We start from the raw sequence: 72,089 nt of genomic DNA, 5'->3' as shown, positions 1-72,089 counted from the left end.
AGTATACACACAGTCCCCCACTCGGTACTACACGGTAGTACAGGCACTGTACTCCACTCAGTACTACACGGCAGTATACACACAGTCCCCCACTCGGTACTACACGGCAGTACAGGTACTGTACTCCACTCAGTACTACACGGCAGTATGCACACAGTATTCCTCTCAGTACTACACGGCAGTACAGGCACTGTACAATACTCAGTACTACACGGCAGTATACACACATTCCCCCACTCGGTACTACACGGCAGTACAGGCACTGTACCCCACTCAGTACTACACGGCAGCACAGGCACTGTACTCCACTCAGTACTACACGGCACTATACACACTGTACTCCACTCGGTACTACACGGCAGTACAGGCAATGTACTCCACTCAGTACTACACGGCAGTACAGGCACTGTACTCCACTCGGTACTACACGGCACTATACACACAGTAGTCCACTCGGTACTACACGGCAGTACAGGCACTGTACTCCACTCAGTACTACACGGCAGTATGCACACAGTATTCCACTCGGGACTACATGGCAGTACAGGCACTGTACTCCACTCGGTACTACACAGCAGTACAGGCACTGTACTCCACTCACCACTACACTGCACTATACACACAGTCCCCCACTCGGTACTACACGGCAGTACAGGCACTGTACTCCTCTCGGGACTACACGGCAATACAGACACTGTACTCCACTCAGTACTACACGCCAGTACAGGCACTATACTCCACTCGGAACTACACGGCAGTATGCACACAGTCCCCCACTCGGTACTACACGGCAGTACAGGTAATGTACTCCACTCAGCACTACACTGCAATATACACACAGTACTCCACTCGGGACTACTCGGCAGTACAGGTACTGTACTCCACTCAGTACTACACGGCAGTATACACACAGTCCCCCACTCGGTACTACACGGCAGTACAGGCACTGTACTATACTCAGTACTACACGGCAGTATACACACAGTCCCCCACTCGGTATTACACGGCAGTACAGGCACTGTACTCCACTCGGGACTACACGGCAGTACAGGCATTCTACTCCACTCAGTACTACACGGCAGTACAGGCACTGTACTCCCCTCAGTACTACACGGCAGTATGCACACAGTACTCCACTCGGTACTACACGGCAGTACAGGCACTGTACACCACTCAGTACTACACGGCAGTATGCACACAGTACTCCACTCAGTACTACACGGCAGTACAGGCACTGTACTATACTCAGTACTACACGGCAGTATACACACAGTCCCCCACTCGGTATTACACGGCAGTACAGGCACTGTACCCCACTGAGTACTACACGGCTGTACAGGCACTGTACTCAACTCAGTACTACACGGCAGTATGCACACAGTACTCCACTCGGTACTACACGGCAGTACAGGCACTGTACACCACTCAGTACTACACGGCAGTATGCACACAGTACTCCACTCAGTACTACACGGCAGTACAGGCACTGTACTATACTCAGTACTACACGGCAGTATACACACATTCCCCCACTCGGTACTACAAGTCAGTACAGGCACTGTACCCCACTCAGTACTACACGGCAGCACAGGCACTGAACTCCACTCAGTACTACACGGCACTATACACACTGTACACCACTCGGTACTACACGGCAGTACAGGCAATGTATTCCACTCAGTACTACACGGAAGTACAGGCACTGTACTCCACTCGGTACTACACGGCACTATACACACTGTACTCCACTCGGTACTACACGGCAGTACAGGCACTGTACTCCACTCAGTACTACACGGCACATTACACACTGTACTCCACTCGGTACTAGACGGCACTATACAAACTGTACTCCACTCGGTACAACACGGCAGTACAGGCACTGTACTCCACTCGGTACTGCACGGCACTATTCACACTGTACTCCCCACAGTACTACACGGCAGTACAGGCACTGTACTCCACTCGGCACTACACGGCACTATACACACAGTACTCCACTCGGTACTACACGCAGTACAGGCACTGTACTCCACTCGGTACTACACGGCATTATACACACAGTACTCCACTCGGTACTACACGGCAGTACAGGCACTGTACTCCACTCAGTACTACACGGCAGTATGCACACAGTACTCCACTGGGGACAACATGGCAGTACAGGCACTGTCCTCCACTCGGTACTACACGGCAGTACAGGCACTGTACCCCACTCAGTACTACACGGCAGTATAAGCACTGTACTCCACTCGGTACTACACGGCACTATACACACAGTACTCCAATCGGTACTACACGGCAATACAGGCACTGTACTCCACTCGGTACTACACGGCACTATACACACAGTACTCCACTCGGTACTACACGGCAGTACATACACTGTACTCCACTCGGTACTACACCACACTAAACACACAGTACTCCAGTCGGTACTACACGGCAGTACATGCACTGTACTCCACTCGGTACTACACTGCACTACACAAACAGTACTCCACTCGGTACTACACGGCAGTACAGGCACTGTACCCCACTCAGTACTACACGGCAGTATAAGCACTGTACTCCACTCGGTACTACACGGCACTATACACACAGTACTCCAATCGGTACTACACGGCAATACAGGCACTGTACTCCACTCGGTACTACACGGCACTATACACACAGTACTCCACTCGGTACTACACGGCAGTACATACAGTGTACTCCACTCGGTACTACACCACACTACACACACAGTACTCCACTCAATAATACACGACACTACATGCACTGTACTCCACTCGGTACTACAAGGCACTATACACACAGTACTCCACTCGGTACTACACGGCAGTACAGGCACTGTACTCCACTCAGTACTACACGGCACTATGCACACAGTACTACACTCGGTACTACACGGCACTATACACACAGTACACCACTCGGGACTACACGGCAGTACAGGCAATGTACTCCACTCAGTACTGCGTGGCAGTTCAGGCACTGTACTACACTCAGTCCTACACGGCAGTACAGGCTCTGTACTCCACTCGGTACTACACGGCACTATACACACAGTACTCCACTCGGTACTACACGGCAGTACAGGTACTGTACTCCACGCAGTACTACACGGCAGTATGCACACAGTACTCCACTCGGTACTACATGACACTGTACACACAGTACTACACTCTTTACTACACGGCAATACAGGCACTGTATTCCACTCGGTACTACACGGCACTATACACACAGTACTCCACTCGGTACTACACGGCCGTACATGCACTGTACTCCACTCGGTACTACACCGCACTATACACACAGTACTCCACTCGGTACTACACGGCAGTACATGCACCGTACTCCACTCGGTACTACACGGCACCTTACACACAGTACTCCACTCGGTACTACACGGCAGTACAGGCACTGTACTCCACTCAGTACTACACGGCAGTATGCACACAGTACTCCACTCGGTACTACACGGCACTATACACACAGTATTCCACTCGGTACTACACGGAAGTACAGGCACTGTAGTCCACTCGGAACTACACGGCAGTATAAACACAGTCCCCCACTGGGTACTACACGGCAGTACAGGCACTGTACTCCACCCAGTACTACACGGCAATAGAGGCACTGTACTCCACTCACTACTACGCGGCAGTACAGGCACTGTACTCCACTCGGGACTACACGGCAATACAGGCAATGTACTCCACTCAGTACTACACGCAGTACAGGCACTGTACTCCACTCGGAACTACACGGCAGTATGCACACAGTCCCCCACTCGGTACTACACGGCAGTACAGGTACTGTACTCCACTCAGCACTACACTGCACTATACACACAGTACTCCACTCGGGACTACTCGGCAGTACAGGTACTGTACTCCACTCAGTACTACACGGCAGTGTACACACAGTCCCCCACTCGGTACTACACGGCAGTACAGGCACTGTACTATACTCAGTACTACACGGCAGTACAGGTACTGTACTCCACTCAGCACTACACTGCACTATACACACAGTACTCCACTCAGTACTACACGACAGTATACACACAGTCCCCCACTCGGTACTACACGGTAGTACAGGCACTGTACTCCACTCAGTACTACACGGCAATATACACACAGTCCCCCACTCGGTACTACACGGCAGTACAGGTACTGTACTCCACTCAGTACTACACGGCAGTATGCACACAGTATTCCTCTCAGTACTACACGGCAGTACAGGCACTGTACTATACTCAGTACTACACGGCAGTATACACACATTCCCCCACTCGGTACTACACGGCAGTACAGGCACTGTACCCCACTCAGTACTACACGGCAGCACAGGCACTGTACTCCACTCAGTACTACACGGCACTATACACACTGTACTCCACTCGGTACTACACGGCAGTACAGGCAATGTACTCCACTCAGTACTACACGGCAGTACAGGCACTGTACTCCACTCGGTACTACACGGCACTATACACACAGTAGTCCACTCGGTACTACACGGCAGTACAGGCACTGTACTCCACTCAGTACTACACGGCAGTATGCACACAGTATTCCACTCGGGACTACATGGCAGTACAGGCACTGTACTCCACTCGGTACTACACAGCAGTACAGGCACTGTACTCCACTCACCACTACACTGCACTATACACACAGTCCCCCACGCGGTACTACACGGCAGTACAGGCACTGTACTCCACTCGGGACTACACGGCAATACAGGCACTGTACTCCACTCAGTACTACACGCCAGTACAGGCACTATACTCCACTCGGAACTACACGGCAGTATGCACACAGTCCCCCACTCGGTACTACACGGCAGTACAGGTACTGTACTCCACTCAGCACTACACTGCAATATACACACAGTACTCCACTCGGGACTACTCGGCAGTACAGGTACTGTACTCCACTCAGTACTACACGGCAGTATACACACAGTCCCCCACTCGGTACTACACGGCAGTACAGGCACTGTACTATACTCAGTACTACACGGCAGTAGAGGCACTGTACTCCACTCAGTACTACACGGCAGTACAGGTACAGTACACCACTCAGTACTACACTGCACTATACACACAGTACTCCACTCGGGACTACACGGCAGTACAGGCACTGTACTCCACTTAGTACTACACGGCAGTACAGGCACTGTACTCCACTCGGTACTACACGGCACTGTACACAAAGTACTCCACTCGGGACTACACGGCAGTACAGGCACTGTACTCCACTCCGGACTACACGGCAGTACAGGCACTGTACTCCACTCAGTACTACACGGCAGTACAGGCACTGTACTCCACTCGGAGATACACGGCACTATGCACACAGTACTCCTTTCGGGACTACACGGCATTACAGGCACTGTACTCCACTCAGTACTACACGGCAGTACAGGCACTGTACTCCACTCGGTACTACACGGCACTATACACACAGTACTCCACTCAGTACTACACGGCAGTACAGGCACTGTACTCCATTCGGTACTACACGGCACTATACACACAGTACTCCATTCGGGACTACACGGCAGTACAGGCACTGTACTCCACGCAGTACTACACGGCAGTACAGGCACTGTACTCCACTCGGGACTACACGGCAGTACAGCCACTGTACTCCACTCAGTCCTACACGGCAGTACAGGCACTGTACTCCACTCAGTACTACACCGCAGTACAGGCACTGTACTCCACTCGGTACTACACGGCACTATACACACAGTACTCCACTCGGGACTACACGGCAGTACAGGCACTGTACTCCACTCAGTACTACACGGCAGTACAGGCACTGTACTCCACTCAGTACTACACGGCAGTACAGGCACTGTACCCCACTCAGTACTACACGGCAGTACACCCAATGTACTCCACCCGGTACTACACGGCACTATACACACAGTACTCCACTCAGTACTACACGGCAGTACAGGCACAGTACTCCACTCACTACTACACGGCAGTACATGTACTGTACTCCAATCGGGACTACACGGCAGTACAGGCAATGTACACCACTCGGTACTACACGGCACTATACACAGAGTACTCCACTCGGTACTACACGACAGTACAGGTACTGTACTCCACTCAGTACTACACCGCACTATACACACAGTACTCCACTCGGTACTACACGGCACTATACACACTGTACTCCACTCGGTACTACACGGCAATACAGGCACTGTACACCACTCGGTACTACACGGCAGTACAGGCATTCTACTCCACTCAGTACTATACGGCAGTACAGGCACTGTACTCCACTCGGTACTACACGGCACTATACACACAGTACTCCACTCGGTACTACACGGCAGTACAGGTACTGTACTCCACTCAGTACTACACGGCAGTATGCACACAGTGCTCAACTCGGTACTACACGGCACTATACACATAGTACTCCACTCGGTACTACTCGACAATACAAGCACTGTACTCCACTCGGCACTACACGGCACTATACCCACAGTACTCCACTCGGTACTACACGGGAGTACATGCACTGTACTCCACTCGGTACTACACCGCACTATACACACAGTACTCCACTCGGTAATACACGGCAGTACATGCACTGTACTAAACTCGGTTCTACACGGCACTATACACACAGTACTCCACTCGGTACTACACGGCAGTACAGGCACTGTACTCCACTCAGTACTACACGGCATTATTCACACAGTACTCCACTCGGTACTACACGGCACTATACACACAGTACTCCACTCGGTACTCCACGACAGTATAGGCACTGTACTCCACTCAGTAGTACACGGCAGTATATACACAGTACTCCACTCGGCACTACATGGCAGTACAGGCACTGTACTCCACTCGGTACTACACGGCAGTATACACACAGTACTCCACTCGGGACAACATGGCAATACAGGCACTGTACTCCACTCAGTACTACACGGTAGTATGCACACAAACCCCACTCGGTACTAGACGGCACTATACACACTGTACTCCACTCAGTACTACACGGCAGTATACACACAGTCCCCCACTCGGTACTACACGGCAATACAGGCACTGTACTCCACTCAGTCCTACACGGCAGTACAGGCACTGACTCCACTCAGTACTACACCGCAGTACAGACACTGTACTCCACTCGGTACTACACGGCACTATACACACAGTACTCCACTCGGGACTACACGGCAGTACAGGCACTATACTCCACTCAGTACTACACGGCAGTACAGGCACTGTACTCCACTCAGTACTACACGGCAGTACAGGCACTGTACCCCACTCAGTACTACACGGCAGTACACCCAATGTACTCCACCCGGTACTACACGGCACTATACACACAGTACTCCACTCAGTACTACACGGCAGTACAGGCACAGTACTCCACTCACTACTACACGGCAGTACATGCACTGTACTCCACTCGGGACTACACGGCAGTTCAGGCACAGTACTACACGGCAGTACAGGCAGTGTACTCCACTCGGTACTACACGGCACTATACACACAGTACTCCACTCGGTACTACACGACAGTACAGGTAATGTACTCCACTCAGTACTACACGGCAGTATGCACACAGTACTCCACTCGGTACTACACGGCACTATACACACTGTACTCCACTCGGTACTACACGGCAATACAGGCACTGTACTCCACTCGGTACTACACGGCACTATACACACAGTACTCCACTCGGTACTACACGGCAGTTCATGCACTGTACTCCACTCGGTATTACACCGCACTATACAAACAGTACTCCACTCAATAATACACGACACTACATGCACTGTACTCCACTCGGTACTACAAGGCACTATACACACAGTACTCCACTCGGTACTACACGGCCGTACAGGCACTGTACTCCACTCAGTACTACACGGCACTATGCACACAGTCCTACACTCGGTACTACACGGCACTATACACACAGTACACCACTCGGTACTACACGGCAGTACAGGCACTGTACTCCACTCAGTACTACACGGTAGTATGCACACAAACCCCACTCGGTACTAGACGGCACTATACACACTGTACTCCACTCAGTACTACACGGCAGTATACACACAGTCCCCCACTCGGTACTACACGGCAATACAGGCACTGTACTCCACTCAGTCCTACACGGCAGTACAGGCACTGACTCCACTCAGTACTACACCGCAGTACAGACACTGTACTCCACTCGGTACTACACGGCACTATACACACAGTACTCCACTCGGGACTACACGGCAGTACAGGCACTGTACTCCACTCAGTACTACACGCCAGTACACAAATCGCACTCCATTCGGTACTACACGACAGTACAGACACCGTAATCCACTCAGCACTACACGCCAGTACACACAACCTAATCCATTCGGTACTACACGGCAGTACACACAAAGTACTCCACTCAGCACTCCACGGCATTCTACATACAGTACTACACTCAGTACTACACGGCAGTCCAGACACCGTACTCCACTCAGTACTACACGGCAGTACAGACACCGTACTCCACTCAGTACTACACGGCAGTACACATACCGTACTCCACTCGGTACTACACGGCAGTACACACACAGTACCCCACTCGGTACTACATGGCACTGTACACACAGTACTCCACTCTTTACTACACGGCATTACAGGCACTGTACTCCACTCGGTACTACACGGCACTATACACACAGTACTCCAGTCGGTACTACACGGCAGTACATGCAATGTACTACACTCGGTACTACACCGCACTATACACACAGTACTCCACTCGGTACTACACGGCAGCACATGCACCGTACTCCACTCGGTACTACACGGCACCTTACACACAGTACTCCACTCGGTACTACACGGCAGTACAGGCACTGTACTCCACTCAGTACTACACGGCAGTATGCACACAGTACTCCACTCGGTACTACACGGCAGTACAGGCACTGTACACCACTCAGTACTACACGGCAGTATGCACACAGTACTGCACTCAGTACTACACGGCAGTACAGGCACTGTACTATACTCAGTACTACACGGCAGTATACACACAGTCCCCCACTCGGTATTACACGGCAGTACAGGCACTGTACCCCACTGAGTACCACACGGCTGTACAGGCACTGTACTCAACTCAGTACTACACGGCAGTATGCACACAGTACTCCACTCGGTACTACACGGCAGTACAGGCACTGTACACCACTCAGTACTACACGGCAGTATGCACACAGTACTCCACTCAGTACTACACGGCAGTACAGGCACTGTACTATACTCAGTACTACACGGCAGTATACACACATTCCCCCACTCGGTACTACACGTCAGTACAGGCACTGTACCCCACTCAGTACTACACGGCAGCACAGGCACTGTACTCCACTCAGTACTACACGGCACTATACACACTGTACACCACTCGGTACTACACGGCAGTACAGGCAATGTATTCCACTCAGTACTACACGGAAGTACAGGCACTGTACTCCACTCGGTACTACACGGCACTATACACACTGTACTCCACTCGGTACTACACGGCAGTACAGGCACTGTACTCCACTCAGTACTACACGGCACATTACACACTGTACTCCACTCGGTACTAGACGGCACTATACACACTGTACTCCACTCGGTACAACACGGCAGTACAGGCACTGTACTCCACTCGGTACTGCACGGCACTATTCACACTGTACTCCCCACAGTACTACACGGCAGTACAGGCACTGTACTCCACTCGGCACTACACGGCACTATACACACGGTACTCCACTCGGTACTACACGCAGTACGGGCACTGTACTCCACTCGGTACTACACGGCATTATACACACAGTACTCCAATCGGTACTACACGGCAGTACAGGCACTGTACTCCACTCAGTACTACACGGCAGTATGCACACAGTACTCCACTGGGGACAACATGGCAGTACAGGCACTGTCCTCCACTCGGTACTACACGGCAGTACAGGCACTGTACCCCACTCAGTACTACACGGCAGTATAAGCACTGTACTCCACTCGGTACTACACGGCACTATACACACAGTACTCCAATCGGTACTACACGGCAATACAGGCACTGTACTCCACTCGGTACTACACGGCACTATACACACAGTACTCCACTCGGTACTACACGGCAGTACATACACTGTACTCCACTCGGTACTACACCACACCACACACACAGTACTCCAGTCGGTACTACACGGCAGTACATGCACTGTACTCCACTCGGTACTACACGGCACTATACACGCAGTACTCCATTCGGGACTACACGGCAGTACAGGCACTGTACTCCACGCAGTACTACACGGCAGTACAGGCACTGTACTCCACTCGGTACTACACGGCACTATACACACAGTACTCCACTCAGTACTACACGGCAGTACAGGCACTGTACTCCATTCGGTACTACACGGCACTATACACACAGTACTCCATTCGGGACTACACGGCAGTACAGGCACTGTACTCCACGCAGTACTACACGGCAGTACAGGCACTGTACTCCACTCGGGACTACACGGCAGTACAGCCACTGTACTCCACTCAGTCCTACACGGCAGTACAGGCACTGTACTCCACTCAGTACTACACCGCAGTACAGGCACTGTACTCCACTCGGTACTACACGGCACTATACACACAGTACTCCACTCGGGACTACACGGCAGTACAGGCACTGTACTCCACTCAGTACTACACGGCAGTACAGGCACTGTACTCCACTCAGTACTACACGGCAGTACATGCACTGTACTAAACTCGGTTCTACACGGCACTATACACACAGTACTCCACTCGGTACTACACGGCAGTACAGGCACTGTACTCCACTCAGTACTACACGGCAGTATGCACACAGTACTCCACTCGGTACTACACGGCACTATACACACAGTACTCCACTCGGTACTACACGACAGTATAGGCACTGTACTCCACTCAGTAGTACACGGCAGTATATACACAGTACTCCACTCGGCACTACATGGCAGTACAGGCACTGTACTCCACTCGGTACTACACGGCAGTATACACACAGTACTCCACTCGGGACAACATGGCCATACAGGCACTGTACTCCACTCAGTACTACACGGTAGTATGCACACAAACCCCACTCGGTACTAGACGGCACTATACACACTGTACTCCACTCAGTACTACACCGCAGTACAGACACTGTACTCCACTCGGTACTACACGGCACTATACACACAGTACTCCACTCGGGACTACAGGGCAGTACAGGCACTATACTCCACTCAGTACTACACGGCAGTACAGGCACTGTACTCCACTCAGTACTACACGGCAGTACAGGCACTGTACCCCACTCAGTACTACACGGCAGTACACCCAATGTAATCCACCCGGTACTACACGGCACTATACACACAGTACTCCACTCAGTACTACACGGCAGTACAGGCACAGTACTCCACTCACTACTACACGGCAGTACATGCACTGTACTCCACTCGGGACTACACGGCAGTTCAGGCACAGTACTACACGGCAGTACAGGCAGTGTACTCCAATCGGTACTACACGGCACTATACACACAGTACTCCACTCGGTACTACACGACAGTACAGGTACTGTACTCCACTCAGTACTACACGGCAATATGCACACAGTACTCCACTCGGTACTACACGGCACTATACACACTGTACTCCACTCGGTACTACACGGCAATACAGGCACTGTACTCCACTCGGTACTACACGGCACTATACACACAGTACTCCACTCGGTACTACACGGCAGTTCATGCACTGTACTCCACTCGGTATTACACCGCACTATACAAACAGTACTCCACTCAATAATACACGACACTACATGCACTGTACTCCACTCGGTACTACAAGGCACTATACACACAGTACTCCACTCGGTACTACACGGCAGTACAGGCACTGTACTCCACTCAGTACTACACGGCACTATGCACACAGTACTGCACTCGGTACTACACGGCACTATACACACAGTACACCACTCGGTACTACACGGCAGTACAGGCACTGTACTCCACTCAGTACTACACGGTAGTATGCACACAAACCCCACTCGGTACTAGACGGCACTATACACACTGTACTCCACTCAGTACTACACGGCGGTATACACACAGTCCCCCACTCGGTACTACACGGCAATACAGGCACTGTACTCCACTCAGTCCTACATGGCAGTACAGGCACTGACTCCACTTAGTACTACACCGCAGTACAGACACTGTACTCCACTCGGTACTACACGGCACTATACACACAGTACTCCACTCGGGACTACACGGCAGTACAGGCACTGTACTCCACTCAGTACTACACGCCAGTACACACATCGCACTCCATTCGGTACTACACGACAGTACAGACACCGTAATCCACTCAGCACTACACGCCAGTACACACAACCTAATCCATTCGGTACTACACGGCAGTACACACAAAGTACTCCACTCAGCACTCCACGGCACTCTACATACAGTACTTCACTCAGTACTACACGGCAGTACAGACACCGTACTCCACTCAGTACTACACGGCAGTACAGACACCGTACCCCACTCAGTACTACACGGCAGTACACACACGTCGTAATCCACTCAGTACTACACGGCAGTACACACATCGTACTCCACACAGTACTACACGGCAGTATGCACACAGTACTCCACTCAGTACCCCACGGCAGTATACACACATTCCTCCACTCGGTACTACATGGCAGTACACACACACAATACTCCACTCGGTGCTACAGGGCAGTACACATACCGTACTCCACTCGGAACTACACGGCAGTACACACACAGTACCCCACTCGGTTCTACATGGCACTGTACACACAGTACTCCACTCTTTACTACACGGCATTACAGGCACTGTACTCCACTCGGTACTACACGGCACTATACACACAGTACTCCAGTCGGTACTACACGGCAGTACATGCAATGTACTACACTCGGTACTACACCGCACTATACACACAGTACTCCACTCGGTACTACACGGCAGCACATGCACCGTACTCCACTCGGTACTACACGGCACCTTACACACAGTACTCCACTCGGTACTACACGGCAGTACAGGCACTGTACTCCACTCAGTACTACACGGCAGTATGCACACAGTACTCCACTCGGTACTACACGGCAGTACAGGCACTGTACACCACTCAGTACTACACGGCAGTATGCACACAGTACTCCACTCAGTACTACACGGCAGTACAGGCACTGTACTATACTCAGTACTACACGGCAGTATACACACAGTCCCCCACTCGGTATTACACGGCAGTACAGGCACTGTACCCCACTGAGTACTACACGGCTGTACAGGCACTGTACTCAACTCAGTACTACACGGCAGTATGCACACAGTACTCCACTCGGTACTACACGGCAGTACAGGCACTGTACACCACTCAGTACTACACGGCAGTATGCACACAGTACTCCACTCAATACTACACGGCAGTACAGGCACTGTACTATACTCAGTACTACACGGCAGTATACACACATTCCCCCACTCGGTACTACACGTCAGTACAGGCACTGTACCCCACTCAGTACTACACGGCAGCACAGGCACTGTACTCCACTCAGTACTACACGGCACTATACACACTGTACACCACTCGGTACTACACGGCAGTACAGGCAATGTATTCCACTCGGTACTACACGGAAGTACAGGCACTGTACTCCACTCGGTACTACACGGCACTATACACACTGTACTCCACTCGGTACTACACGCAGTACAGGCACTGTACTCCACTCGGTACTACACGGCATTATACACACAGTACTCCAATCGGTACTACACGGCAGTACAGGCACTGTACTCCACTCAGTACTACACGGCAGTATGCACACAGTACTCCACTGGGGACAACATGGCAGTACAGGCACTGTCCTCCACTCGGTACTACACGGCAGTACAGGCACTGTACCCCACTCAGTACTACACGGCAGTATAAGCACTGTACTCCACTCGGTACTACACGGCACTATACACACAGTACTCCAATCGGTACTACACGGCAATACAGGCACTGTACTCCACTCGGTACTACACGGCACTATACACACAGTACTCCACTCGGTACTACACGGCAGTACATACACTGTACTCCACTCGGTACTACACCACACCACACACACAGTACTCCAGTCGGTACTACACGGCAGTACATGCACTGTACTCCACTCGGTACTACACGGCACTATACACGCAGTACTCCATTCGGGACTACACGGCAGTACAGGCACTGTACTCCACGCAGTACTACACGGCAGTACAGGCACTGTACTCCACTCGGTACTACACGGCACTATACACACAGTACTCCACTCAGTACTACACGGCAGTACAGGCACTGTACTCCATTCGGTACTACACGGCACTATACACACAGTACTCCATTCGGGACTACACGGCAGTACAGGCACTGTACTCCACGCAGTACTACACGGCAGTACAGGCACTGTACTCCACTCGGGACTACACGGCAGTACAGCCACTGTACTCCACTCAGTCCTACACGGCAGTACAGGCACTGTACTCCACTCAGTACTACACCGCAGTACAGGCACTGTACTCCACTCGGTACTACACGGCACTATACACACAGTACTCCACTCGGGACTACACGGCAGTACAGGCACTGTACTCCACTCAGTACTACACGGCAGTACAGGCACTGTACTCCACTCAGTACTACACGGCAGTACATGCACTGTACTAAACTCGGTTCTACACGGCACTATACACACAGTACTCCACTCGGTACTACACGGCAGTACAGGCACTGTACTCCACTCAGTACTACACGGCAGTATGCACACAGTACTCCACTCGGTACTACACGGCACTATACACACAGTACTCCACTCGGTACTACACGACAGTATAGGCACTGTACTCCACTCAGTAGTACACGGCAGTATATACACAGTACTCCACTCGGCACTACATGGCAGTACAGGCACTGTACTCCACTCGGTACTACACGGCAGTATACACACAGTACTCCACTCGGGACAACATGGCCATACAGGCACTGTACTCCACTCAGTACTACACGGTAGTATGCACACAAACCCCACTCGGTACTAGACGGCACTATACACACTGTACTCCACTCAGTACTACACCGCAGTACAGACACTGTACTCCACTCGGTACTACACGGCACTATACACACAGTACTCCACTCGGGACTACAGGGCAGTACAGGCACTATACTCCACTCAGTACTACACGGCAGTACAGGCACTGTACTCCACTCAGTACTACACGGCAGTACAGGCACTGTACCCCACTCAGTACTACACGGCAGTACACCCAATGTAATCCACCCGGTACTACACGGCACTATACACACAGTACTCCACTCAGTACTACACGGCAGTACAGGCACAGTACTCCACTCACTACTACACGGCAGTACATGCACTGTACTCCACTCGGGACTACACGGCAGTTCAGGCACAGTACTACACGGCAGTACAGGCAGTGTACTCCAATCGGTACTACACGGCACTATACACACAGTACTCCACTCGGTACTACACGACAGTACAGGTACTGTACTCCACTCAGTACTACACGGCAATATGCACACAGTACTCCACTCGGTACTACACGGCACTATACACACTGTACTCCACTCGGTACTACACGGCAATACAGGCACTGTACTCCACTCGGTACTACACGGCACTATACACACAGTACTCCACTCGGTACTACACGGCAGTTCATGCACTGTACTCCACTCGGTATTACACCGCACTATACAAACAGTACTCCACTCAATAATACACGACACTACATGCACTGTACTCCACTCGGTACTACAAGGCACTATACACACAGTACTCCACTCGGTACTACACGGCAGTACAGGCACTGTACTCCACTCAGTACTACACGGCACTATGCACACAGTACTGCACTCGGTACTACACGGCACTATACACACAGTACACCACTCGGTACTACACGGCAGTACAGGCACTGTACTCCACTCAGTACTACACGGTAGTATGCACACAAACCCCACTCGGTACTAGACGGCACTATACACACTGTACTCCACTCAGTACTACACGGCGGTATACACACAGTCCCCCACTCGGTACTACACGGCAATACAGGCACTGTACTCCACTCAGTCCTACATGGCAGTACAGGCACTGACTCCACTTAGTACTACACCGCAGTACAGACACTGTACTCCACTCGGTACTACACGGCACTATACACACAGTACTCCACTCGGGACTACACGGCAGTACAGGCACTGTACTCCACTCAGTACTACACGCCAGTACACACATCGCACTCCATTCGGTACTACACGACAGTACAGACACCGTAATCCACTCAGCACTACACGCCAGTACACACAACCTAATCCATTCGGTACTACACGGCAGTACACACAAAGTACTCCACTCAGCACTCCACGGCACTCTACATACAGTACTTCACTCAGTACTACACGGCAGTACAGACACCGTACTCCACTCAGTACTACACGGCAGTACAGACACCGTACCCCACTCAGTACTACACGGCAGTACACACACGTCGTAATCCACTCAGTACTACACGGCAGTACACACATCGTACTCCACACAGTACTACACGGCAGTATGCACACAGTACTCCACTCAGTACCCCACGGCAGTATACACACATTCCTCCACTCGGTACTACATGGCAGTACACACACACAATACTCCACTCGGTGCTACAGGGCAGTACACATACCGTACTCCACTCGGAACTACACGGCAGTACACACACAGTACCCCACTCGGTTCTACATGGCACTGTACACACAGTACTCCACTCTTTACTACACGGCATTACAGGCACTGTACTCCACTCGGTACTACACGGCACTATACACACAGTACTCCAGTCGGTACTACACGGCAGTACATGCAATGTACTACACTCGGTACTACACCGCACTATACACACAGTACTCCACTCGGTACTACACGGCAGCACATGCACCGTACTCCACTCGGTACTACACGGCACCTTACACACAGTACTCCACTCGGTACTACACGGCAGTACAGGCACTGTACTCCACTCAGTACTACACGGCAGTATGCACACAGTACTCCACTCGGTACTACACGGCAGTACAGGCACTGTACACCACTCAGTACTACACGGCAGTATGCACACAGTACTCCACTCAGTACTACACGGCAGTACAGGCACTGTACTATACTCAGTACTACACGGCAGTATACACACAGTCCCCCACTCGGTATTACACGGCAGTACAGGCACTGTACCCCACTGAGTACTACACGGCTGTACAGGCACTGTACTCAACTCAGTACTACACGGCAGTATGCACACAGTACTCCACTCGGTACTACACGGCAGTACAGGCACTGTACACCACTCAGTACTACACGGCAGTATGCACACAGTACTCCACTCAATACTACACGGCAGTACAGGCACTGTACTATACTCAGTACTACACGGCAGTATACACACATTCCCCCACTCGGTACTACACGTCAGTACAGGCACTGTACCCCACTCAGTACTACACGGCAGCACAGGCACTGTACTCCACTCAGTACTACACGGCACTATACACACTGTACACCACTCGGTACTACACGGCAGTACAGGCAATGTATTCCACTCGGTACTACACGGAAGTACAGGCACTGTACTCCACTCGGTACTACACGGCACTATACACACTGTACTCCACTCGGTACTACACGCAGTACAGGCACTGTACTCCACTCGGTACTACACGGCATTATACACACAGTACTCCAATCGGTACTACACGGCAGTACAGGCACTGTACTCCACTCAGTACTACACGGCAGTATGCACACAGTACTCCACTGGGGACAACATGGCAGTACAGGCACTGTCCTCCACTCGGTACTACACGGCAGTACAGGCACTGTACCCCACTCAGTACTACACGGCAGTATAAGCACTGTACTCCACTCGGTACTACACGGCACTATACACACAGTACTCCAATCGGTACTACACGGCAATACAGGCACTGTACTCCACTCGGTACTACACGGCACTATACACACAGTACTCCACTCGGTACTACACGGCAGTACATACACTGTACTCCACTCGGTACTACACCACACCACACACACAGTACTCCAGTCGGTACTACACGGCAGTACATGCACTGTACTCCACTCGGTACTACACGGCACTATACACACAGTACTCCATTCGGGACTACACGGCAGTACAGGCACTGTACTCCACGCAGTACTACACGGCAGTACAGGCACTGTACTCCACTCGGTACTACACGGCACTATACACACAGTACTCCACTCAGTACTACACGGCAGTACAGGCACTGTACTCCATTCGGTACTACACGGCACTATACACACAGTACTCCATTCGGGACTACACGGCAGTACAGGCACTGTACTCCACGCAGTACTACACGGCAGTACAGGCACTGTACTCCACTCGGGACTACACGGCAGTACAGCCACTGTACTCCACTCAGTCCTACACGGCAGTACAGGCACTGTACTCCACTCAGTACTACACCGCAGTACAGGCACTGTACTCCACTCGGTACTACACGGCACTATACACACAGTACTCCACTCGGGACTACACGGCAGTACAGGCACTGTACTCCACTCAGTACTACACGGCAGTACAGGCACTGTACTCCACTCAGTACTACACGGCAGTACATGCACTGTACTAAACTCGGTTCTACACGGCACTATACACACAGTACTCCACTCGGTACTACACGGCAGTACAGGCACTGTACTCCACTCAGTACTACACGGCAGTATGCACACAGTACTCCACTCGGTACTACACGGCACTATACACACAGTACTCCACTCGGTACTACACGACAGTATAGGCACTGTACTCCACTCAGTAGTACACGGCAGTATATACACAGTACTCCACTCGGCACTACATGGCAGTACAGGCACTGTACTCCACTCGGTACTACACGGCAGTATACACACAGTACTCCACTCGGGACAACATGGCCATACAGGCACTGTACTCCACTCAGTACTACACGGTAGTATGCACACAAACCCCACTCGGTACTAGACGGCACTATACACACTGTACTCCACTCAGTACTACACGGCAGTATACACACAGTCCCCCACTCGGTACTACACGGCAATACAGGCACTGTACTCCACTCAGTCCTACACGGCAGTACAGGCACTGACTCCACTCAGTACTACACCGCAGTACAGACACTGTACTCCACTCGGTACTACACGGCACTATACACACAGTACTCCACTCGGGACTACAGGGCAGTACAGGCACTATACTCCACTCAGTACTACACGGCAGTACAGGCACTGTACTCCACTCAGTACTACACGGCAGTACAGGCACTGTACCCCACTCAGTACTACACGGCAGTACACCCAATGTAATCCACCCGGTACTACACGGCACTATACACACAGTACTCCACTCAGTACTACACGGCAGTACAGGCACAGTACTCCACTCACTACTACACGGCAGTACATGCACTGTACTCCACTCGGGACTACACGGCAGTTCAGGCACAGTACTACACGGCAGTACAGGCAGTGTACTCCAATCGGTACTACACGGCACTATACACACAGTACTCCACTCGGTACTACACGACAGTACAGGTACTGTACTCCACTCAGTACTACACGGCAATATGCACACAGTACTCCACTCGGTACTACACGGCACTATACACACTGTACTCCACTCGGTACTACACGGCAATACAGGCACTGTACTCCACTCGGTACTACACGGCACTATACACACAGTACTCCACTCGGTACTACACGGCAGTTCATGCACTGTACTCCACTCGGTATTACACCGCACTATACAAACAGTACTCCACTCAATAATACACGACACTACATGCACTGTACTCCACTCGGTACTACAACGCACTATACACACAGTACTCCACTCGGTACTACACGGCAGTACAGGCACTGTACTCCACTCAGTACTACACGGCACTATGCACACAGTACTACACTCGGTACTACACGGCACTATACACACAGTACACCACTCGGTACTACACGGCAGTACAGGCACTGTACTCCACTCAGTACTACACGGTAGTACGCACACAAACCCCACTCGGTACTAGACGGCACTATACACACTGTACTCCACTCAGTACTACACGGCGGTATACACACAGTCCCCCACTCGGTACTACACGGCAATACAGGCACTGTACTCCACTCAGTCCTACATGGCAGTACAGGCACTGACTCCACTCAGTACTACACCGCAGTACAGACACTGTACTCCACTCGGTACTACACGGCACTATGCACACAGTACTACACTCGGTACTACACGGCACTATACACACAGTACTCCACTCGGGACTACACGGCAGTACAGGCACTGTACTCCACTCAGTACTACACGCCAGTACACACATCGCACTCCATTCGGTACTACACGACAGTACAGACACCGTAATCCACTCAGCACTACACGCCAGTACACACAACCTAATCCATTCGGTACTACACGGCAGTACACACAAAGTACTCCACTCAGCACTCCACGGCACTCTACATACAGTACTTCACTCAGTACTACACGGCAGTACAGACACCGTACTCCACTCAGTACTACACGGCAGTACAGACACCGTACTCCACTCAGTACTACACGGCAGTACACACACGTCGTAATCCACTCAGTACTACACGGCAGTACACACATCGTACTCCACACAGTACTACACGGCAGTATGCACACAGTACTCCACTCAGTACCCCACGGCAGTATACACACATTCCTCCACTCGGTACTACATGGCAGTACACACACACAATACTCCACTCGGTGCTACAGGGCAGTACACATACCGTACTCCACTCGGAACTACACGGCAGTACACACACAGTACCCCACTCGGTACTACATGGCACTGTACACACAGTACTCCACTCTTTACTACACGGCATTACAGGCACTGTACTCCACTCGGTACTACACGGCACTATACACACAGTACTCCACTCGGTACTACACGGCAGCACATGCACCGTACTCCACTCGGTACTACACGGCACCTTACACACAGTACTCCACTCGGTACTACACGGCAGTACAGGCACTGTACTCCACTCAGTACTACACGGCAGTATGCACACAGTACTCCACTCGGTACTACACGGCAGTACAGGCACTGTACACCACTCAGTACTACACGGCAGTATGCACACAGTACTCCACTCAGTACTACACGGCAGTACAGGCACTGTACTATACTCAGTACTACACGGCAGTATACACACAGTCCCCCACTCGGTATTACACGGCAGTACAGGCACTGTACCCCACTGAGTACTACACGGCTGTACAGGCACTGTACTCAACTCAGTACTACACGGCAGTATGCACACAGTACTCCACTCGGTACTACACGGCAGTACAGGCACTGTACACCACTCAGTACTACACGGCAGTATGCACACAGTACTCCACTCAATACTACACGGCAGTACAGGCACTGTACTATACTCAGTACTACACGGCAGTATACACACATTCCCCCACTCGGTACTACACGTCAGTACAGGCACTGTACCCCACTCAGTACTACACGGCAGCACAGGCACTGTACTCCACTCAGTACTACACGGCACTATACACACTGTACACCACTCGGTACTACACGGCAGTACAGGCAATGTATTCCACTCGGTACTACACGGAAGTACAGGCACTGTACTCCACTCGGTACTACACGGCACTATACACACTGTACTCCACTCGGTACTACACGGCAGTACAGGCACTGTACTCCACTCAGTACTACACGGCACATTACACACTGTACTCCACTCGGTACTAGACGGCACTATACACACTGTACTCCACTCGGTACAACACGGCAGTACAGGCACTGTACTCCACTCGGTACTGCACGGCACTATTCACACTGTACTCCCCACAGTACTACACGGCAGTACATGCAGTGTACTCCACTCGGCACTGCACGGCACTATACACACAGTACTCCACTCGGTACTACACGCAGTACAGGCACTGTACTCCACTCGGTACTACACGGCATTATACACACAGTACTCCACTCGGTACTACACGGCAGTACAGGTACTGTACTCCACTCAGTACTACACGGCAGTATGCACACAGTACTCCACTGGGGACAACATGGCAGTACAGGCACTGTGCTCCACTCGGTACTACACGGCAGTACAGGCACTGTACCCCACTCAGTACTACACGGCAGTATAAGCACTGTACTCCACTCGGTACTACACGGCACTATACACACAGTACTCCAATCGGTACTACACGGCAATACAGGCACTGTACTCCACTCGGTACTACACGGCACTATACACACAGTACTCCACTCGGTACTACACGGCCGTACATACACTGTACTCCACTCGGTACTACACAACACTACACACACAGTACTCCAGTCGGTACTACACGGCAGTACATGCACTGTACTCCACTCTGTACTACACTGCACTACACAAACAGTACTCCACTCGGTACTACACGGCAGTACAGGCACTGTAATCCACTCAGTACTACACGGCAGTACAGGCACTGTACTCCACTCGGTACTACACGGCAGTACATGCACAGTACTCCACTCACTACGCCACGGCAGTACAGGCACTGTACTCCACTCAGTACTACACGGCAGTACAGGCACTGTACACCACTCGGGACTACACGGCAGTACAGGCAATGTACTCCACTCAGTACTGCGTGGCAGTTCAGGCACTCTACTACACTCAGTCCTACACGGCAGTACAGGCTCTGTACTCCACTCGGTACTACACGGCACTATACACACAGTACTCCACTCGGTACTACACGGCAGTACAGGTACTGTACTCCACGCAGTACTACACGGCAGTATGCACACAGTACTCCACTCGGTACTACATGACACTGTACACACAGTACTACACTCTTTACTACACGGCAATACAGGCACTGTATTCCACTCGGTACTACACGGCACTATACACACAGTACTCCACTCGGTACTACACGGCCGTACATGCACTGTACTCCACTCGGTACTACACCGCACTATACACACAGTACTCCACTCGGTACTACACGGCAGTACATGCACCGTACTCCACTCGGTACTACACGGCACCTTATACACAGTACTCCACTCGGTACTACACGGCAGTACAGGCACTGTACTCCACTCAGTACTACACGGCAGTATGCACAGAGTACTCCACTCGGTACTACACGGCACTATACACACAGTATTCCACTCGGTACTACACGGAAGTACAGGCACTGTAGTCCACTCGGAACTACACGGCAGTATAAACACAGTCCCCCACTCGGTACTACACGGCAGTACAGGCACTGTACTCCACCCAGTACTACACGGCAGTAGAGGCACTGTACTCCACTCACTACTACGCGGCAGTACAGGCACTGTACTCCACTCGGGACTACACGGCAATACAGGCACTGTACTCCACTCAGTACTACACGCAGTACAGGCACTGTACTCCACTCGGAACTACACGGCAGTATGCACACAGTCCCCCACTCGGTACTACACGGTAGTACAGGTACTGTACTCCACTCAGCACTACACTGCACTATACACACAGTACTCCACTCGGGACTACTCGGCAGTACAGGTACTGTACTCCACTCAGTACTACACGGCAGTATACACACAGTCCCCCACTCGGTACTACACGGCAGTACAGGACTGTACTATACTCAGTACTACACGGCAGTACAGGTACTGTACTCCACTCAGCACTACACTGCACTATACACACAGTACTCCACTCAGTACTACACGACAGTATACACACAGTCCCCCACTCGGTACTACACGGTAGTACAGGCACTGTACTCCACTCAGTACTACACGGCAGTATACACACAGTCCCCCACTCGGTACTACACGGCAGTACAGGTACTGTACTCCACTCAGTACTACACGGCAGTATGCACACAGTATTCCTCTCAGTACTACACGGCAGTACAGGCACTGTACAATACTCAGTACTACACGGCAGTATACACACATTCCCCCACTCGGTACTACACGGCAGTACAGGCACTGTACCCCACTCAGTACTACACGGCAGCACAGGCACTGTACTCCACTCAGTACTACACGGCACTATACACACTGTACTCCACTCGGTACTACACGGCAGTACAGGCAATGTACTCCACTCAGTACTACACGGCAGTACAGGCACTGTACTCCACTCGGTACTACACGGCACTATACACACAGTAGTCCACTCGGTACTACACGGCAGTACAGGCACTGTACTCAACTCAGTACTACACGGCAGTATGCACACAGTATTCCACTCGGGACTACATGGCAGTACAGGCACTGTACTCCACTCGGTACTACACAGCAGTACAGGCACTGTACTCCACTCACCACTACACTGCACTATACACACAGTCCCCCACTCGGTACTACACGGCAGTACAGGCACTGTACTCCTCTCGGGACTACACGGCAATACAGACACTGTACTCCACTCAGTACTACACGCCAGTACAGGCACTATACTCCACTCGGAACTACACGGCAGTATGCACACAGTCCCCCACTCGGTACTACACGGCAGTACAGGTAATGTACTCCACTCAGCACTACACTGCAATATACACACAGTACTCCACTCGGGACTACTCGGCAGTACAGGTACTGTACTCCACTCAGTACTACACGGCAGTATACACACAGTCCCCCACTCGGTACTACACGGCAGTACAGGCACTGTACTATACTCAGTACTACACGGCAGTAGAGGCACTGTACCCCACTCAGTACTACACGGCAGTACAGGTACAGTACACCACTCAGTACTACACTGCACTATACACACAGTACTCCACTCGGGAGTACACGGCAGTACAGGCACTGTACTCCACTTAGTACTACACGGCAGTACAGGCACTGTACTCCACTCGGTACTACACGGCACTGTACACAAAGTACTCCACTCGGGACTACACGGCAGTACAGGCACTGTACTCCACTCCGGACTACACGGCAGTACAGGCACTGTACTCCACTCAGTACTACACGGCAGTACAGGCACTGTACTCCACTCGGTACTACACGGCACTATGCACACAGTACTCCATTCGGGACTACACGGCATTACAGGCACTGTACTCCACTCAGTACTACACGGCAGTACAGGCACTGTACTCCACTCGGTACTACACGGCACTATACACACAGTACTCCACTCAGTACTACACGGCAGTACAGGCACTGTACTCCATTCGGTACTACACGGCACTATATTCACAGTACTCCATTCGGGACTACACGGCAGTACAGGCACTGTACTCCACTCAGTCCTACATGGCAGTACAGGCACTGACTCCACTCAGTACTACACCGCAGTACAGACACTGTACTCCACTCGGTACTACACGGCACTATACACACAGTACTCCACTCGGGACTACACGGCAGTACAGGCACTGTACTCCACTCAGTACTACACGCCAGTACACACATCGCACTCCATTCGGTACTACACGACAGTACAGACACCGTAATCCACTCAGCACTACACGCCAGTACACACAACCTAATCCATTCGGTACTACACGGCAGTACACACAAAGTACTCCACTCAGCACTCCACGGCACTCTACATACAGTACTTCACTCAGTACTACACGGCAGTATAGACACCGTACTCCACTCAGTACTACACGGCAGTACAGACACCGTACTCCACTCAGTACTACACGGCAGTACACACACGTCGTAATCCACTCAGTACTACACGGCAGTACACACATCGTACTCCACACAGTACTACACGGCAGTATGCACACAGTACTCCACTCAGTACCCCACGGCAGTATACACACATTCCTCCACTCGGTACTACATGGCAGTACACACACACAATACTCCACTCGGTGCTACAGGGCAGTACACATACCGTACTCCACTCGGAACTACACGGCAGTACACACACAGTACCCCACTCGGTACTACATGGCACTGTACACACAGTACTCCACTCTTTACTACACGGCATTACAGGCACTGTACTCCACTCGGTACTACACGGCACTATACACACAGTACTCCAGTCGGTACTACACGGCAGTACATGCAATGTACTACACTCGGTACTACACCGCACTATACACACAGTACTCCACTCGGTACTACACGGCAGCACATGCACCGTACTCCACTCGGTACTACACGGCAGTATGCACACAGTACTCCACTCGGTACTACACGGCAGTACAGGCACTGTACACCACTCAGTACTACACGGCAGTATGCACACAGTACTCCACTCAGTACTACACGGCAGTACAGGCACTGTACTATACTCAGTACTACACGGCAGTATACACACAGTCCCCCACTCGGTATTACACGGCAGTACAGGCACTGTACCCCACTGAGTACTACACGGCTGTACAGGCACTGTACTCAACTCAGTACTACACGGCAGTATGCACACAGTACTCCACTCGGTACTACACGGCAGTACAGGCACTGTACACCACTCAGTACTACACGGCAGTATGCACACAGTACTCCACTCAGTACTACACGGCAGTACAGGCACTGTACTATACTCAGTACTACACGGCAGTATACACACATTCCCCCACTCGGTACTACACGTCAGTACAGGCACTGTACCCCACTCAGTACTACACGGCAGCACAGGCACTGTACTCCACTCAGTACTACACGGCACTATACACACTGTACACCACTCGGTACTACACGGCAGTACAGGCAATGTATTCCACTCGGTACTACACGGAAGTACAGGCACTGTACTCCACTCGGTACTACACGGCACTATACACACTGTACTCCACTCGGTACTACACGGCAGTACAGGCACTGTACTCCACTCAGTACTACACGGCACATTACACACTGTACTCCACTCGGTACTAGACGGCACTATACACACTCTACTCCACTCGGTACAACACGGCAGTACAGGCACTGTACTCCACTCGGTACTGCACGGCACTATTCACACTGTACTCCAAACAGTACTACACGGCAGTACATGCACTGTACTCCACTCGGCACTACACGGCACTATACACACAGTACTCCACTCGGTACTACACGCAGTACAGGCACTGTACTCCACTCGGTACTACACGGCATTATACACACAGTACTCCACTCGGTACTACACGGCAGTACAGGCACTGTACTCCACTCAGTACTACACGGCAGTATGCACACAGTACTCTACTGGGGACAACATGGCAGTACAGGCACTGTCCTCCACTCGGTACTACACGGCAGTACAGGCACTGTACCCCACTCAGTACTACACGGCAGTATAAGCACTGTACTCCACTCGGTACTACACGGCACTATACACACAGTACTCCAATCGGTACTACACGGCAGTACATGCAATGTACTATACTCAATACTACACGGCAGTATACACACATTCCCCCACTCGGTACTACACGTCAGTACAGGCACTGTACCCCACTCAGTACTACACGGCAGCACAGGCACTGTACTCCACTCAGTACTACACGGCACTATACACACTGTACACCACTCGGTACTACACGGCAGTACAGGCAATGTATTCCACTCGGTACTACACGGAAGTACAGGCACTGTACTCCACTCGGTACTACACGGCACTATACACACTGTACTCCACTCGGTACTACACGGCACTATACACACAGTACTCCAGTCGGTACTACACGGCAGTACATGCAATGTACTACACTCGGTACTACACCGCACTATACACACAGTACTCCACTCGGTACTACACGGCAGCACATGCACCGTACTCCACTCGGTACTACACGGCACCTTACACACAGTACTCCACTCGGTACTACACGGCAGTACAGGCACTGTACTCCACTCAGTACTGCACGGCAGTATGCACACAGTGCTCCACTCGGTACTACACGGCACTATACACATAGTACTCCACTCGGTACTATTTGACAATACAAGCACTGTACTCCACTCGGCACTACACGGCACTATACCCACAGTACTCCACTCGGTACTACACGGGAGTACATGCACTGTACTCCACTCGGTACTACACCGCACTATACACACAGTACTCCACTCGGTAATACACGGCAGTACATGCACTGTACTAAACTCGGTTCTACACGGCACTATACACACAGTACTCCACTCGGTACTACACGGCAGTACAGGCACTGTACTCCACTCAGTACTACACGGCATTATGCACACAGTACTCCACTCGGTACTACACGGCACTATACACACAGTACTCCACTCGGTACTACACGACAGTATAGGCACTGTACTCCACTCAGTAGTACACGGCAGTATATACACAGTACTCCACTCGGCACTACATGGCAGTACAGGCACTGTACTCCACTCGGTACTACACGGCAGTATACACACAGTACTCCACTCGGGACAACATGGCAATACAGGCACTGTACTCCACTCAGTACTACACGGTAGTATGCACACAAACCCCACTCGGTACTAGACGGCACTATACACACTGTACTCCACTCAGTACTACACGGCAGTATACACACAGTCCCCCACTCGGTACTACACGGCAATACAAGCACTGTACTCCACTCAGTCCTACACGGCAGTACAGGCACTGACTCCACTCAGTACTACACCGCAGTACAGACACTGTACTCCACTCGGTACTACACGGCACTATACACACAGTACTCCACTCGGGACTACACGGCAGTACAGGCACTATACTCCACTCAGTACTACACGGCAGTACAGGCACTGTACTCCACTCAGTACTACACGGCAGTACAGGCACTGTACCCCACTCAGTACTACACGGCAGTACACCCAATGTACTCCACCCGGTACTACACGGCACTATACACACAGTACTCCACTCAGTACTACACGGCAGTACAGGCACAGTACTCCACTCACTACTACACGGCAGTACATGCACTGTACTCCACTCGGGACTACACGGCAGTTCAGGCACAGTACTACACGGCAGTACAGGCAGTGTACTCCACTCGGTACTACACGGCACTATACACACAGTACTCCACTCGGTACTACACGACAGTACAGGTACTGTACTCCACTCAGTACTACACGGCAGTATGCACACAGTACTCCACTCGGTACTACACGGCACTATACACACTGTACTCCACTCGGTACTACACGGCAATACAGGCACTGTACTCCACTCGGTACTACACGGCACTATACACACAGTACTCCACTCGGTACTACACGGCAGCTCATGCTCTGTACTCCACTCGGTATTACACCGCACTATACAAACAGTACTCCACTCAATAATACACGACACTACATGCACTGTACCCCACTCGGTACTACAAGGCACTATACACACAGTACTCCACTCGGTACTACACGGCAGTACAGGCACTGTACTCCACTCAGTACTACACGGCACTATGCACACAGTCCTACACTCGGTACTACACGGCACTATACACACAGTACACCACTCGGTACTACACGGCAGTACAGGCACTGTACTCCACTCAGTACTACACGGTAGTATGCACACAAACCCCACTCGGTACTAGACGGCACTATACTCACTGTACTCCACTCAGTACTACACGGCAGTATACACACAGTCCCCCACTCGGTACTATACGGCAATACAGGCACTGTATTCCACTCAGTCCTACACGGCAGTACAGGCACTGACTCCACTCAGTACTACACCGCAGTACAGACACTGTACTCCACTCGGTACTACACGGCACTATACACACAGTACTCCACTCGGGACTACACGGCAGTACAGGCACTGTACTCCACTCAGTACTACACGCCAGTACACAAATCGCACTCCATTCGGTACTACACGACAGTACAGACACCGTAATCCACTCAGCACTACACGCCAGTACACACAACCTAATCCATTCGGTACTACACGGCAGTACACACAATGTACTCCACTCAGCACTCCACGGCACTCTACATACAGTACTTCACTCAGTACTACACGGCAGTACAGACACCGTACTCCACTCAGTACTACACGGCAGTACAGACACCGTACTCCACGCAGTACTACACGGCAGTACACATACCGTACTCCACTCGGAACTACACGGCAGTACACACACAGTACCCCACTCGGTACTACATGGCACTGTACACACAGTACTCCACTCTTTACTACACGGCATTACAGGCACTGTACTCCACTCGGTACTACACGGCACTATACACACAGTACTCCAGTCGGTACTACACGGCAGTACATGCAATGTACTACACTCGGTACTACACCGCACTATACACACAGTACTCCACTCGGTACTACACGGCAGCACATGCACCGTACTCCACTCGGTACTACACGGCACCTTACACACAGTACTCCACTCGGTACTACACGGCAGTACAGGCACTGTACTCCACTCAGTACTACACGGCAGTATGCACACAGTACTCCACTCGGTACTACACGGCAGTACAGGCACTGTACACCACTCAGTACTACACGGCAGTATGCACACAGTACTGCACTCAGTACTACACGGCAGTACAGGCACTGTACTATACTCAGTACTACACGGCAGTATACACACAGTCCCCCACTCGGTATTACACGGCAGTACAGGCACTGTACCCCACTGAGTACTACACGGCTGTACAGGCACTGTACTCAACTCAGTACTACACGGCAGTATGCACACAGTACTCCACTCGGTACTACACGGCAGTACAGGCACTGTACACCACTCAGTACTACACGGCAGTATGCACACAGTACTCCACTCAGTACTACACGCCAGTACAGGCACTGTACTCCACTCAGTACTACACGGCACATTACACACTGTACTCCACTCGGTACTAGACGGCAGTACAGGCACTGTACTCCACTCGGCACTACACGGCACTATACACACAGTACTCCACTCGGTACTACACGCAGTACAGGCACTGTACTCCACTCGGTACTACACGGCATTATACACACAGTACTCCACTCGGTACTACACGGCAGTACATGCACTGTACTCCACTCAGTACTACACGGCAGTATGCACACAGTACTCCACTGGGGACAACATGGCAGTACAGGCACTGTCCTCCACTCGGTACTACACGGCAGTACAGGCACTGTACCCCACTCAGTACTACACGGCAGTATAAGCACTGTACTCCACTCGGTACTACACGGCACTATACACACAGTACTCCAATCGGTACTACACGGCAATACAGGCACTGTACTCCACTCGGTACTACACGGCACTATACACACAGTACTCCACTCGGTACTACACGGCAGTACATACACTGTACTCCACTCGGTACTACACCACACTACACACACAGTACTCCAGTCGGTACTACACTTCAGTACATGCACTGTACTCCACTCGGTACTACACGGCACTATACACACAGTACTCCATTCGGGACTACACGGCAGTACAGGCACTGTACTCCACGCAGTACTACACGGCAGTACAGGCACTGTACTCCACTCGGTACTACACGGCACTATACACACAGTACTCCACTCAGTACTACACGGCAGTACAGGCACTGTACTCCATTCGGTACTACACGGCACTATACACACAGTACTCCATTCGGGACTACACGGCAGTACAGGCACTGTACTCCACGCAGTACTACACGGCAGTACAGGCACTGTACTCCACTCGGGACTACACGGCAGTACAGCCACTGTACTCCACTCAGTCCTACACGGCAGTACAGGCACTGTACTCCACTCAGTACTACACCGCAGTACAGGCACTGTACTCCACTCGGTACTACACGGCACTATACACACAGTACTCCACTCGGGACTACACGGCAGTACAGGCACTGTACTCCACTCAGTACTACACGGCAGTACAGGCACTGTACTCCACTCAGTACTACACGGCAGTACATGCACTGTACTAAACTCGGTTCTACACGGCACTATACACACAGTACTCCACTCGGTACTACACGGCAGTACAGGCACTGTACTCCACTCAGTACTACACGGCAGTATGCACACAGTACTCCACTCGGTACTACACGGCACTATACACACAGTACTCCACTCGGTACTACACGACAGTATAGGCACTGTACTCCACTCAGTAGTACACGGCAGTATATACACAGTACTCCACTCGGCGCTACATGGCAGTACAGGCACTGTACTCCACTCGGTACTACACGGCAGTATACACACAGTACTCCACTCGGGACAACATGGCAATACAGGCACTGTACTCCACTCAGTACTACACGGTAGTATGCACACAAAACCCACTCGTACTAGACGGCACTATACACACTGTACTCCACTCAGTACTACACGGCAGTATACACACAGTCCCCCACTCGGTACTACACGGCAATACAGGCACTGTACTCCACTCAGTCCTACACGGCAGTACAGGCACTGACTCCACTCAGTACTACACCGCAGTACAGACACTGTACTCCACTCGGTACTACACGGCACTATACACACAGTACTCCACTCGGGACTACACGGCAGTACAGGCACTATACTCCACTCAGTACTACACGGCAGTACAGGCACTGTACTCCACTCAGTACTACACGGCAGTACAGGCACTGTACCCCACTCAGTACTACACGGCAGTACACCCAATGTACTCCACCCGGTACTACACGGCACTATACACACAGTACTCCACTCAGTACTACACGGCAGTACAGGCACAGTACTCCACTCACTACTACATGGCAGTACATGCACTGTACTCCACTCGGGACTACACGGCAGTTCAGGCACAGTACTACACGGCAGTACAGGCAGTGTACTCCAATCGGTACTACACGGCACTATACACACTGTACTCCACTCGGTACTACACGGCAATACAGGCACTGTACTCCACTCGGTACTACACGGCACTATACACACAGTACTCCACTCGGTACTACACGGCAGTTCATGCACTGTACTCCACTCGGTATTACACCGCACTATACAAACAGTACTCCACTCAATAATACACGACACTACATGCACTGTACTCCACTCGGTACTACAAGGCACTATACACACAGTACTCCACTCGGTACTACACGGCAGTACAGGCACTGTACTCCACTCAGTACTACACGGCACTATGCACACAGTACTACACTCGGTACTACACGGCACTATACACACAGTACACCACTCGGTACTACACGGCAGTACAGGCACTGTACTCCACTCAGTACTACACGGTAGTATGCACACAAACCCCACTCGGTACTAGACGGCACTATACACACTGTACTCCACTCAGTACTACACGGCAGTATACACACAGTCCCCCACTCGGTACTACACGGCAATACAGGCACTGTACTCCACTCAGTCCTACATGGCAGTACAGGCACTGACTCCACTCAGTACTACACCGCAGTACAGACACTGTACTCCACTCGGTACTACATGGCACTATACACACAGTACTCCACTCGGGATTACACGGCAGTACAGGCACTGTACTCCACTGAGTACTACACGCCAGTACACACATCGCACTCCATTCGGTACTACACGAGAGTACAGACACCGTTATCCACTCAGCACTACACGCCAGTACACACAACCTAATCCATTCGGTACTACACGGCAGTACACACAAAGTACTCCACTCAGCACTCCACGGCACTCTACATACAGTACTTCACTCAGTACTACACGGCAGTACAGACACCGTACTCCACTCAGTACTACACGGCAGTACAGACACCGTACTCCACTCAGTACTACACGGCAGTACACACACGTCGTAATCCACTCAGTACTACACGGCAGTACACACATCGTACTCCACACAGTACTACACGGCAGTATGCACACAGTACTCCACTCAGTACCCCACGGCAGTATACACACATTCCTCCACTCGGTACTACATGGCAGTACACACACACAATACTCCACTCGGTGCTACACGGCAGTACACATACCGTACTCCACTCGGAACTACACGGCAGTACACACACAGTACCCCACTCGGTACTACATGGCACTGTACACACAGTACTCCACTCTTTACTACACGGCATTACAGGCACTGTACTCCACTCGGTACTACACGGCACTATACACACAGTACTCCAGTCGGTACTACACGGCAGTACATGCAATGTACTACACTCGGTACTACACCGCACTACACACACATTACTCCACTCGGTACTACACGGCAGCACATGCACCGTACTCCACTCGGTACTACACGGCACCTTACACACAGTACTCCACTCGGTACTACACGGCAGTACAGGCACTGTACTCCACTCAGTACTACACGGCAGTATGCACACAGTACTCCACTCGGTACTACACGGCAGTACAGGCACTGTACACCACTCAGTACTACACGGCAGTATGCACACAGTACTCCACTCAGTACTACACGGCAGTACAGGCACTGTACTATACTCAGTACTACACGGCAGTATACACACAGTCCCCCACTCGGTATTACACGGCAGTACAGGCACTGTACCCCACTGAGTACTACACGGCTGTACAGGCACTGTACTCAACTCAGTACTACACGGCAGTATGCACACAGTACTCCACTCGGTACTACACGGCAGTACAGGCACTGTACACCACTCAGTACTACACGGCAGTATGCACACAGTACTCCACTCAGTACTACACGGCAGTACAGGCACTGTACTATACTCAGTACTACACGGCAGTATACACACATTCCCCCACTCGGTACTACACGTCAGTACAGGCACTGTACCCCACTCAGTACTACACGGCAGCACAGGCACTGTACTCCACTCAGTACTACACGGCACTATACACACTGTACACCACTCGGTTCTACACGGCAGTACAGGCAATGTATTCCACTCAGTACTACACGGAAGTACAGGCACTGTACTCCACTCGGTACTACACGGCACTATACACACTGTACTCCACTCGGTACTACACGGCAGTACAGGCACTGTACTCCACTCAGTACTACACGGCACATTACACACTGTACTCCACTCGGTACTACACGCAGTACAGGCACTGTACTCCACTCGGTACTACACGGCATTATACACACAGTACTCCACTCGGTACTACACGGCAGTACAGGCACTGTACTCCACTCAGTACTACACGGCAGTATGCACACAGTACTCCACTGGGGACAACATGGCAGTACAGGCACTGTCCTCCACTCGGTACTACACGGCAGTACAGGCACTGTACCCCACTCAGTACTACACGGCAGTATAAGCACTGTACTCCACACGGTACTACACGGCACTATACACACAGTACTCCAATCGGTACTACACGGCAATACAGGCACTGTACTCCACTCGGTACTACACGGCACTATACACACAGTACTCCACTCGGTACTACACGGCAGTACATACACTGTACTCCACTCGGTACTACACCACACTACACACACAGTACTCCAGTCGGTACTACACGGCAGTACATGCACTGTACTCCACTCGGTACTACACTGCACTACACAAACAGTACTCCACTCGGTACTACACGGCAGTACAGGCACTGTAATCCACTCAGTACTACACGGCAGTACAGGCACTGTACTCCACTCGGTACTACACGGCAGTACATGCACAGTACTCCACTCACTACGCCACGGAAGTACAGGCACTGTACTCCACTCAGTACTACACGGCAGTACAGGCACTGTACACCACTCGGGACTACACGGCAGTACAGGCAATGTACTCCACTCAGTACTGCGTGGCAGTTCAGGCACTGTACTACACTCAGTCCTACACGGCAGTACAGGCTCTGTACTCCACTCGGTACTACACGGCACTATACACACAGTACTCCACTCGGTACTACACGGCAGTACAGGTACTGTACTCCACGCAGTACTACACGGCAGTATGCACACAGTACTCCACTCGGTACTACATGACACTGTACACACAGTACTACACTCTTTACTACACGGCAATACAGGCACTGTATTCCACTCGGTACTACACGGCACTATACACACAGTATTCCACTCGGTACTACACGGAAGTACAGGCACTGTAGTCCACTCGGAACTACACGGCAGTATAAACACAGTCCCCCACTCGGTACTACACGGCAGTACAGGCACTGTACTCCACCCAGTACTACACGGCAGTAGAGGCACTGTACTCCACTCACTACTACGCGGCAGTACAGGCACTGTACTCCACTCGGGACTACACGGCAATACAGGCACTGTACTCCACTCAGTACTACACGCAGTACAGGCACTGTACTCCACTCGGAACTACACGGCAGTATGCACACAGTCCCCCACTCGGTACTACACGGCAGTACAGGTACTGTACTCCACTCAGCACTACACTGCACTATACACACAGTACTCCACTCGGGACTACTCGGCAGTACAGGTACTGTACTCCACTCAGTACTACACGGCAGTATACACACAGTCCCCCACTCGGTACTACACGGCAGTACAGGCACTGTACTATACTCAGTACTACACGGCAGTACAGGTACTGTACTCCACTCAGCACTACACTGCACTATACACACAGTACTCCACTCAGTACTACACGACAGTATACACACAGTCCCCCACTCGGTACTACACGGTAGTACAGGCACTGTACGCCACTCAGTACTACACGGCAGTATACACACAGTCCCCCACTCGGTACTACACGGCAGTACAGGTACTGTACTCCACTCAGTACTACATGGCAGTATGCACACAGTATTCCTCTCAGTACTACACGGCAGTACAGGCACTGTACTATACTCAGTACTACACGGCAGTATACACACATTCCCCCACTCGTTACTACACGGCAGTACAGGCACTGTACCCCACTCAGTACTACACGGCAGCACAGGCACTGTACTCCACTCAGTACTACACGGCACTATACACACTGTACTCCACTCGGTACTACACGGCAGTACAGGCAATGTACTCCACTCAGTACTACACGGCAGTACAGGCACTGTACTCCACTCGGTACTACACGGCACTATACACACAGTAGTCCACTCGGTACTACACGGCAGTACAGGCACTGTACTCTACTCAGTACTACACGGCAGTATGCACACAGTATTCCACTCGGGACTACATGGCAGTACAGGCACTGTACTCCACTCACCACTACACTGCACTATACACACAGTCCCCCACTCGGTACTACACGGCAGTACAGGCACTGTACTCCACTCGGGACTACACGGCAATACAGGCACTGTACTCCACTCAGTACTACACGCCAGTACAGGCACTATACTCCACTCGGAACTACACGGCAGTATGCACACAGTCCCCCACTCGGTACTACACGGCAGTACAGGTACTGTACTCCACTCAGCACTACACTGCAATATACACACAGTACTCCACTCGGGACTACTCGGCAGTACAGGTACTGTACCCCACTCAGTACTACACGGCAGTATACACACAGTCCCCCACTCGGTACTACACGGCAGTACAGGCACTGTACTATACTCAGTACTACACGGCAGTAGAGGCACTGTACTCCACTCAGTACTACACGGCAGTACAGGTACAGTACACCACTCAGTACTACACTGCACTATACACACAGTACTCCACTCGGGACTACACGGCAGTACAGGCACTGTACTCCACTTAGTACTACACGGCAGTACAGGCACTGTACTCCACTCGGTACTACACGGCACTGTACACAAAGTACTCCACTCGGGACTACACGGCAGTACAGGCACTGTACTCCACTCCGGACTACACGGCAGTACAGGCACTGTACTCCACTCAGTACTACACGGCAGTACAGGCACTGTACTCCACTCGGTACTACACGGCACTATGCACACAGTACTCCATTCGGGACTACACGGCATTACAGGCACTGTACTCCACTCAGTACTACACGGCAGTACAGGCACTGTACTCCACTCGGTACTACACGGCACTATACACACAGTACTCCACTCAGTACTACACGGCAGTACAGGCACTGTACTCCATTCGGTACTACACGGCACTATACACACAGTACTCCATTCGGGACTACACGGCAGTACAGGCACTGTACTCCACGCAGTACTACACGGCAGTACAGGCACTGTACTCCACTCGGGACTACACGGCAGTACAGCCACTGTACTCCACTCAGTCCTACACGGCAGTACAGGCACTGTACTCCACTCAGTACTACACCGCAGTACAGGCACTGTACTCCACTCGGTACTACACGGCACTATACACACAGTACTCCACTCGGGACTACACGGCAGTACAGGCACTGTACTCCACTCAGTACTACACGGCAGTACAGGCACTGTACTCCACTCAGTACTACACGGCAGTACAGGCACTGTACCCCACTCAGTACTACACGGCAGTACACCCAATGTACTCCACCCGGTACTACACGGCACTATACACACAGTACTCCACTCAGTACTACACGGCAGTACAGGCACAGTACTCCACTCACTACTACACGGCAGTACATGTACTGTACTCCACTCGGGACTACACGGCAGTACAGGCAATGTACACCACTCGGTACTACACGGCACTATACACAGAGTACTCCACTCGGTACTACACGACAGTACAGGTACTGTACTCCACTCAGTACTACACCGCACTATACACACAGTACTCCACTCGGTACTACACGGCACTATACACACTGTACTCCACTCGGTACTACACGGCAATACAGGCACTGTACTCCACTCGGTACTACACGGCAGTACAGGCATTCTACTCCACTCAGTACTATACGGCAGTACAGGCACTGTACTCCACTCGGTACTACACGGCACTATACACACAGTACTCCACTCGGTACTACACGGCAGTACAGGTACTGTACTCCACTCAGTACTACACGGCAGTATGCACACAGTGCTCCACTCGGTACTACACGGCACTATACACATAGTACTCCACTCGGTACTACTCGACAATACAAGCACTGTACTCCACTCGGCACTACACGGCACTATACCCACAGTACTCCACTCGGTACTACACGGGAGTACATGCACTGTACTCCACTCGGTACTACACCGCACTATACACACAGTACTCGACTCGGTAATACACGGCAGTACATGCACTGTACTAAACTCGGTTCTACACGGCACTATACACACAGTACTCCACTCGGTACTACACGGCAGTACAGGCACTGTACTCCACTCAGTACTGCACGGCATTATGCACACAGTACTCCACTCGGTACTACACGGCACTATACACACAGTACTTCACTCGGTACTACACGACAGTATAGGCACTGTACTCCACTCAGTAGTACACGGCAGTATATACACAGTACTCCACTCGGCACTACATGGCAGTACAGGCACTGTACTCCACTCGGTACTACACGGCAGTATACACACAGTACTCCACTCGGGACAACATGGCAATACAGGCACTGTACTCCACTCAGTACTACACGGTAGTATGCACACAAACCCCACTCGGTACTAGACGGCACTATACACACTGTACTCCACTCAGTACTACACGGCAGTATGCACACAGTGCTCCACTCGGTACTACACGGCACTATACACATAGTACTCCACTCGGTACTACTCGACAATACAAGCACTGTACTCCACTCGGCACTACACGGCACTATACCCACAGTACTCCACTCGGTACTACACGGGAGTACATGCACTGTACTCCACTCGGTACTACACCGCACTATACACACAGTACTCGACTCGGTAATACACGGCAGTACATGCACTGTACTAAACTCGGTTCTACACGGCACTATACACACAGTACTCCACTCGGTACTACACGGCAGTACAGGCACTGTACTCCACTCAGTACTGCACGGCATTATGCACACAGTACTCCACTCGGTACTACACGGCACTATACACACAGTACTCCACTCGGTACTACACGACAGTATAGGCACTGTACTCCACTCAGTAGTACACGGCAGTATATACACAGTACTCCACTCGGCACTACATGGCAGTACAGGCACTGTACTCCACTCGGTTCTACACGGCACTATACACACAGTACTCCACTCAGTCCTACACGGCAGTACAGGCACTGACTCCACTCAGTACTACACCGCAGTACAGACACTGTACTCCACTCGGTACTACACGGCACTATACACACAGTACTCCACTCGGGACTACACGGCAGTACAGGCACTATACTCCACTCAGTACTACACGGCAGTACAGGCACTGTACTCCACTCAGTACTACACGGCAGTACAGGCACTGTACCCCACTCAGTACTACACGGCAGTACACCCAATGTACTCCACCCGGTACTACACGGCACTATACACACAGTACTCCACTCAGTACTACACGGCAGTACAGGCACAGTACTCCACTCACTACTACACGGCAGTACATGCACTGTACTCCACTCGGGACTACACGGCAATACAGGCACTGTACTCCACTCGGTACTACACGGCACTATACACAGAGTACTCCACTCGGTACTACACGGCAGTTCATGCACTGTACTCCACTCGGTATTACACCGCACTATACAAACAGTACTCCACTCAATAATACACGACACTACATGCACTGTACTCCACTCGGTACTACAAGGCACTATACACACAGTACTCCACTCGGTACTACACGGCAGTACAGGCACTGTACTCCACTCAGTACTACACGGCACTATGCACACAGTCCTACACTCGGTACTACACGGCACTATACACACTGTACTCCACTCAGTACTACACGGTAGTATGCACACAAACCCCACTCGGTACTAGACGGCACTATACACACTGTACTCCACTCAGTACTACACGGCAGTATACACACAGTCCCCCACTCGGTACTACACGGCAATACAGGCACTGTACTCCACTCAGTCCTACACGGCAGTACAGGCACTGACTCCACTCAGTACTACACCGCAGTACAGACACTGTACTCCACTCGGTACTACACGGCACTATACACACAGTACTCCACTCGGGACTACACGGCAGTACAGGCACTGTACTCCACTCAGTACTACACGCCAGTACACAAATCGCACTCCATTCGGTACTACACGACAGTACAGACACCGTAATCCACTCAGCACTACACGCCAGTACACACAACCTAATCCATTCGGTACTACACGGCAGTACACACAAAGTACTCCACTCAGCACTCCACGGCACTCTACATACAGTACTTCACTCAGTACTACACGGCAGTACAGACACCGTACTCCACTCAGTACTACACGGCAGTACAGACACCGTACTCCACTCAGTACTACACGGCAGTACACATACCGTACTCCACTCGGAACTACACGGCAGTACACACACAGTACCCCACTCGGTACTACATGGCACTGTACACACAGTACTCCACTCCTTACTACACGGCATTACAGGCACTGTACTCCACTCGGTACTACACGGCACTATACACACAGTACTCCAGTCGGTACTACACGGCAGTACATGCAATGTACTACACTCGGTACTACACCGCACTATACACACAGTACTCCACTCGGTACTACACGGCAGCACATGCACCGTACTCCACTCGGTACTACACGGCACCTTACACACAGTACTCCACTCGGTACTACACGGCAGTACAGGCACTGTACTCCACTCAGTACTACACGGCAGTATGCACACAGTACTCCACTCGGTACTACACGGCAGTACAGGCACTGTACACCACTCAGTACTACACGGCAGTATGCACACAGTACTGCACTCAGTACTACACGGCAGTACAGGCACTGTACTATACTCAGTACTACACGGCAGTATACACACAGTCCCCCACTCGGTATTACACGGCAGTACAGGCACTGTACCCCACTGAGTACTACACGGCTGTACAGGCACTGTACTCAACTCAGTACTACACGGCAGTATGCACACAGTACTCCACTCGGTACTACACGGCAGTACAGGCACTGTACACCACTCAGTACTACACGGCAGTATGCACACAGTACTCCACTCAGTACTACACGGCAGTACAGGCACTGTACTATACTCAGTACTACACGGCAGTATACACACATTCCCCCACTCGGTACTACACGTCAGTACAGGCACTGTACCCCACTCAGTACTACACGGCAGCACAGGCACTGTTCTCCACTCAGTACTACACGGCACTATACACACTGTACACCACTCGGTACTACACGGCAGTACAGGCAATGTATTCCACTCAGTACTACACGGAAGTACAGGCACTGTACTCCACTCGGTACTACACGGCACTATACACACTGTACTCCACTCGGTACTACACGGCAGTACAGGCACTGTACTCCACTCAGTACTACACGGCACATTACACACTGTACTCCACTCGGTACTAGACGGCACTATACACACTGTACTCCACTCGGTACAACACGGCAGTACAGGCACTGTACTCCACTCGGTACTGCACGGCACTATTCACACTGTACTCCCCACAGTACTACACGGCAGTACAGGCACTGTACTCCACTCGGCACTACACGGCACTATACACACAGTACTCCACTCGGTACTACACGCAGTACAGGCACTGTACTCCACTCGGTACTACACGGCATTATACACACAGTACTCCACTCGGTACTACACGGCAGTACATGCACTGTACTCCACTCAGTACTACACGGCAGTATGCACACAGTACTCCACTGGGGACAACATGGCAGTACAGGCACTGTCCTCCACTCGGTACTACACGGCAGTACAGGCACTGTACCCCACTCAGTACTACACGGCAGTATAAGCACTGTACTCCACTCGGTACTACACGGCACTATACACACAGTACTCCAATCGGTACTACACGGCAATACAGGCACTGTACTCCACTCGGTACTACACGGCACTATACACACAGTACTCCACTCGGTACTACACGGCAGTACATACACTGTACTCCACTCGGTACTACACCACACTACACACACAGTACTCCAGTCGGTACTACACTTCAGTACATGCACTGTACTCCACTCGGTACTACACGGCACTATACACACAGTACTCCATTCGGGACTACACGGCAGTACAGGCACTGTACTCCACGCAGTACTACACGGCAGTACAGGCACTGTACTCCACTCGGTACTACACGGCACTATACACACAGTACTCCACTCAGTACTACACGGCAGTACAGGCACTGTACTCCATTCGGTACTACACGGCACTATACACACAGTACTCCATTCGGGACTACACGGCAGTACAGGCACTGTACTCCACGCAGTACTACACGGCAGTACAGGCACTGTACTCCACTCGGGACTACACGGCAGTACAGCCACTGTACTCCACTCAGTCCTACACGGCAGTACAGGCAATGTACTCCACTCAGTACTACACCGCAGTACAGGCACTGTACTCCACTCGGTACTACACGGCACTATACACACAGTACTCCACTCGGGACTACACGGCAGTACAGGCACTGTACTCCACTCAGTACTACACGGCAGTACAGGCACTGTACTCCACTCAGTACTACACGGCAGTACATGCACTGTACTAAACTCGGTTCTACACGGCACTATACACACAGTACTCCACTCGGTACTACACGGCAGTACAGGCACTGTACTCCACTCAGTACTACACGGCAGTATGCACACAGTACTCCACTCGGTACTACACGGCACTATACACACAGTACTCCACTCGGTACTACACGACAGTATAGGCACTGTACTCCACTCAGTAGTACACGGCAGTATATACACAGTACTCCACTCGGCACTACATGGCAGTACAGGCACTGTACTCCACTCGGTACTACACGGCAGTATACACACAGTACTCCACTCGGGACAACATGGCAATACAGGCACTGTACTCCACTCAGTACTACACGGTAGTATGCTCACAAACCCCACTCGGTACTAGACGGCACTATACACACTGTACTCCACTCAGTACTACACGGCAGTATACACACAGTCCCCCACTCGGTACTACACGGCAATACAGGCACTGTACTCCACTCAGTCCTACACGGCAGTACAGGCACTGACTCCACTCAGTACTACACCGCAGTACAGACACTGTACTCCACTCGGTACTACACGGCACTATACACACAGTACTCCACTCGGGACTACACGGCAGTACAGGCACTATACTCCACTCAGTACTACACGGCAGTACAGGCACTGTACTCCACTCAGTACTACACGGCAGTACAGGCACTGTACCCTACTCAGTACTACACGGCAGTACACCCAATGTACTCCACCCGGTACTACACGGCACTATACACACAGTACTCCACTCAGTACTACACGGCAGTACAGGCACAGTACTCCACTCACTACTACACGGCAGTACATGCACTGTACTCCACTCGGGACTACACGGCAGTTCAGGCACAGTACTACACGGCAGTACAGGCAGTGTACTCCAATCGGTACTACACGGCACTATACACACAGTACTCCACTCGGTACTACACGACAGTACAGGTACTGTACTCCACTCAGTACTACACGGCAGTATGCACACAGTACTCCACTCGGTACTACACGGCACTATACACACTGTACTCCACTCGGTACTACACGGCAATACAGGCACTGTACTCCACTCGGTACTACACGGCACTATACACACAGTACTCCACTCGGTACTACACGGCAGTTCATGCACTGTACTCCACTCGGTATTACACCGCACTATACAAACAGTACTCCACTCAATAATACACGACACTACATGCACTGTACTCCACTCGGTACTACAAGGCACTATACACACAGTACTCCACTCGGTACTACACGGCAGTACAGGCACTGTACTCCACTCAGTACTACACGGCACTATGCACACAGTACTACACTCGGTACTACACGGCACTATACACACAGTACACCACTCGGTACTACACGGCAGTACAGGCACTGTACTCCACTCAGTACTACACGGTAGTATGCACACAAACCCCACTCGGTACTAGACGGCACTATACACACTGTACTCCACTCAGTACTACACGGCAGTATACACACAGTCCCCCACTCGGTACTACACGGCAATACAGGCACTGTACTCCACTCAGTCCTACATGGCAGTACAGGCACTGACTCCACTCAGTACTACACCGCAGTACAGACACTGTACTCCACTCGGTACTACATGGCACTATACACACAGTACTCCACTCGGGATTACACGGCAGTACAGGCACTGTACTCCACTGAGTACTACACGCCAGTACACACATCGCACTCCATTCGGTACTACACGAGAGTACAGACACCGTTATCCACTCAGCACTACACGCCAGTACACACAACCTAATCCATTCGGTACTACACGGCAGTACACACAAAGTACTCCACTCAGCACTCCACGGCACTCTACATACAGTACTTCACTCAGTACTACACGGCAGTACAGACACCGTACTAAACTCAGTACTACACGGCAGTACAGACACCGTACTCCACTCAGTACTACACGGCAGTACACACACGTCGTAATCCACTCAGTACTACACGGCAGTACACACATCGTACTCCACACAGTACTACACGGCAGTATGCACACAGTACTCCACTCAGTACCCCACGGCAGTATACACACATTCCTCCACTCGGTACTACATGGCAGTACACACACACACAATACTCCACTCGGTGCTACACGGCAGTACACATACCGTACTCCACTCGGAACTACACGGCAGTACACACACAGTACCCCACTCGGTACTACATGGCACTGTACACACAGTACTCCACTCTTTACTACACGGCATTACAGGCACTGTACTCCACTCGGTACTACACGGCACTATACACACAGTACTCCAGTCGGTACTACACGGCAGTACATGCAATGTACTACACTCGGTACTACACCGCACTATACACACAGTACTCCACTCGGTACTACACGGCAGCACATGCACCGTACTCCACTCAGTACTACACGGCAGTATGCACACAGTACTCCACTCAGTACTACACGGCAGTACAGGCACTGTACTATACTCAGTACTACACGGCAGTATACACACAGTCCCCCACTCGGTATTACACGGCAGTACAGGCACTGTACCCCACTGAGTACTACATGGCTGTACAGGCACTGTACTCAACTCAGTACTACACGGCAGTATGCACACAGTACTCCACTCGGTACTACACGGCAATACAGGCACTGTACTCCACTCAGTCCTACACGGCAGTACAGGCACTGACTCCACTCAGTACTACACCGCAGTACAGACACTGTACTCCACTCGGTACTACACGGCACTATACACACAGTACTCCACTCGGGACTACACGGCAGTACAGGCACTATACTCCACTCAGTACTACACGGCAGTACAGGCACTGTACTCCACTCAGTACTACACGGCAGTACAGGCACTGTACCCCACTCAGTACTACACGGCAGTACACCCAATGTAATCCACCCGGTACTACACGGCACTATACACACAGTACTCCACTCAGTACTACACGGCAGTACAGGCACAGTACTCCACTCACTACTACACGGCAGTACATGCACTGTACTCCACTCGGGACTACACGGCAGTTCAGGCACAGTACTACACGGCAGTACAGGCAGTGTACTCCACTCGGTACTACACGGCACTATACACACAGTACTCCACTCGGTACTACACGACAGTACAGGTACTGTACTCCACTCAGTACTACACGGCAGTATGCACACAGTACTCAACTCGGTACTACACGGCACTATACACACTGTACTCCACTCGGTACTACACGGCAATACAGGCACTGTACTCCACTCGGTACTACACGGCACTATACACAGAGTACTCCACTCGGTACTACACGGCAGTTCATGCACTGTACTCCACTCGGTATTACACCGCACTATACAAACAGTACTCCACTCAATAATACACGACACTACATGCACTGTACTCCACTCGGTACTACAAGGCACTATACACACAGTACTCCACTCGGTACTACACGGCAGTACAGGCACTGTACTCCACTCAGTACTACACGGCAATATGCACACAGTCCTACACTCGGTACTACACGGCACTATACACACAGTACACCACTCGGTACTACACGGCAGTACAGGCACTGTACTCCACTCAGTACTACACGGTAGTATGCACACAAACCCCACTCGGTACTAGACGGCACTATACACACTGTACTCCACTCAGTACTACACGGCAGTATACACACAGTCCCCCACTCGGTACTACACGGCAATACAGGCACTGTACTCCACTCAGTCCTACACGGCAGTACAGGCACTGACTCCACTCAGTACTACACCGCAGTACAGACACTGTACTCCACTCGGTACTACACGGCACTATACACACAGTACTCCACTCGGGACTACACGGCAGTACAGGCACTGTACTCCACTCAGTACTACACGCCAGTACACAAATCGCACTCCATTCGGTACTACACGACAGTACAGACACCGTAATCCACTCAGCACTACACGCCAGTACACACAACCTAATCCATTCGGTACTACACGGCAGTACACACAAAGTACTCCACTCAGCACTCCACGGCACTCTACATACAGTACTTCACTCAGTACTACACGGCAGTACAGACACCGTACTCCACTCAGTACTACACGGCAGTACAGACACCGTACTCCACTCAGTACTACACGGCAGTACACATACCGTACTCCACTCGGAACTACACGGCAGTACACACACAGTACCCCACTCGGTACTACATGGCACTGTACACACAGTACTCCACTCTTTACTACACGGCATTACAGGCACTGTACTCCACTCGGTACTACACGGCACTATACACACAGTACTCCAGTCGGTACTACACGGCAGTACATGCAATGTACTACACTCGGTACTACACCGCACTATACACACAGTACTCCACTCGGTACTACACGGCAGCACATGCACCGTACTCCACTCGGTACTACACGGCACCTTACACACAGTACTCCACTCGGTACTACACGGCAGTACAGGCACTGTACTCCACTCAGTACTACACGGCAGTATGCACACAGTACTCCACTCGGTACTACACGGCAGTACAGGCACTGTACACCACTCAGTACTACACGGCAGTATGCACACAGTACTGCACTCAGTACTACACGGCAGTACAGGCACTGTACTATACTCAGTACTACACGGCAGTATACACACAGTCCCCCACTCGGTATTACACGGCAGTACAGGCACTGTACCCCACTGAGTACTACACGGCTGTACAGGCACTGTACTCAACTCAGTACTACACCGCACTATACACACAGTACTCCACTCGGTACTACACGGCACTACACACACTACTCTCCACTCGGTACTACACGGCAATACAGGCACTGTACTCCACTCGGTACTACACGGCACTATACACACAGTACTCCACTCGGTACTACACGGCAGTACAGGTACTGTACTCCACTCAGTACTACACGGCAGTATGCACACAGTGCTCCACTCGGTACTACACGGCACTATACACATAGTACTCCACTCGGTACTACTCGACAATACAAGCACTGTACTCCACTCGGCACTACACGGCACTATACCCACAGTACTCAACTCGGTACTACACGGGAGTACATGCACTGTACTCCACTCGGTACTACACCGCACTATACACACAGTACTCGACTCGGTAATACACGGCAGTACATGCACTGTACTAAACTCGGTTCTACACGGCACTATACACACAGTACTCCACTCGGTACTACACGGCAGTACAGGCACTGTACTCCACTCAGTACTGCACGGCATTATGCACACAGTACTCCACTCGGTACTACACGGCACTATACACACAGTACTCCACTCGGTACTACACGACAGTATAGGCACTGTACTCCACTCAGTAGTACACGGCAGTATATACACAGTACTCCACTCGGCACTACATGGCAGTACAGGCACTGTACTCCACTCGGTACTACACGGCAGTATACACACAGTACTCCACTCGGGACAACATGGCAATACAGGCACTGTACTCCACTCAGTACTACACGGTAGTATGCACACAAACCCCACTCGGTACTAGACGGCACTATACACACTGTACTCCACTCAGTACTACACGGCAGTATGCACACAGTGCTCCACTCGGTACTACACGGCACTATACACATAGTACTCCACTCGGTACTACTCGACAATACAAGCACTGTACTCCACTCGGCACTACACGGCACTATACCCACAGTACTCCACTCGGTACTACACGGGAGTACATGCACTGTACTCCACTCGGTACTACACCGCACTATACACACAGTACTCGACTCGGTAATACACGGCAGTACATGCACTGTACTAAACTCGGTTCTACACGGCACTATACACACAGTACTCCACTCGGTACTACACGGCAGTACAGGCACTGTACTCCACTCAGTACTGCACGGCATTATGCACACAGTACTCCACTCGGTACTACACGGCACTATACACACAGTACTCCACTCGGTACTACACGACAGTATAGGCACTGTACTCCACTCAGTAGTACACGGCAGTATATACACAGTACTCCACTCGGCACTACATGGCAGTACAGGCACTGTACTCCACTCGGTTCTACACGGCACTATACACACAGTACTCCACTCAGTCCTACACGGCAGTACAGGCACTGACTCCACTCAGTACTACACCGCAGTACAGACACTGTACTCCACTCGGTACTACACGGCACTATACACACAGTACTCCACTCGGGACTACACGGCAGTACAGGCACTATACTCCACTCAGTACTACACGGCAGTACAGGCACTGTACTCCACTCAGTACTACACGGCAGTACAGGCACTGTACCCCACTCAGTACTACACGGCAGTACACCCAATGTACTCCACCCGGTACTACACGGCACTATACACACAGTACTCCACTCAGTACTACACGGCAGTACAGGCACAGTACTCCACTCACTACTACACGGCAGTACATGCACTGTACTCCACTCGGGACTACACGGCAATACAGGCACTGTACTCCACTCGGTACTACACGGCACTATACACAGAGTACTCCACTCGGTACTACACGGCAGTTCATGCACTGTACTCCACTCGGTATTACACCGCACTATACAAACAGTACTCCACTCAATAATACACGACACTACATGCACTGTACTCCACTCGGTACTACAAGGCACTATACACACAGTACTCCACTCGGTACTACACGGCAGTACAGGCACTGTACTCCACTCAGTACTACACGGCACTATGCACACAGTCCTACACTCGGTACTACACGGCACTATACACACTGTACTCCACTCAGTACTACACGGTAGTATGCACACAATCCCCACTCGGTACTAGACGGCACTATACACACTGTACTCCACTCAGTACTACACGGCAGTATACACACAGTCCCCCACTCGGTACTACACGGCAATACAGGCACTGTACTCCACTCAGTCCTACACGGCAGTACAGGCACTGACTCCACTCAGTACTACACCGCAGTACAGACACTGTACTCCACTCGGTACTACACGGCACTATACACACAGTACTCCACTCGGGACTACACGGCAGTACAGGCACTGTACTCCACTCAGTACTACACGCCAGTACACAAATCGCACTCCATTCGGTACTACACGACAGTACAGACACCGTAATCCACTCAGCACTACACGCCAGTACACACAACCTAATCCATTCGGTACTACACGGCAGTACACACAAAGTACTCCACTCAGCACTCCACGGCACTCTACATACAGTACTTCACTCAGTACTACACGGCAGTACAGACACCGTACTCCACTCAGTACTACACGGCAGTACAGACACCGTACTCCACTCAGTACTACACGGCAGTACACATACCGTACTCCACTCGGAACTACACGGCAGTACACACACAGTACCCCACTCGGTACTACATGGCACTGTACACACAGTACTCCACTCTTTACTACACGGCATTACAGGCACTGTACTCCACTCGGTACTACACGGCACTATACACACAGTACTCCAGTCGGTACTACACGGCAGTACATGCAATGTACTACACTCGGTACTACACCGCACTATACACACAGTACTCCACTCGGTACTACACGGCAGCACATGCACCGTACTCCACTCGGTACTACACGGCACCTTACACACAGTACTCCACTCGGTACTACACGGCAGTACAGGCACTGTACTCCACTCAGTACTACACGGCAGTATGCACACAGTACTCCACTCGGTACTACACGGCAGTACAGGCACTGTACACCACTCAGTACTACACGGCAGTATGCACACAGTACTGCACTCAGTACTACACGGCAGTACAGGCACTGTACTATACTCAGTACTACACGGCAGTATACACACAGTCCCCCACTCGGTATTACACGGCAGTACAGGCACTGTACCCCACTGAGTACTACACGGCTGTACAGGCACTGTACTCAACTCAGTACTACACGGCAGTATGCACACAGTACTCCACTCGGTACTACACGGCAGTACAGGCACTGTACACCACTCAGTACTACACGGCAGTATGCACACAGTACTCCACTCAGTACTACACGGCAGTACAGGCACTGTACTATACTCAGTACTACACGGCAGTATACACACATTCCCCCACTCGGTACTACACGTCAGTACAGGCACTGTACCCCACTCAGTACTACACGGCAGCACAGGCACTGTTCTCCACTCAGTACTACACGGCACTATACACACTGTACACCACTCGGTACTACACGGCAGTACAGGCAATGTATTCCACTCAGTACTACACGGAAGTACAGGCACTGTACTCCACTCGGTACTACACGGCACTATACACACTGTACTCCACTCGGTACTACACGGCAGTACAGGCACTGTACTCCACTCAGTACTACACGGCACATTACACACTGTACTCCACTCGGTACTAGACGGCACTATACACACTGTACTCCACTCGGTACAACACGGCAGTACAGGCACTGTACTCCACTCGGTACTGCACGGCACTATTCACACTGTACTCCCCACAGTACTACACGGCAGTACAGGCACTGTACTCCACTCGGCACTACACGGCACTATACACACAGTACTCCACTCGGTACTACACGCAGTACAGGCACTGTACTCCACTCGGTACTACACGGCATTATACACACAGTACTCCACTCGGTACTACACGGCAGTACATGCACTGTACTCCACTCAGTACTACACGGCAGTATGCACACAGTACTCCACTGGGGACAACATGGCAGTACAGGCACTGTCCTCCACTCGGTACTACACGGCAGTACAGGCACTGTACCCCACTCAGTACTACACGGCAGTATAAGCACTGTACTCCACTCGGTACTACACGGCACTATACACACAGTACTCCAATCGGTACTACACGGCAATACAGGCACTGTACTCCACTCGGTACTACACGGCACTATACACACAGTACTCCACTCGGTACTACACGGCAGTACATACACTGTACTCCACTCGGTACTACACCACACTACACACACAGTACTCCAGTCGGTACTACACTTCAGTACATGCACTGTACTCCACTCGGTACTACACGGCACTATACACACAGTACTCCATTCGGGACTACACGGCAGTACAGGCACTGTACTCCACGCAGTACTACACGGCAGTACAGGCACTGTACTCCACTCGGTACTACACGGCACTATACACACAGTACTCCACTCAGTACTACACGGCAGTACAGGCACTGTACTCCATTCGGTACTACACGGCACTATACACACAGTACTCCATTCGGGACTACACGGCAGTACAGGCACTGTACTCCACGCAGTACTACACGGCAGTACAGGCACTGTACTCCACTCGGGACTACACGGCAGTACAGCCACTGTACTCCACTCAGTCCTACACGGCAGTACAGGCACTGTACTCCACTCAGTACTACACCGCAGTACAGGCACTGTACTCCACTCGGTACTACACGGCACTATACACACAGTACTCCACTCGGGACTACACGGCAGTACAGGCACTGTACTCCACTCAGTACTACACGGCAGTACAGGCACTGTACTCCACTCAGTACTACACGGCAGTACATGCACTGTACTAAACTCGGTTCTACACGGCACTATACACACAGTACTCCACTCGGTACTACACGGCAGTACAGGCACTGTACTCCACTCAGTACTACACGGCAGTATGCACACAGTACTCCACTCGGTACTACACGGCACTATACACACAGTACTCCACTCGGTACTACACGACAGTATAGGCACTGTACTCCACTCAGTAGTACACGGCAGTATATACACAGTACTCCACTCGGCACTACATGGCAGTACAGGCACTGTACTCCACTCGGTACTACACGGCAGTATACACACAGTACTCCACTCGGGACAACATGGCAATACAGGCACTGTACTCCACTCAGTACTACACGGTAGTATGCTCACAAACCCCACTCGGTACTAGACGGCACTATACACACTGTACTCCACTCAGTACTACACGGCAGTATACACACAGTCCCCCACTCGGTACTACACGGCAATACAGGCACTGTACTCCACTCAGTCCTACACGGCAGTACAGGCACTGACTCCACTCAGTACTACACCGCAGTACAGACACTGTACTCCACTCGGTACTACACGGCACTATACACACAGTACTCCACTCGGGACTACACGGCAGTACAGGCACTATACTCCACTCAGTACTACACGGCAGTACAGGCACTGTACTCCACTCAGTACTACACGGCAGTACAGGCACTGTACCCTACTCAGTACTACACGGCAGTACACCCAATGTACTCCACCCGGTACTACACGGCACTATACACACAGTACTCCACTCAGTACTACACGGCAGTACAGGCACAGTACTCCACTCACTACTACACGGCAGTACATGCACTGTACTCCACTCGGGACTACACGGCAGTTCAGGCACAGTACTACACGGCAGTACAGGCAGTGTACTCCAATCGGTACTACACGGCACTATACACACAGTACTCCACTCGGTACTACACGACAGTACAGGTACTGTACTCCACTCAGTACTACACGGCAGTATGCACACAGTACTCCACTCGGTACTACACGGCACTATACACACTGTACTCCACTCGGTACTACACGGCAATACAGGCACTGTACTCCACTCGGTACTACACGGCACTATACACACAGTACTCCACTCGGTACTACACGGCAGTTCATGCACTGTACTCCACTCGGTATTACACCGCACTATACAAACAGTACTCCACTCAATAATACACGACACTACATGCACTGTACTCCACTCGGTACTACAAGGCACTATACACACAGTACTCCACTCGGTACTACACGGCAGTACAGGCACTGTACTCCACTCAGTACTACACGGCACTATGCACACAGTACTACACTCGGTACTACACGGCACTATACACACAGTACACCACTCGGTACTACACGGCAGTACAGGCACTGTACTCCACTCAGTACTACACGGTAGTATGCACACAAACCCCACTCGGTACTAGACGGCACTATACACACTGTACTCCACTCAGTACTACACGGCAGTATACACACAGTCCCCCACTCGGTACTACACGGCAATACAGGCACTGTACTCCACTCAGTCCTACATGGCAGTACAGGCACTGACTCCACTCAGTACTACACCGCAGTACAGACACTGTACTCCACTCGGTACTACATGGCACTATACACACAGTACTCCACTCGGGATTACACGGCAGTACAGGCACTGTACTCCACTGAGTACTACACGCCAGTACACACATCGCACTCCATTCGGTACTACACGAGAGTACAGACACCGTTATCCACTCAGCACTACACGCCAGTACACACAACCTAATCCATTCGGTACTACACGGCAGTACACACAAAGTACTCCACTCAGCACTCCACGGCACTCTACATACAGTACTTCACTCAGTACTACACGGCAGTACAGACACCGTACTCCACTCAGTACTACACGGCAGTACAGACACCGTACTCCACTCAGTACTACACGGCAGTACACACACGTCGTAATCCACTCAGTACTACACGGCAGTACACACATCGTACTCCACACAGTACTACACGGCAGTATGCACACAGTACTCCACTCAGTACCCCACGGCAGTATACACACATTCCTCCACTCGGTACTACATGGCAGTACACACACACACAATACTCCACTCGGTGCTACACGGCAGTACACATACCGTACTCCACTCGGAAGTACACGGCAGTACACACACAGTACCCCACTCGGTACTACATGGCACTGTACACACAGTACTCCACTCTTTACTACACGGCATTACAGGCACTGTACTCCACTCGGTACTACACGGCACTATACACACAGTACTCCAGTCGGTACTACACGGCAGTACATGCAATGTACTACACTCGGTACTACACCGCACTATACACACAGTACTCCACTCGGTACTACACGGCAGCACATGCACCGTACTCCACTCAGTACTACACGGCAGTATGCACACAGTACTCCACTCAGTACTACACGGCAGTACAGGCACTGTACTATACTCAGTACTACACGGCAGTATACACACAGTCCCCCACTCGGTATTACACGGCAGTACAGGCACTGTACCCCACTGAGTACTACATGGCTGTACAGGCACTGTACTCAACTCAGTACTACACGGCAGTATGCACACAGTACTCCACTCGGTACTACACGGCAATACAGGCACTGTACTCCACTCAGTCCTACACGGCAGTACAGGCACTGACTCCACTCAGTACTACACCGCAGTACAGACACTGTACTCCACTCGGTACTACACGGCACTATACACACAGTACTCCACTCGGGACTACACGGCAGTACAGGCACTATACTCCACTCAGTACTACACGGCAGTACAGGCACTGTACTCCACTCAGTACTACACGGCAGTACAGGCACTGTACCCCACTCAGTACTACACGGCAGTACACCCAATGTACTCCACCCGGTACTACACGGCACTATACACACAGTACTCCACTCAGTACTACACGGCAGTACAGGCACAGTACTCCACTCACTACTACACGGCAGTACATGCACTGTACTCCACTCGGGACTACACGGCAGTTCAGGCACAGTACTACACGGCAGTACAGGCAGTGTACTCCACTCGGTACTACACGGCACTATACACACAGTACTCCACTCGGTACTACACGACAGTACAGGTACTGTACTCCACTCAGTACTACACGGCAGTATGCACACAGTACTCCACTCGGTACTACACGGCACTATACACACTGTACTCCACTCGGTACTACACGGCAATACAGGCACTGTACTCCACTCGGTACTACACGGCACTATACACAGAGTACTCCACTCGGTACTACACGGCAGTTCATGCACTGTACTCCACTCGGTATTACACCGCACTATACAAACAGTACTCCACTCAATAATACACGACACTACATGCACTGTACTCCACTCGGTACTACAAGGCACTATACACACAGTACTCCACTCGGTACTACACGGCAGTACAGGCACTGTACTCCACTCAGTACTACACGGCACTATGCACACAGTCCTACACTCGGTACTACACGGCACTATACACACAGTACACCACTCGGTACTACACGGCAGTACAGGCACTGTACTCCACTCAGTACTACACGGTAGTATGCACACAAACCCCACTCGGTACTAGACGGCACTATACACACTGTACTCCACTCAGTACTACACGGCAGTATACACACAGTCCCCCACTCGGTACTACACGGCAATACAGGCACTGTACTCCACTCAGTCCTACACGGCAGTACAGGCACTGACTCCACTCAGTACTACACCGCAGTACAGACACTGTACTCCACTCGGGACTACACGGCAGTTCAGGCACAGTACTACACGGCAGTACAGGCAGTGTACTCCACTCGGTACTACACGGCACTATACACACAGTACTCCACTCGGGACTACACGGCAGTACAGGCACTGTACTCCACTCAGTACTACACGCCAGTACACAAATCGCACTCCATTCGGTACTACACGACAGTACAGACACCGTAATCCACTCAGCACTACACGCCAGTACACACAACCTAATCCATTCGGTACTACACGGCAGTACACACAAAGTACTCCACTCAGCACTCCACGGCACTCTACATACAGTACTTCACTCAGTACTACACGGCAGTACAGACACCGTACTCCACTCAGTACTACACGGCAGTACAGACACCGTACTCCACTCAGTACTACACGGCAGTACACATACCGTACTCCACTCGGAACTACACGGCAGTACACACACAGTACCCCACTCGGTACTACATGGCACTGTACACACAGTACTCCACTCTTTACTACACGGCATTACAGGCACTGTACTCCACTCGGTACTACACGGCACTATACACACAGTACTCCAGTCGGTACTACACGGCAGTACATGCAATGTACTACACTCGGTACTACACCGCACTATACACACAGTACTCCACTCGGTACTACACGGCAGCACATGCACCGTACTCCACTCGGTACTACACGGCACCTTACACACAGTACTCCACTCGGTACTACACGGCAGTACAGGCACTGTACTCCACTCAGTACTACACGGCAGTATGCACACAGTACTCCACTCGGTACTACACGGCAGTACAGGCACTGTACACCACTCAGTACTACACGGCAGTATGCACACAGTACTGCACTCAGTACTACACGGCAGTACAGGCACTGTACTATACTCAGTACTACACGGCAGTATACACACAGTCCCCCACTCGGTATTACACGGCAGTACAGGCACTGTACCCCACTGAGTACTACACGGCTGTACAGGCACTGTACTCAACTCAGTACTACACCGCACTATACACACAGTACTCCACTCGGTACTACACGGCACTATACACACTGTACTCCACTCGGTACTACACGGCAATACAGGCACTGTACTCCACTCGGTACTACACGGCAGTACAGGCATTCTACTCCACTCAGTACTATACGGCAGTACAGGCACTGTACTCCACTCGGTACTACACGGCACTATACACACAGTACTCCACTCGGTACTACACGGCAGTACAGGTACTGTACTCCACTCAGTACTACACGGCAGTATGCACACAGTGCTCCACTCGGTACTACACGGCACTATACACATAGTACTCCACTCGGTACTACTCGACAATACAAGCACTGTACTCCACTCGGCACTACACGGCACTATACCCACAGTACTCCACTCGGTACTACACGGGAGTACATGCACTGTACTCCACTCGGTACTACACCGCACTATACACACAGTACTCGACTCGGTAATACACGGCAGTACATGCACTGTACTAAACTCGGTTCTACACGGCACTATACACACAGTACTCCACTCGGTACTACACGGCAGTACAGGCACTGTACTCCACTCAGTACTGCACGGCATTATGCACACAGTACTCCACTCGGTACTACACGGCACTATACACACAGTACTCCACTCGGTACTACACGACAGTATAGGCACTGTACTCCACTCAGTAGTACACGGCAGTATATACACAGTACTCCACTCGGCACTACATGGCAGTACAGGCACTGTACTCCACTCGGTACTACACGGCAGTATACACACAGTACTCCACTCGGGACAACATGGCAATACAGGCACTGTACTCCACTCAGTACTACACGGTAGTATGCACACAAACCCCACTCGGTACTAGACGGCACTATACACACTGTACTCCACTCAGTACTACACGGCAGTATGCACACAGTGCTCCACTCGGTACTACACGGCACTATACACATAGTACTCCACTCGGTACTACTCGACAATACAAGCACTGTACTCCACTCGGCACTACACGGCACTATACCCACAGTACTCCACTCGGTACTACACGGGAGTACATGCACTGTACTCCACTCGGTACTACACCGCACTATACACACAGTACTCGACTCGGTAATACACGGCAGTACATGCACTGTACTAAACTCGGTTCTACACGGCACTATACACACAGTACTCCACTCGGTACTACACGGCAGTACAGGCACTGTACTCCACTCAGTACTGCACGGCATTATGCACACAGTACTCCACTCGGTACTACACGGCACTATACACACAGTACTCCACTCGGTACTACACGACAGTATAGGCACTGTACTCCACTCAGTAGTACACGGCAGTATATACACAGTACTCCACTCGGCACTACATGGCAGTACAGGCACTGTACTCCACTCGGTTCTACACGGCACTATACACACAGTACTCCACTCAGTCCTACACGGCAGTACAGGCACTGACTCCACTCAGTACTACACCGCAGTACAGACACTGTACTCCACTCGGTACTACACGGCACTATACACACAGTACTCCACTCGGGACTACACGGCAGTACAGGCACTATACTCCACTCAGTACTACACGGCAGTACAGGCACTGTACTCCACTCAGTTCTACACGGCAGTACAGGCACTGTACCCCACTCAGTACTACACGGCAGTACACCCAATGTACTCCACCCGGTACTACACGGCACTATACACACAGTACTCCACTCAGTACTACACGGCAGTACAGGCACAGTACTCCACTCACTACTACACGGCAGTACATGCACTGTACTCCACTCGGGACTACACGGCAATACAGGCACTGTACTCCACTCGGTACTACACGGCACTATACACAGAGTACTCCACTCGGTACTACACGGCAGTTCATGCACTGTACTCCACTCGGTATTACACCGCACTATACAAACAGTACTCCACTCAATAATACACGACACTACATGCACTGTACTCCACTCGGTACTACAAGGCACTATACACACAGTACTCCACTCGGTACTACACGGCAGTACAGGCACTGTACTCCACTCAGTACTACACGGCACTATGCACACAGTCCTACACTCGGTACTACACGGCACTATACACACTGTACTCCACTCAGTACTACACGGTAGTATGCACACAAACCCCACTCGGTACTAGACGGCACTATACACACTGTACTCCACTCAGTACTACACGGCAGTATACACACAGTCCCCCACTCGGTACTACACGGCAATACAGGCACTGTACTCCACTCAGTCCTACACGGCAGTACAGGCACTGACTCCACTCAGTACTACACCGCAGTACAGACACTGTACTCCACTCGGTACTACACGGCACTATACACACAGTACTCCACTCGGGACTACACGGCAGTACAGGCACTGTACTCCACTCAGTACTACACGCCAGTACACAAATCGCACTCCATTCGGTACTACACGACAGTACAGACACCGTAATCCACTCAGCACTACACGCCAGTACACACAACCTAATCCATTCGGTACTACACGGCAGTACACACAAAGTACTCCACTCAGCACTCCACGGCACTCTACATACAGTACTTCACTCAGTACTACACGGCAGTACAGACACCGTACTCCACTCAGTACTACACGGCAGTACAGACACCGTACTCCACTCAGTACTACACGGCAGTACACATACCGTACTCCACTCGGAACTACACGGCAGTACACACACAGTACCCCACTCGGTACTACATGGCACTGTACACACAGTACTCCACTCTTTACTACACGGCATTACAGGCACTGTACTCCACTCGGTACTACACGGCACTATACACACAGTACTCCAGTCGGTACTACACGGCAGTACATGCAATGTACTACACTCGGTACTACACCGCACTATACACACAGTACTCCACTCGGTACTACACGGCAGCACATGCACCGTACTCCACTCGGTACTACACGGCACCTTACACACAGTACTCCACTCGGTACTACACGGCAGTACAGGCACTGTACTCCACTCAGTACTACACGGCAGTATGCACACAGTACTCCACTCGGTACTACACGGCAGTACAGGCACTGTACACCACTCAGTACTACACGGCAGTATGCACACAGTACTGCACTCAGTACTACACGGCAGTACAGGCACTGTACTATACTCAGTACTACACGGCAGTATACACACAGTCCCCCACTCGGTATTACACGGCAGTACAGGCACTGTACCCCACTGAGTACTACACGGCTGTACAGGCACTGTACTCAACTCAGTACTACACGGCAGTATGCACACAGTACTCCACTCGGTACTACACGGCAGTACAGGCACTGTACACCACTCAGTACTACACGGCAGTATGCACACAGTACTCCACTCAGTACTACACGGCAGTACAGGCACTGTACTATACTCAGTACTACACGGCAGTATACACACATTCCCCCACTCGGTACTACACGTCAGTACAGGCACTGTACCCCACTCAGTACTACACGGCAGCACAGGCACTGTTCTCCACTCAGTACTACACGGCACTATACACACTGTACACCACTCGGTACTACACGGCAGTACAGGCAATGTATTCCACTCAGTACTACACGGAAGTACAGGCACTGTACTCCACTCGGTACTACACGGCACTATACACACTGTACTCCACTCGGTACTACACGGCAGTACAGGCACTGTACTCCACTCAGTACTACACGGCACATTACACACTGTACTCCACTCGGTACTAGACGGCACTATACACACTGTACTCCACTCGGTACAACACGGCAGTACAGGCACTGTACTCCACTCGGTACTGCACGGCACTATTCACACTGTACTCCCCACAGTACTACACGGCAGTACAGGCACTGTACTCCACTCGGCACTACACGGCACTATACACACAGTACTCCACTCGGTACTACACGCAGTACAGGCACTGTACTCCACTCGGTACTACACGGCATTATACACACAGTACTCCACTCGGTACTACACGGCAGTACATGCACTGTACTCCACTCAGTACTACACGGCAGTATGCACACAGTACTCCACTGGGGACAACATGGCAGTACAGGCACTGTCCTCCACTCGGTACTACACGGCAGTACTGGCACTGTACCCCACTCAGTACTACACGGCAGTACAGGCACTGTACTCCACTCGGTACTACACGGCACTATACACACAGTACTCCATTCGGGACTACACGGCAGTACAGGCACTGTACTCCACGCAGTACTACACGGCAGTACAGGCACTGTACTCCACTCGGTACTACACGGCACTATACACACAGTACTCCAGTCGGTACTACACTTCAGTACATGCACTGTACTCCACTCGGTACTACACGGCACTATACACACAGTACTCCATTCGGGACTACACGGCAGTACAGGCACTGTACTCCACGCAGTACTACACGGCAGTACAGGCACTGTACTCCACTCGGTACTACACGGCACTATACACACAGTACTCCACTCAGTACTACACGGCAGTACAGGCACTGTACTCCATTCGGTACTACACGGCACTATACACACAGTACTCCATTCGGGACTACACGGCAGTACAGGCACTGTACTCCACGCAGTACTACACGGCAGTACAGGCACTGTACTCCACTCGGGACTACACGGCAGTACAGCCACTGTACTCCACTCAGTCCTACACGGCAGTACAGGCACTGTACTCCACTCAGTACTACACCGCAGTACAGGCACTGTACTCCACTCGGTACTACACGGCACTATACACACAGTACTCCACTCGGGACTACACGGCAGTACAGGCACTGTACTCCACTCAGTACTACACGGCAGTACAGGCACTGTACTCCACTCAGTACTACACGGCAGTACATGCACTGTACTAAACTCGGTTCTACACGGCACTATACACACAGTACTCCACTCGGTACTACACGGCAGTACAGGCACTGTACTCCACTCAGTACTACACGGCAGTATGCACACAGTACTCCACTCGGTACTACACGGCACTATACACACAGTACTCCACTCGGTACTACACGACAGTATAGGCACTGTACTCCACTCAGTAGTACACGGCAGTATATACACAGTACTCCACTCGGCACTACATGGCAGTACAGGCACTGTACTCCACTCGGTACTACACGGCAGTATACACACAGTACTCCACTCGGGACAACATGGCAATACAGGCACTGTACTCCACTCAGTACTACACGGTAGTATGCTCACAAACCCCACTCGGTACTAGACGGCACTATACACACTGTACTCCACTCAGTACTACACGGCAGTATACACACAGTCCCCCACTCGGTACTACACGGCAATACAGGCACTGTACTCCACTCAGTCCTACACGGCAGTACAGGCACTGACTCCACTCAGTACTACACCGCAGTACAGACACTGTACTCCACTCGGTACTACACGGCACTATACACACAGTACTCCACTCGGGACTACACGGCAGTACAGGCACTATACTCCACTCAGTACTACACGGCAGTACAGGCACTGTACTCCACTCAGTACTACACGGCAGTACAGGCACTGTACCCTACTCAGTACTACACGGCAGTACACCCAATGTACTCCACCCGGTACTACACGGCACTATACACACAGTACTCCACTCAGTACTACACGGCAGTACAGGCACAGTACTCCACTCACTACTACACGGCAGTACATGCACTGTACTCCACTCGGGACTACACGGCAGTTCAGGCACAGTACTACACGGCAGTACAGGCAGTGTACTCCAATCGGTACTACACGGCACTATACACACAGTACTCCACTCGCTACTACACGACAGTACAGGTACTGTACTCCACTCAGTACTACACGGCAGTATGCACACAGTACTCCACTCGGTACTACACGGCACTATACACACTGTACTCCACTCGGTACTACACGGCAATACAGGCACTGTACTCCACTCGGTACTACACGGCACTATACACACAGTACTCCACTCGGTACTACACGGCAGTTCATGCACTGTACTCCACTCGGTATTACACCGCACTATACAAACAGTACTCCACTCAATAATACACGACACTACATGCACTGTACTCCACTCGGTACTACAAGGCACTATACACACAGTACTCCACTCGGTACTACACGGCAGTACAGGCACTGTACTCCACTCAGTACTACACGGCACTATGCACACAGTACTACACTCGGTACTACACGGCACTATACACACAGTACACCACTCGGTACTACACGGCAGTACAGGCACTGTACTCCACTCAGTACTACACGGTAGTATGCACACAAACCCCACTCGGTACTAGACGGCACTATACACACTGTACTCCACTCAGTACTACACGGCAGTATACACACAGTCCCCCACTCGGTACTACACGGCAATACAGGCACTGTACTCCACTCAGTCCTACATGGCAGTACAGGCACTGACTCCACTCAGTACTACACCGCAGTACAGACACTGTACTCCACTCGGTACTACATGGCACTATACACACAGTACTCCACTCGGGATTACACGGCAGTACAGGCACTGTACTCCACTGAGTACTACACGCCAGTACACACATCGCACTCCATTCGGTACTACACGAGAGTACAGACACCGTTATCCACTCAGCACTACACGCCAGTACACACAACCTAATCCATTCGGTACTACACGGCAGTACACACAAAGTACTCCACTCAGCACTCCACGGCACTCTACATACAGTACTTCACTCAGTACTACACGGCAGTACAGACACCGTACTCCACTCAGTACTACACGGCAGTACAGACACCGTACTCCACTCAGTACTACACGGCAGTACACACACGTCGTAATCCACTCAGTACTACACGGCAGTACACACATCGTACTCCACACAGTACTACACGGCAGTATGCACACAGTACTCCACTCAGTACCCCACGGCAGTATACACACATTCCTCCACTCGGTACTACATGGCAGTACACACACACACAATACTCCACTCGGTGCTACACGGCAGTACACATACCGTACTCCACTCGGAACTACACGGCAGTACACACACAGTACCCCACTCGGTACTACATGGCACTGTACACACAGTACTCCACTCTTTACTACACGGCATTACAGGCACTGTACTCCACTCGGTACTACACGGCACTATACACACAGTACTCCAGTCGGTACTACACGGCAGTACATGCAATGTACTACACTCGGTACTACACCGCACTATACACACAGTACTCCACTCGGTACTACACGGCAGCACATGCACCGTACTCCACTCAGTACTACACGGCAGTATGCACACAGTACTCCACTCAGTACTACACGGCAGTACAGGCACTGTACTATACTCAGTACTACACGGCAGTATACACACAGTCCCCCACTCGGTATTACACGGCAGTACAGGCACTGTACCCCACTGAGTACTACATGGCTGTACAGGCACTGTACTCAACTCAGTACTACACGGCAGTATGCACACAGTACTCCACTCGGTACTACACGGCAATACAGGCACTGTACTCCACTCAGTCCTACACGGCAGTACAGGCACTGACTCCACTCAGTACTACACCGCAGTACAGACACTGTACTCCACTCGGTACTACACGGCACTATACACACAGTACTCCACTCGGGACTACACGGCAGTACAGGCACTATACTCCACTCAGTACTACACGGCAGTACAGGCACTGTACTCCACTCAGTACTACACGGCAGTACAGGCACTGTACCCCACTCAGTACTACACGGCAGTACACCCAATGTACTCCACCCGGTACTACACGGCACTATACACACAGTACTCCACTCAGTACTACACGGCAGTACAGGCACAGTACTCCACTCACTACTACACGGCAGTACATGCACTGTACTCCACTCGGGACTACACGGCAGTTCAGGCACAGTACTACACGGCAGTACAGGCAGTGTACTCCACTCGGTACTACACGGCACTATACACACAGTACTCCACTCGGTACTACACGACAGTACAGGTACTGTACTCCACTCAGTACTACACGGCAGTATGCACACAGTACTCCACTCGGTACTACACGGCACTATACACACTGTACTCCACTCGGTACTACACGGCAATACAGGCACTGTACTCCACTCGGTACTACACGGCACTATACACAGAGTACTCCACTCGGTACTACACGGCAGTTCATGCACTGTACTCCACTCGGTATTACACCGCACTATACAAACAGTACTCCACTCAATAATACACGACACTACATGCACTGTACTCCACTCGGTACTACAAGGCACTATACACACAGTACTCCACTCGGTACTACACGGCAGTACAGGCACTGTACTCCACTCAGTACTACACGGCACTATGCACACAGTCCTACACTCGGTACTACACGGCACTATACACACAGTACACCACTCGGTACTACACGGCAGTACAGGCACTGTACTCCACTCAGTACTACACGGTAGTATGCACACAAACCCCACTCGGTACTAGACGGCACTATACACACTGTACTCCACTCAGTACTACACGGCAGTATACACACAGTCCCCCACTCGGTACTACACGGCAATACAGGCACTGTACTCCACTCAGTCCTACACGGCAGTACAGGCACTGACTCCACTCAGTACTACACCGCAGTACAGACACTGTACTCCACTCGGTACTACACGGCACTATACACACAGTACTCCACTCGGGACTACACGGCAGTACAGGCACTGTACTCCACTCAGTACTACACGCCAGTACACAAATCGCACTCCATTCGGTACTACACGACAGTACAGACACCGTAATCCACTCAGCACTACACGCCAGTACACACAACCTAATCCATTCGGTACTACACGGCAGTACACACAAAGTACTCCACTCAGCACTCCACGGCACTCTACATACAGTACTTCACTCAGTACTACACGGCAGTACAGACACCGTACTCCACTCAGTACTACACGGCAGTACAGACACCGTACTCCACTCAGTACTACACGGCAGTACACATACCGTACTCCACTCGGAACTACACGGCAGTACACACACAGTACCCCACTCGGTACTACATGGCACTGTACACACAGTACTCCACTCTTTACTACACGGCATTACAGGCACTGTACTCCACTCGGTACTACACGGCACTATACACACAGTACTCCAGTCGGTACTACACGGCAGTACATGCAATGTACTACACTCGGTACTACACCGCACTATACACACAGTACTCCACTCGGTACTACACGGCAGCACATGCACCGTACTCCACTCGGTACTACACGGCACCTTACACACAGTACTCCACTCGGTACTACACGGCAGTACAGGCACTGTACTCCACTCAGTACTACACGGCAGTATGCACACAGTACTCCACTCGGTACTACACGGCAGTACAGGCACTGTACACCACTCAGTACTACACGGCAGTATGCACACAGTACTGCACTCAGTACTACACGGCAGTACAGGCACTGTACTATACTCAGTACTACACGGCAGTATACACACAGTCCCCCACTCGGTATTACACGGCAGTACAGGCACTGTACCCCACTGAGTACTACACGGCTGTACAGGCACTGTACTCAACTCAGTACTACACGGCAGTATGCACACAGTACTCCACTCGGTACTACACGGCAGTACAGGCACTGTACACCACTCAGTACTACACGGCAGTATGCACACAGTACTCCACTCAGTACTACACGGCAGTACAGGCACTGTACTATACTCAGTACTACACGGCAGTATACACATTCCCCCACTCGGTACTACACGTCAGTACAGGCACTGTACCCCACTCAGTACTACACGGCAGCACAGGCACTGTTCTCCACTCAGTACTACACGGCACTATACACACTGTACACCACTCGGTACTACACGGCAGTACAGGCAATGTATTCCACTCAGTACTACACGGAAGTACAGGCACTGTACTCCACTCGGTACTACACGGCACTATACACACTGTACTCCACTCGGTACTACACGGCAGTACAGGCACTGTACTCCACTCAGTACTACACGGCACATTACACACTGTACTCCACTCGGTACTAGACGGCACTATACACACTGTACTCCACTCGGTACAACACGGCAGTACAGGCACTGTACTCCACTCGGTACTGCACGGCACTATTCACACTGTACTCCCCACAGTACTACACGGCAGTACAGGCACTGTACTCCACTCGGCACTACACGGCACTATACACACAGTACTCCACTCGGTACTACACGCAGTACAGGCACTGTACTCCACTCGGTACTACACGGCATTATACACACAGTACTCCACTCGGTACTACACGGCAGTACATGCACTGTACTCCACTCAGTACTACACGGCAGTATGCACACAGTACTCCACTGGGGACAACATGGCAGTACAGGCACTGTCCTCCACTCGGTACTACACGGCAGTACAGGCACTGTACCCCACTCAGTACTACACGGCAGTATAAGCACTGTACTCCACTCGGTACTACACGGCACTATACACACAGTACTCCAATCGGTACTACACGGCAATACAGGCACTGTACTCCACTCGGTACTACACGGCACTATACACACAGTACTCCACTCGGTACTACACGGCAGTACATACACTGTACTCCACTCGGTACTACACCACACTACACACACAGTACTCCAGTCGGTACTACACTTCAGTACATGCACTGTACTCCACTCGGTACTACACGGCACTATACACACAGTACTCCATTCGGGACTACACGGCAGTACAGGCACTGTACTCCACGCAGTACTACACGGCAGTACAGGCACTGTACTCCACTCGGTACTACACGGCACTATACACACAGTACTCCACTCAGTACTACACGGCAGTACAGGCACTGTACTCCATTCGGTACTACACGGCACTATACACACAGTACTCCATTCGGGACTACACGGCAGTACAGGCACTGTACTCCACGCAGTACTACACGGCAGTACAGGCACTGTACTCCACTCGGGACTACACGGCAGTACAGCCACTGTACTCCACTCAGTCCTACACGGCAGTACAGGCACTGTACTCCACTCAGTACTACACCGCAGTACAGGCACTGTACTCCACTCGGTACTACACGGCACTATACACACAGTACTCCACTCGGGACTACACGGCAGTACAGGCACTGTACTCCACTCAGTACTACACGGCAGTACAGGCACTGTACTCCACTCAGTACTACACGGCAGTACATGCACTGTACTAAACTCGGTTCTACACGGCACTATACACACAGTACTCCACTCGGTACTACACGGCAGTACAGGCACTGTACTCCACTCAGTACTACACGGCAGTATGCACACAGTACTCCACTCGGTACTACACGGCACTATACACACAGTACTCCACTCGGTACTACACGACAGTATAGGCACTGTACTCCACTCAGTAGTACACGGCAGTCTATACACAGTACTCCACTCGGCACTACATGGCAGTACAGGCACTGTACTCCACTCGGTACTACACGGCAGTATACACACAGTACTCCACTCGGGACAACATGGCAATACAGGCACTGTACTCCACTCAGTACTACACGGTAGTATGCTCACAAACCCCACTCGGTACTAGACGGCACTATACACACTGTACTCCACTCAGTACTACACGGCAGTATACACACAGTCCCCCACTCGGTACTACACGGCAATACAGGCACTGTACTCCACTCAGTCCTACACGGCAGTACAGGCACTGACTCCACTCAGTACTACACCGCAGTACAGACACTGTACTCCACTCGGTACTACACGGCACTATACACACAGTACTCCACTCGGGACTACACGGCAGTACAGGCACTATACTCCACTCAGTACTACACGGCAGTACAGGCACTGTACTCCACTCAGTACTACACGGCAGTACAGGCACTGTACCCTACTCAGTACTACACGGCAGTACACCCAATGTACTCCACCCGGTACTACACGGCACTATACACACAGTACTCCACTCAGTACTACACGGCAGTACAGGCACAGTACTCCACTCACTACTACACGGCAGTACATGCACTGTACTCCACTCGGGACTACACGGCAGTTCAGGCACAGTACTACACGGCAGTACAGGCAGTGTACTCCAATCGGTACTACACGGCACTATACACACAGTACTCCACTCGGTACTACACGACAGTACAGGTACTGTACTCCGCTCAGTACTACACGGCAGTATGCACACAGTACTCCACTCGGTACTACACGGCACTATACACACTGTACTCCACTCGGTACTACACGGCAATACAGGCACTGTACTCCACTCGGTACTACACGGCACTATACACACAGTACTCCACTCGGTACTACACGGCAGTTCATGCACTGTACTCCACTCGGTATTACACCGCACTATACAAACAGTACTCCACTCAATAATACACGACACTACATGCACTGTACTCCACTCGGTACTACAAGGCACTATACACACAGTACTCCACTCGGTACTACACGGCAGTACAGGCACTGTACTCCACTCAGTACTACACGGCACTATGCACACAGTACTACACTCGGTACTACACGGCACTATACACACAGTACACCACTCGGTACTACACGGCAGTACAGGCACTGTACTCCACTCAGTACTACACGGTAGTATGCACACAAACCCCACTCGGTACTAGACGGCACTATACACACTGTACTCCACTCAGTACTACACGGCAGTATACACACAGTCCCCCACTCGGTACTACACGGCAATACAGGCACTGTACTCCACTCAGTCCTACATGGCAGTACAGGCACTGACTCCACTCAGTACTACACCGCAGTACAGACACTGTACTCCACTCGGTACTACATGGCACTATACACACAGTACTCCACTCGGGATTACACGGCAGTACAGGCACTGTACTCCACTGAGTACTACACGCCAGTACACACATCGCACTCCATTCGGTACTACACGAGAGTACAGACACCGTTATCCACTCAGCACTACACGCCAGTACACACAACCTAATCCATTCGGTACTACACGGCAGTACACACAAAGTACTCCACTCAGCACTCCACGGCACTCTACATACAGTACTTCACTCAGTACTACACGGCAGTACAGACACCGTACTCCACTCAGTACTACACGGCAGTACAGACACCGTACTCCACTCAGTACTACACGGCAGTACACACACGTCGTAATCCACTCAGTACTACACGGCAGTACACACATCGTACTCCACACAGTACTACACGGCAGTATGCACACAGTACTCCACTCAGTACCCCACGGCAGTATACACACATTCCTCCACTCGGTACTACATGGCAGTACACACACACAATACTCCACTCGGTGCTACACGGCAGTACACATACCGTACTCCACTCGGAACTACACGGCAGTACACACACAGTACCCCACTCGGTACTACATGGCACTGTACACACAGTACTCCACTCTTTACTACACGGCATTACAGGCACTGTACTCCACTCGGTACTACACGGCACTATACACACAGTACTCCAGTCGGTACTACACGGCAGTACATGCAATGTACTACACTCGGTACTACACCGCACTATACACACAGTACTCCACTCGGTACTACACGGCAGCACATGCACCGTACTCCACTCGGTACTACACGGCACCTTACACACAGTACTCCACTCGGTACTACACGGCAGTACAGGCACTGTACTCCACTCAGTACTACACGGCAGTATGCACACAGTACTCCACTCGGTACTACACGGCAGTACAGGCACTGTACACCACTCAGTACTACACGGCAGTATGCACACAGTACTCCACTCAGTACTACACGGCAGTACAGGCACTGTACTATACTCAGTACTACACGGCAGTATACACACAGTCCCCCACTCGGTATTACACGGCAGTACA

The sequence above is a fragment of the Anabrus simplex genome, chromosome 7, assembly GCF_040414725.1.
Source record: "Anabrus simplex isolate iqAnaSimp1 chromosome 7, ASM4041472v1, whole genome shotgun sequence".
Lineage (NCBI taxonomy): Eukaryota > Metazoa > Arthropoda > Insecta > Orthoptera > Tettigoniidae > Anabrus > Anabrus simplex.
The sequence above is the reverse complement of the archived record's forward strand: the minus strand, read 5'-3'. Positions refer to the sequence as shown.